The sequence below is a fragment of the Gigantopelta aegis genome, chromosome 9, assembly GCF_016097555.1.
Source record: "Gigantopelta aegis isolate Gae_Host chromosome 9, Gae_host_genome, whole genome shotgun sequence".
Lineage (NCBI taxonomy): Eukaryota > Metazoa > Mollusca > Gastropoda > Neomphalida > Peltospiridae > Gigantopelta > Gigantopelta aegis.
The window spans coordinates 16365258-16437346 of record NC_054707.1 but is presented as its reverse complement, the minus strand read 5'-3'; the positions used below and the strand labels follow the sequence as shown (position 1 = coordinate 16437346).

Below are 72089 nucleotides of genomic sequence, written 5' to 3'. Positions count from 1 at the left end.
AACACATATTTTAAAAAAACAAATGTTTTTAATTTAATGAATGATTTTTAAATGTTTTATTTCATTATTCACTTGATAGTTTGATAGTTTATTGTTGGCTAGGCAATTCAGGGGGAAAAAAAATTCTCAAAATATTGATTAGCGATATTTCTAGTCAATTGAGAATAATTAGCAACTACCTTTAATGTTTTAAAATTGTGTAGCGATCTCTGAAACTTGCGTAGCGAATATGTCATAATCAGTACTTTATATAATACTATTACACAACAAATGTGATTAAATTAGCAAAGGTTAACATTGTTTTTCACTTGAATATCATTAATATTTATTGTCTTGTTTTAAGTAATATTATTACATATAAATAAACACACATTTCAGCTGGCCCCAATTGAAGAAAAGGAAATGTGTCGGCCATCTTGTAAGCCTGCTCTCGAGACTTTGGAACAAACGATACAGATACAGGGTAAGCAATACATACTTCCAGCACATACATGTGCATTCAGGCGTCGCTGTGAAAAACATTAACCTTTAGACTACTGGATTAATTTTTGACAGAAACCACGTCGAGTGGGTACAAGTTTATAATTTTTAATCACATATATTCACTTAAATAATTTATAAAGACATAAAATAAAGTTCATATTTGAATCGGTAAGTATTATTTTTGTGGATTTTTATAATGTTTATGATATTTTAGATCAGATAATGTTGACTAAAATTAGGCAACATTTTTTGAAAAAGTTGTGTTTACTTACCGGCATTTGTGGCCAGCTGTCCAGTATTTATGTCTATTATTCCTGATAACAGTGGTTTTCTGACCAGATTTTTTTTTAGAAAGCGAACTACAATTCATATCCCAATATTTGGTGATTTTCTGTTTCCTACCTATTATTAAAGTTTTTCCAGTGCAAAATGATGGGAAATGTGAATTGGGGAATGCACTGTACAATATGTCGACTGGTGTGACGTTGGGTGAGATATCTCGCCTGCAGTAGTCAGAAGGTTAAGATATTATCATATTGGTGGTCATATAAACCATATGTTAAGGGGAGCTAAAATTACTCTCCTTGAACTAGTCTCAGGGGAGTGATGGGGAGTCAGAGTAATAGCTCCCTATAAATGGTGAGGTTTGTGTACTGTACCGGCCTTCGATGATGTTGTGGTTAAGCCATCGGACATAAGGCTGGTAGGTACAGAGTTCGCAGCCTGTTGCTACGTCTGGACCAATGGGATGATGTTATGATGTAATGAACGTAACGGAAATGTTATTATTTTTCAGGTGAGCACTGGCCAAGTATAAAGCGCTACGTGGGTACGCTTCACCACTCACTGATGGAGGCTCAGAAACGGGAGATGGAGGAAGCCGACACGGTGACCGCCCTCGCCTCATTGTCCATGGTCCCCGCCAAACGCAGGTGAGTTCAACATTTTAAAAACACTTGGTTAACCTTTAAACTGCTGGTTTATAATTTTTACCAACATATATTCACTTAATTGTTTTATAAATACATAAAATAAAGTTCGTATATAAATCGGTAAGTATTATTTTCGTGGGTTTTTGTAATTTTTATGATATTGTAGATCCAATTAATGGTGATTAAAATTAGGCAAAAAATCGTGTTTACCTACGGGCATTTGTTGGCAGCTGTCCAGTATTATGTCCATTATTTTCTGACCAGATTAAAAAAAAAACTAAGTATGATTCAGATTGCAATATTTGGTAATTTTCGTTGTTGGTAAAACGATCAAATTTATGATCAAATTAGGTGTCACAATCACCTATCGATCCCTGAAAATGACCACAACATGCCGCCATTGTTGTCAAGCGAAAATACTTGCCAAAACTCAAAATTCCAAGCTATTTTCCACTAAAAAACAAAAACAAACAAAAGCTAGCATGCTGTAAACTAAACTGTTTCCTGTTAAGAAAAAAAAATTCCGCTGAGTGTCATGTGCAAAACGGCGGGAAATATGAATTAGGGAATGTACTTTATGCAGTGTATAGTATGTCGACTGGCGTGATGTCGGGCGAGATATCTTGCCTGTAGTAGTCAGAAGGTTAATAACTGAGGTGTCTCACAGACAATACTATGTGCATAGACATTATAGACATTTATCTTACAACAAGCTGCTTCAAAATGTGTCGGTGGTAAAACGCTCGCTTGATGCACGGTAGGTTTGGGATCGATCCCTGTCAGTGGGCCCATTGGGCTATTTCTCGTTCCAGCCAGTGCACCACTACTGGTATATCAAGCCAACTTGAACTTTTCAAGATGTGTCTAATAAACAAAAGAGTGGGATACATCTTTTAACGAGTTTAAGATAAACAGTTTCTGATGGTCACTAATGCTATATTCTATTTCTTCATATCATTAAAACAACCAGGTTTTAAAGAAATTTAATGCTCTTTTCGAACTATTTTTGTATTTATGGTGCTTGCAGTTAACTTATAAGTCACATGAAAGTACTTTGGCTGTTTTGTGTTTTAACGGTAAAAGGTAATATTTAATTGCTAGTGTTTGTTGGTCTTTGTGTAAAAATACTGTTCTTCTTCTTGGTGTATAATGAAGGTGTACTTGTTGACTGTATATATTTTCCTCATTGTCGCATAGACTTCACCTCTTTTTACTCTTTCGTTCGCTCATGTTCCGCTTTTGGTAAATGGATTTGTCAGAATTATCAAATATTTTATATCCAATAGCCATTGATTAATAAATCGGTGTGCTTTAATAGAGTCATTAAACAAAACACACTTAAACTGTTAACATGAATTTCACAGGGTAAGAACCAGCCAATTATTGGGTGCTTGCAAGATGTAAACAAGAGAAAGAAGAGAAGTGTTGTACAGAACTTGTCCCCGATATCCAATATGTTTGACACCCAATAGCCAAAATATTTGTTCGCGCCGGACGGTCTTTAAACATTAATTCATTCCGATATGCAGTGTTGCCCTATGTAAACGACTTGCCTTCCATTGCACCAAACTGTTTAAATTCTTATTTACATCAGACATAACATTTTTTTCTTCTTCTGGTCTTCCAGTGAATCTGTCGAGCAGGAGACCGAGCCAATGGACGAAGGGACGTAATCCAGATGCTCACTCCACGAGGAGAACGTAATCCAGATGCTCACTCCACGAGGAGAACGAACAGTTTAGCAAGCACCGTCAGTGTGTTGGTCCGAGTGTTGGTTGGAGGAACACCATCTGTTGGTGGAAAACACACCACCTACCAACACAACAACAAAGCTTCTCTACCCCACACCCACCCCCACCCCCACCCCCACCCCACCCATAATAGCACACACACCCCAAGACTGTCGGTGACCGAGGGATCAGTCTATTTTTGTATAACCTAGAGGACTTGTGCAGATGCACACTACGAGACCCCACTACCCTCCTCACCTCCCCTCCCCTTCACACCCAACCCCACCTGGTGTGGGCTGCCTGCCCGTCTCTGTAGATGAGCCGCATGGATGTTGTGTTGTGATCATCGTGTACCCCCCCCCCCCCCCCCTGTTCTGCATCATTAAACCCTGATGGAGTGCTGTTTGTGCCATCCCTTCTTCATGTAGCGTCAAAGCAGAGGAAAACATGTTTGTGAAAAAAAAACAAATGAAAAAAAAACACTTAACAGTTACGCGCTGTCTAAATGCTTTGCCTAGCCAGCCGTCATTGTCAGGAGATGCCTGGGATCCGATGTTGATAATAATTAATATTATTGTAGTCTTTATCTCGTAAAAAACAACAACAACAACAACATTTGTCTGCATTTAATATTGATACATCTTGTATTGATGTGCTATCGGCCCAGAGTGTTTTAACGGCAGGCTTGTTGCATGGAGTCACAGAAATTGTGAGATATGTAATAATAATAATAATATATTGGGAATCCCAATACTAAGTGTCAGTGTTGTACAGTATCATGTAGTTGATTTTTGTGTTTTTGTTAAAAAGTGAACATTGACAGTGTCTTCTTTATTATTACAATGTATGGTATCTTATTTGAATTTTAACAAATGGAAACCGCTATTTTGACAAAATGATTTTTAAAAAAAAGAAAACGTTTTGTAATACAGTATAAATACTATTGTTTTGTTGAAGTTTGACCACGAGTTGTCTAGAGTTACCTCCCCTTTGAATCGTTTTGCCAGTACAATTTAGAGATTACGAGGGATGTTCTGTACTGGAGGAACTTGCGACGGGGCATGTCTCAAAAACAAAACAAAAAACACACGTTACACAAATATAGTTAAATATATTTGTTGATTTTTTTTTTGATTTTTTTTTATTGCTGACAGATTTTATGTATATAGACATGAGAAAAGTAAAATATATACTGGGACCGAAAAAAAACTGTGCTGTGTTTTTAACTGAGATGTGCAGATTGTAGTGAATGCCTCCCTCCGGCAGAGAGGTCATCACAAGAGTCGGACATATTGATTTATAATATATATATATATATATATATATATATATATATTGATTTATAATATATGATTTATATATTATATATATATATATATATATATATATATATTGATTTTATAATATATATATATATATATATATATATATATATATATATATATATATATATATAAATATATAAATATATTAATTAAAAATTGTCTAGTCATATTCAGCTGCCCTGTGTTGAAATGGAAAGTATGAGTAGCTTTGTATGTTTTTTAAAATTTTGTTGTCTTTGTTTTGTCATCAACACAGCGTTGTCATGGACGATGCCTGTGAAATATGTCCCACCTGATGGACATTTTGTCCTCGAATATCTCTCATTATCCCACCAGATTCACCGTGCAGCAAGTCCTTTATGAACAGTAAGACAGAAACACAGTGTCACCTCAGCATTTCTAAGTTGAAGCAAAATAAAATAAAAATATTTTTATTGCAGATCATTATTGAGCTGTTTTATTTGGTACATGAACAGCATGTAGCCCAGCGGTAAAACAAATATATTAACACTGCATGTTTGGTTGCTTAGATCACGTCAAAGGCCATGACATGTGCTGTCCTGTCTGTGGGAAAGTGCATGTAAAAGATCCCTGGCTATTAATGGGGAAAATGTAGCAGGTTTTTTCTTTAAGACTATAAGTCGAAATTACAAAATAATTGACATCCATTAGATGATAATGGTGATGATGATGATGATGATGATTAATAAATCAATATGCTTTTGTAGTGTCTTTAAAAAAAAAAAAAAAATTGCTGTTGTTGATTGTTCACTATTTACATAACCTATTCAATTATCTTGAATTTACTTTGACGTTACCTTTTACCGACAGCATTTCCAAGTTAAAGCAAAATCAAATCTAACTATTTTATTGCAAATCATTATTGATCTGTTTGTTTGATAAAGCGACTTCAAAAACATGTATTAGTTTCGCTATGTAACCTACTGGCAATTTGTATGAATTTAATGGTGACGCCATTGCTTACGATGCTTTTAAGATATCAGTAGCGTTAAAGGAACATACCCTAGTTTTTAAACACTAAGACATAGGTTTGACTATTAGAGCCATTTTTGGTGATTTTAATATCACAAAAAGTATTTCTCATATTTTTCAAAATGCATGTGTGTCTGAGAAGTAACAGTTATGGAATCGACTTATAGTCTTATTTTTAGAGGGTATTCCACCATTTCAAAGTCAAAGACTCATGTTTCACTCAGTTGTAACTTTATCCAAATGTCTTGCAGGTTTGTAGATTAATTAAACTTAGTGTGCATTTTCATGGGCTGAAACTAGGGCCCTGCGCCTTTAAAATAGCTTCAAAAATATGGGCCCAAATGTCTAGTTCCAGTGTAATATCCCATCATAAAGGACTTGCTTTCCATTTCACCAAATGTTTTATTCTCATCTACTTCAAACGTAGAACTTGGTCACACCATTCATAATAATTTTCATGTCATCATTTATCATTGGTTTTTGGTGAAAGTAATGCTTCATATTGTTAGTACTTCTATTTCAGTGTTTTTGTTTTCAAGTACTCCTAGCACCACTCTTGATATGACCCCAACCATTTTAATTCACTGTTTTTGTTTCACCACTCTTGATACGACCCCAGTAATTTTAATTCACTGTTTTTGTTTCACCACTCTGATACGACCCCAGTAATTTTAATTCACTGTTTTTGTTTCACCACTCTTTGATACGACCCCTGCCATTTTAATTCACTGTTTTTGTTTCACCACCCTGCCATTAGCTTGTTATGTTATGTAATGAGTGTTAGCAGAGTTCATACAGGTACTTAAGTTAATCGTTGTTGAGGTCCTTAAGTTATCTCATGTTGATCAGTGACTTCAATTAATCAACACTTGTCGAAGTTTAAGCTGGTTTTATCGAAATTGTTAAAATATTGAAAGAATTTACTTAAAATTGCACTTTCAACATCATTCACCCACATTTCTGCAGTAGTTTCCTTTCTTTTTTTCTTTCTTTTCAACTTTTTTTTTTCTTCTTTTTTTTGTGGAAGTAACATGTATTTTGAATTACTACAAGCACATTGGACTTTTTCAAAAATGCTAAAAAATTTAAGTAATGCAGTTAAAAAAACAACACCAATAAAACATTTAAGCTGGGTTAATTCCATCTTCTTGTTAAGTATGGTCACAACAGGTCCCCAGAGACTGTGTATGTCTTTAAACATTTCACCAGGTCAGACATATAAGAAAACATTTTTGACTACCCAAATTCTACACAAAAAATTGTCATGCTGATTAAATTTAACAGGACCTTTCATATGTTTTAAGCATAATAGTATCTGGTACACTAATTTTAGTTCAAATTAAATTACAGGAATTTACTGGCCAAGTGAAACAACATTTTATGACAACAATCGTTGTCACATATCTCACCAGTGGCAGGTGTGGTGTTATTTAATGCAACGTTCAAAGTTAGATGCACTTCAGACTTTGACCTGGTGAGATGCTATTTGGTAAAGTGCTACCTATATCAAACTGCAGTCATGCAGAGTTGATGCAGATAATAAAACTTCCACATGAGGCTTGTGTGCGGTTCAAGCTGGTTCTTGAAATTCAAACCATATTAAGAGGGAAAATGATAAATTCTCTAGAATGCATCTTGAAGTATCTTCAGCTTGAAGACTTGGGATGACGGATTGTTTCAACTTGATCGATTGGAAATCGGGGGAAATAACATGACGGGTAGTTGTGTTTTAAAACGTTAAATGACTTTGCTGGATCTGTATGGACTCGTACTACACATTTATGGCCAGATTTACAAAGCCTTTTTGTTTTTTTCTCTGTCTTACATGTGTATAACTACATGTATTTTCAATGCTTAAACATATGCGATTAAGAAAAAAAAACAGGCTTTGAAAATTCAGCCTATAATAGATACCACTAATAGTTCACTTCAAGGGCTTCATTTCACGAAGTGATCTTAGCAGTAAGATCATCATAGTGCATAAAGTAGCTATGCACTTAAGGTGATCTTAGGGCTAAGATCACTTTGTGGAACGGGGCCCAGTAATATTATATGGCAGGGTTACTTTTTTTTTTTCTTCTTTTTTTTTTTTTTAGGCATAGAATATATGAAGACAACTGCAACCACTTTTGATATGAAAACCCAAATCTGTTTATTTGAGTACGTGTTTTCACTGGTGCATATTCATTTTAGTGTATATTGATCCATGTGTTATGCTGTTCAACACATTTTCACTGTGCCTTTACCAGGTTTGGATGTTTCCATTATTTTCCATGACAGTTGTAGAAAATTTCAAGTCTCTTTGTCTCCAGTGTAACAAACAGTAATTTATGACACAATTGTTTATTGTATTATTTCAGGAGTTATTATTTTTGTTTATGTTTTATTTTTTTTATTTTTTTTTTAATGTTTTTTTTTTGGGGGGGGGGGGGAGGGGAGGGGAGGGGGGTTTGATTTTTAAAACTTTGGTACACATGTTACAGAAATCATTTGCACATATCCATGGTTTTGTTTGTGGGTGGGGGTGTTTTTTGGGGAGGGAGGGCAGTCGTGTCCATTTTCTACTGAATGCTTTAAATATTTCATACAAATAAGTACTTCAAAGAGTCATTTGAAAAAACAAACAAATTCTCTCTTTTTCTCATGAGTTGTATTTGACATGTACTTAAAAGTTGAATCTTGTGTGTATTTCTCAGGTGTTTGTATACAAATCTGTTTGAAACCATTGACACAAATTTTAAAGCAATTTTAATCAGCTGATAGTCTGGTGTAAAACTACCATAGTTGATTTGTTCATGTTTTTAGCACCATGCAGATTAACGAGGCTTTTTGTATAAAGCACATTAGCAGATTGATTTCGGATGTTTAAATTGCATAGGCAGTGAAGGGTTTCAAGAATGTAACCTAATAATTATTCCAATAGAAAAATGACAAATTCGTATATGTGTTATGATCTTTGTTTTAACCCTACCGCGCCATATATTTTAATCGTAATTTGTAAAATGTAGCACATCTTTTTGTCTCCACCTGTCATCACAGAATTGATCTGATTACACAAAATGTTCGAATACTGTAGTTAAACTTATAACAACACTTTTTTCTTTTTTTTAAATCTTTAATTTCTAAATTGTAAAATACATATATTTTAGTATTTTAAATAATAATAAAAAGCTTTATTATGCTTGAGCTTGTGAAATCATCTTATTTACCATTTACTTAACAGTTGCTTCCCTTCCTTGTCATTTATTTACAGTTGCCTCACTTAATTTGGCTCCTTTTTAACCCTAGAATATGATCTGTGAAAAGTATTTACTCTGTGGTTTGTGATGACCAGACTTTTTTATAACACTAACAGCATAGTCGTGCTAATTATGTTAATTTTTAATTAGTACATTATATATACCATAGATCTTATAGGCTTTATGAAAGGTTGTGATCTCTGCTACAGTCTGCATACCAATATATTTTGTTCTAGCTTTTTAAAAATCTTTTATACTGCAAATTATAGACTTTTATTCAGAGTAGATTTTATATGTAGGTGGGATGGTGGGAGGGGTGTTTGGGTGTTGTTGTTTTTTCTTTATTTTTCTTTAATTATTTATTTATTTATTATTATTTTATTATTTTTAGAAACAACTTTTCAGGGAGCCATTACTTAAAAGGCATTTGAATTCTTTAGCCATTGTTTATGATTGGTGCTTCACATCATGGGAAATGTTTTTAATGAAGGCTTTTTAAAAAAAAATATTTGTGTGTTTATTCTATCAACAGTCATGAGAACTTCACATAACAGTGCATATCATCACATAGGATAAACCAAATAATTATTTGCATGTCAGTGAAAATGGAAGCAGTAAACAAAAACGCCCAAAACAAACATAATTAATTCTAAGCTGCAGAGAAATTAAGCCAGGCTGGAGGGTATTATTGTTTGTTTATACTTCGTGAAGATAATGAAATAGTTATGTATTCTTAACGTACTAGTGCTGCTTTTGTTGAAAATAAATATATTTTAATAGATTGATTTATTGTTGCATAACCCTTATATATGTAATTTCCATGTTAACAGTTGTTGTGGATTTGTGAATGCCCACGATGTCAACTCGTGTTATTGTTTTACATTGTTAACACATCATAAACTGAAATGTATTGTTATTGTTTACGGCCAATTGGGGTATAATACTATTAAACTTCTGTGTAAAGTTGTTCATGTTTATCTCCAAGCTTTTTTCTTTCTTTTTTAAATATATATATATATATATATTTACGACACTGTAACTGTAGTCTTTAAGTATTTTACTGTGTGCCAGCAAGTCAACATTGTTATTTTGTAACTAGGAATTTGATTGGATGATAAAACAAGATATTCTGATTGGATGACGAAACTAGGAATTGGATTGGATGATGAAGGCAGCCATGTTTAGCATAGATGATTTCTGCTGCATGTAAGAAGTCTTGTCATCTCTGGATATTCCGATTAGGCACCATGCATACTCACCAATGCTTGTACATTTCTAAATATAGTTTTGCACATAAAGCTTGTGGTGGACGTTCGTTGGCATCTTCTTGATGTTTATGTATGCTAGTCCAGTTAATGCCACTTGTATTTGTATAAAATTGTTCTATTTTTCTGTTGTTTTTAATATGATCTGGCAAGTAGTATTTAAGGCAGCATTTAATTTTTAAATTTTTTTTAAGAAAAAGAAACCCTCAAATTGAAAAAATGTGCAACACTGTTTATTTCAGTAACGTAAATTAGTTTCTCTTAAAGGTGTGTTTGCTAAAATGTGATGAAAAAAAGAAGAAGAAAAAACATAAAAACACTACTGTTTATAATGTTAATAAGTTTAATATTTTATCTCTTAATTTCTGCTTTTTATTATCAACTTTGATACAATTTTTACCACTTTTTAACTCTCTTTTTTTTGTTAATGTAATTCGTGTATTTATACTGCCTTTTAAAACATTTTTAAAGAAAGATTGCTGCTGTTGCAAAAATCCATTTTTAGCTTTTCCAGTTTAATGTGCTACAGTTGAGTCCAAAATGTCACTTTCTGCCACTACTTAAATTTTTTTTAATTTATATCAAGAATTAAAAAAATTAAATAAAATTACATACATATATATATATATATATATAAAGGTACAGTTAAAATGTAAATGGTGCTAACCTAATATGTATTCACTAACAATTGTGGAACATTATGTTAACTTTTAATACAACTATTTTTATGTTAGACAAATGAATAACTTGTTCAATTGGATATGATATCTAATATTGTGCCATATAATTATTAACTATTTTACCAAAAACACAAAATTTGAGTGTATTAATATTTTTTCAATTAAAGTGATAAATAATAACTTTTAAAATCTTAAACATCAACATTTGGTACTAGGTTTAAGTAATTTATGTAAATAAATATTGTAAACTTCATTGACAAGACTGTAAGATTCTCCCAGCTATCTAAAACATTTGTGGGAAAAACTCTGGCTGTTCTTTCTTCTTCTTTTTTTATAATAGTAAAAATTAAAAATAAAAATGTTTAATGTTTAAAGAAGATACACCAATATCAATAACCACATAAAGTTTTCTAATAGGCTGAACAAAACTTCCAGTACAGAGTATATTACGGTAGTGTATATATTTTTTTTTTTTTTTTTTTTTTTTTTTTTAAATGAATTATTTTGAAGCAAAGGTAGACATCTATTTTTTTTTTAAATTTTGATTTGCCATTTTGTATGTTGTCCCTCGAAGTGGTACAAGTGCTTTCATGTAAAATGTACAGATAAAATTAGAATATATATTTTGCCATTGTTGATAAATGTAACATATTTCTGTTAGATAAGATAATATATTACTGTTTATAACACGTCCTGAATGGTTACAGACATTGCAGAAGGACCGATTGTGATGCATGTTGACACGTCGTGATGCAGTGTGCATTATAAAACCATGGCGGAGTTGGCGGGCTCATTCTGGCACGGCTATTTGTGTAGTCTGTTTTAAGGTCGGACCTTGGATGTTTTTTCAATAAAGGGAGGGGGGGAGGGAGGGTAAGGGTATATGAAATTACCCTTTTAAGAAATTATTTTTTAAATATGGATGTACACTTTTGTTTATGTGTTCACTATGGTCGTCAAGTTTTTATTTACACCGGTCTATATACTAGTAGTTGTGTTGAGTACAGTTTTAATACATGCGACACACGTATATGTATTTTTGTTCATGTTGTTAACTTGATGAGCTTGTAGTCTTTTATTCTTATTCTCAACACATCACTGTTATCCGATATCAATATCCAGTAAAAGTCAACCATCCTCTACTCCCCCCCCCCCCCCCCCACACACACACACATACACACACATGACTGCTAACGTTGGGGTTGGGATTTAGCTCAGTCAGTTGAGTTGCTTGTGTCACAGGATCAAATCACCTCAGTGGATCCATTGAACTGATTGGATTTAGCTCAGTCGGTTGAGGTCCTTGTGTCACAGGATCAAATCACCTCAGTGGATCCATTGAACTGATTGGATTTTTTCTCATTCCAAGCAGTGCACCACGTACAACTGGTCAAAGGTATGTGCTTTCCTGTCTGTGGGAAAGTGCATATAAAAGATGCCTTGCTGCATTAACAAAAATGTAGCGGGTTTCCTCCGATGACTACGAGTCAAATTACCAAATGTTAGACATCCAATAGCCGATGATTACTTAATCAATGTGCTCTAGTGGTGTTGTTAATCAAAACAAACTTCTTCTTTTTTATGCTAATGTTCTGTTAATTACTAGAATGGTAATACCATGGTAACCATTTATGGCAGTACATTTCTACACATGGTAGTACACTATATTTGGAAACCACCATTCATATCACACGTCAATATATGTTAAAGATCTGAAACTAGAATTTGGAGAGTCTCTCCCCCCCCCCCCCACCTTCCTCCTCTCTTCTCTCTCCTCCCCCCCCCACCTTCCTCCTCTCTTCTCTCTCCTTCCTCCCCCCCCCCCCCCCCCCCCCCCCCCCCCCCCCCCCCCCCCCCCCCCCCCCCATAAAATAAATAATAATAAAAAGGAAAATAAATACAAAAATCATTTCGGAAGTATTTTATTAAATTTAAGAAATAAAATATAAAAATATTTAGTTTGGTTTTACCTAGAACATTTTATTGTAAAAAAAAAGAGCTAGAGTTTGACCTTCATAAAGATAATTAGAAAACAAATTGTCAGGCACTATATAAAGAATTAGTTTCTGGGTTGTTGGGGTTTTTTTTGTTAACTTTCCAGTTATTAATTTTAGGCCTATGAAATAAGGAAATGATACTTTTGTAATTCTGTAAATTAGCTTAATTCGCCTCTAGGAAAATAATAACTACCTTTTACAGAGTTTTTGAAAAAATATCTGCATGACTTGAGCCAAAGTAATGAATTATCTTGCTCACTTCATCACCGAAGTGATAAACTAACTTACAGTACAACTGAAGTATCCACATCAGTTGCTAATAATTAAGAGTACTGTTTAGAAATGTTGGGACTGTTAATATAGTGACTATAGTTGGCCAGTTACCAGTCTTAAATTGTCCCAAGTTTAGTAGCCTTTATTGTTGTTAGTTCTTTCAAGTGAACACTTTCTTCCGAATTCAGAGATTTCACAGATATTTATGCATTTTAGCATTAAACATTGGTGGCAGTATATCGGGGTCATGCATATACGTACATACATATGATTTTGTTGGAGAAGGGTCGGGCTCAACCGTTGCAACAAATTTTGGTTGAAAACATTTGGGGAACGCCATTTTTCAATTCTTTCTTTTTATAATTTGAATCCAGAAGACATTCAGGACCTTTTGATATGTGAAATCTTATAAAGGTTCTATTAAAAGCCACCCAGAGTATTGGCCTATTTTTGTTTTTCTTTGCCACCAAATACTTGTTAAAGCCTGCAATAATTATTAGAAATCATATTTATGTTGCTTGGTAGTTCTGTAGAACTAGCAGGCATCCAAAAGGTTTCAGACTTGGTCGACACTGAGTAGCCATACTTGGTCGACACCGAGTAGCCATACTCGGTTAACACCGAGTAGCCAGACTCAGTTGACTCCATACTCTGTCGACACTGAGTAGCCAGACTCTGTTGACTCCGAGTAGCCAGACTCGGTCGACCCCCAAGTAGCCAGACACGGTCGACCCCCAAGTAGCCAGATCTGTAGAGAACACCACAATTTTGTTTTATTGTAGCCATTAGTCTGATAACTCGAGGTTTGTTTTTTTAGCCGGTAACGAAATCGTACCTGCCAGTTTAATATGCTGTAGTTGTGTTCTGTACTGCCAGGTCATCAATCCATGTCATCCTGTTGAACACTATATATCAACATGTAGGTCAGTGCATACATTGGTCATGTTAAAATCCTTGTCAAAATGCTGGTCATTCATTGTGAAGTAAATTGTTGTCACAACATATTCATGTCTTGTGTTTTTGTTGTTGTTGTTTGTTTTTTGCGATTTAGATACACTTTTACCAGGTGTGTTTAAAGGTTTTTGTACTATCCATTGTGCCCCCCACTTTTCAGATATTTTGCTTTATATTTGCTTTATAATAGTGTAAAAGTGTGTTTCCTCCCCCACACACACACACACACACTTTCTGACACCTTCCTACGCCACCGAGTAGAACGGTACCAGAAATGCCCTGCTAGAAAAACAATCGAGCACTCGTCCCCTAGACTGTAATGCACCCTTTTCATTGGTTAATTGGTCTTATCGTTTAGGAGGCGTAACTACGTGTACGTAATGTACTCATTTGAGTACAAAATGTTTCTGCTTATATGCAATTTAGCTACTTGAGTATTCAAGTACACTTTTTTTTTCAACAATCGCACTAAATTCTCAACGTTACATATTAACGCTCCACTTTCGGGGAATCCTCGACGTCATTCAAAGCTTAGGTTTCATGAAGATATGACAGTCGTAATGATGTCATACGAATTTGACCAATACAAGCGTTTGTAAGAAAATAACTTTTACAGATTGGAATTACTAGTGACTGAATGGCACGATTTTGAGTGGTTTCGCTATTTTCTTGAGTACACATTTCAAAAGTCTAGTTGTGCCCCTGCCTGTTCATTGTGTAGTAATCAACTGTAGTACTTGACGTCACATAATACATATAACTCTGTGTGCATTCCTTTTAGTGACGTGTCCATCTATTAGCTGAGTGAAGGAGTTACATCACGGTACAATGATAAAATGCAGTGAATTTTATAAAAATTAGAATCGTTGAACTAGAAAATATTTCTGGTACTCGTCCTTTTGTAGATGGGACCGGCGTCGTGGTAGGCCATCGGTCTACAGGCTGGTAGGTACTGGGTTTCGGATCCCAGTCGAGGCATGTGATTTTTAATCCAGATACCGACTCCAAACCCTGAGTGAGTGCTCTGCAAGGCTCAATGGGTAGGTGTAAACCACTTGCACCGACCAGTGATCCATAACTGGTTCAACAAAGGCCATGGTTTGTGCTATCCTGCCTGTGGGAAGCGCAAATAAAAGATCCCTTGCTGCCTGTCGTAAAAAAGAGTAGCCTATGTGGCAACAGCGGGTTTCCTCTAAAAACAGTGTCAGAATGACCATATGTTTGACATCCAATAGCCGATGATAAGATTAAAAATCAATGTGCTCTAGTGGTGTCGTTAAATAAAACAAACTTTACTTTACTTTTTTTTTGTAGATGGTTTTCCTGACACGAATCTCAAGAAAATCAATCCTTGGAGACTCATGTCAGAAAAAACCATTCTAAAAGGACAAGTGCCTGAAACTATTATTCTGTCCTCAATGTTGGTCTGCTAACTAGATCGTTATGTTATACAGGCCAAGCATTACTGAATTTTGTGGTATGTTAGATGATCTTGGAAAACAAATGCAGTGATCGCAGTTGTATGCTTCTGCAAGTAGTCTTACGTTAATTACATGATTTGTAATTTATTTAATACCTCCGCACATGAACTATTACTATTTGATGTCTAACATGGTTATTTGAAAACTTGTGGGCACGAGGGGTGGGGGTAGGAGAGAGGGGGCTGCTGCTGCCACGCAGGCTATGCCTTTCAAATAGATTGGACAATATATACCAGTCTTTTAACGGATCATTTGTAGGGCACCAATTGGAAAGGAAAACATTCAAGTACACAAAGGGCGATTGATTCTGCATCGAACCATCGCACAAGCGAGCACTCTACCACTGAACTACATTCACCAGTCTGTTGTCAGTACAAGCATTTTCTACGGATCTCATTGATGGAAAAAAAACTAGGGCATCCCCTTGTAAGTGTATAAGTCTTTCGAGTTAGTTCCTCTAGCTTTTCGCAAAAGCTACGTGTATTTCAGGTTATACAAATAAACTTTTCCTACGACTGCTTTGAGTTGGAAGCCCCAGAACACACCAAACCCAGAACTTGGTACTGGGTAGTCTGGCACTGTAAATCTATACATGTAGCATATTGTCGGTCTAATCTGAAGTTCATACCATCAGACTTTTGTTTTTGTCACATTCAATTCAGTGCCTTTCTGTTTTGACCGATTCCATATTTCCCAGACCCAGCTCGTTTGTTTTGGTCCTTAGGGTTGTAATGAGGATAATGTGCTGCATCAAGATTTCTCTCTTTATGTAATGCATCATGATCTCAAACACCACAACCAATTTAGTGTACATTTGGGTGCTTGACTGGTCATCCCAATAGGACTCGTCAATGTTACTTTTAAACCTGAGGTATGTGCTGTCCTATCTTGTAAGAAATCTACATACACGACATATTTGATAGTAGCCTGTATGACTTGAAACAGGTTTCCTCTTTAAAAATGTCACAATAACCCTATTAAAGTCGCAACACTAGAGTAAATGGAATTTTTATTAAATTTTAAATATACATTTCTAATGTGTTCTGTATTGTGATTGGTTAATTACATTATTTTTCCGGAATCAAATGAAAATAACACCCAGAAAGATAGACATCATTAGCAATTCGAACTGGCCAAGTGGACAGTTCAAGGGTCTAGTTGGATTGTAGCCAGTTATTTTTTTCAAGAAATACCAAATATACAGTTAGTTCCGTAGAAAAAGTATTCAGTTTACAATGGACATAACCATATGGAGTTTTTAGATTTGCAGGTGTTATTGTCTATTTGATGCCCTCAAATGTTTCCTATTGAACCTCGGGCTAACACCTTTGGTCAAAACTAACATTTGCGGGATCAAATAGACAATAACACCCACAAATCTAAACACTACATATGGTTATCTCCTAACTAAAAAGAATACAATGTTAATAATTAATGAACACAAAAACTGTGAAGATGCATTATGATTTTATTTCCAAGTGAAGAATATGAAAGACTGCAGCATACACAAATAGCAATATAAACAAATACACTGGACCATCTAAACCAACATGTATCTAGTCAATGAAATTGTATCAACTAGACTCATTTTTTTGCTCCTAAATAACAGGTTTATAACTTGAAAAGGTCTATAAACCGTTGTAATCTCATGTCGATTCAGCTTAGACATATCCACTATAATACAAAGAGAAACCGCTTGCAGTGTTGTATTTTAAAGGTGGTAAACTACAAATAGAATACTTATTTTGGAGACATTTTATTCTGCAAATTATGGTAGAATAACAAAGGAAACAGACTATTTACGATTTGGAATATGGTCTGAAACTGTCTGTCAAAAAACAGTTGAACAGTTACGGATATTTAAAGCCACTTACCCAAGTTTTCAGGCAGTGTAAAACGTTTCATGCTATTAGTATTACAGGGTTTTCCCCCCCTTGTTTACTGTTTACACATTACATTTTGATTAAATTATTAATTTTGGCAAATTCATTATAATACCTGTGATTCAGATGTTTGTAGTAAGGCCCTGGCACAAAACTGTTGTTACAAAAAAGTATGTGTTGTGGCTTTAAATCTTCAGACAAAACTTAAATAAACAATATTTTAAACTATTTCTCGAAGGACTGAAGGATTCTCTTGTGTGCGTGTGCGTGCTGAAGGGGCAGATACACAGATTTCAATAGCAAAATGTGCTCCGACATTTTCAGTGTGAGATTATTTTACAAACCGAATAAAAGATCCTGCAAGCAGTTCTCGTTGGATAATCCTGTACAGTTGAATAACATTTCGTATACAGGTACATGTATAGTTTTAAAAACGATTGTACAGAACATAGTATATACAGAACTATGGATAATTTTGTAAAAGATTTATCCAAGTGTAGTGCATTCGTTAAAGAAAAACTAAAACTCATTTGCAGCAAAGCAAAGTTATATTTGGTTGTTAACAAGAATTCTAGATACAGTCATAACATATCTTTTTAAACCATTATTACTGATACTTTGGTGTGAAGGAAACCCATTCTTTATGAAAAAACCCAACTGTATCTGGACATTTTAAGACACTTCTTGTCAACAAATTCATTTGCCTATCTCTACAATACTTTTCACCTTATTTAACAACTGAAAATGTTTAAAACCCAATTTAATCAGAGCAGGCTTCAGCTGTTGTCATGTTCTGTCGCACGTCGAAATGAGAATTTTTTTCAATGAGAGATACTACACCTATCACAGTTGCTGTCATTACTGCCAAATGCATGGGCAGCATTTTCGGAATAATAATACAGACTGCATCTTAACGAAAGAAAGAAAGAAATGTTTTATTTAACGACGCACTCAACACATTTTATTTACGGTTATATGGCGTCAGACATATGGTTAAGGGCATCTTAACGATACCATTAGACGGTGTGGGTTTTTTTTCCACAATACAAAACCCTTTAATCGGACCATAATTTTCCTGTTATGTTTAATATAAGGAATGAATGTAATAAATAAATGCACCTTCATAAATTATGCTAAATACTATCATGATTTCAAGTCTACTGCCAAAATATAAAAATTCTACACATTAAAAACAAAATACATATGATATATATACATCTATTTATAAGAGGAACAAACCTGTATGTGCTTGTATGCACACTAGTTGTTCAAAACCTATCCTTTACAACTAGGTCATGGTAACCTAAATAAACGTCACAACATAATATACCTTGATGATTAGCCGAACCATTGGACCCAATTACCAGAACGATGATATTTTATATCTGAGAACTTTGTAAAGTGACACCATTTTAATTTATTCATTCCTAATTTCTAAGGTTAAAAAATATAGTTATTTACCTGAGGAAGTTTCAATTCAAAAGAAGAGTTAAGCATTCTCTACAAATAAAAAATATAAAGAAATATAAAATTAGGATTGTTTTGTCCTGAGGAAATAACAATTGCTTTACTGATATGGGATGGTAAAGAGTATTTTGCTATTTATGAAATTATATTCCTTCTAGTGAAAATCAAGTTACAAAATGCTTATTGTAATCTTGTAACATTTTGAGAAGACTAAGTATCTGCATATGTAAATCTACTTTCCAAGTTACTGAAAAACATGTACATGCAATACTATGAAATATGTATCGGTTGATATGTTTGTGCACAACTACAACTTGTGACAGCTAAACATTTTGACATGAAGTAGATATATGAAAATGTCAAGTTATTGTCAGTAGTCCATCAGACTTCATGTCACAAATGGTGATGCGAAGAAATGTCTTGGATTCCGTGATGTATTTCTTGATGTTCTGTTTGGCAGTCTGTGCAAAAAAAAAAAAAAATTCATATGCAGTAAAGAATTATACAATACTTGTTGTCACCTAGATTTTACGATACAAAATTAAAACTAACTGTAATTCTTCCTTTTTTTTAATATTGTTTGATAAATAAGTCACTTGAATAAGTAAAGCTTTGGTGGAAACGTTTTTTTAAGTTAATAAAACTCAACAAATTAACATTAATATTCTACAATTTGACAAGTCTAGCATTACAAGTGCACTGCAATCTTTTACGACCGACCTCGGTGCCGTCGTGATTAGGCCATCGGTCTACAGGCTGGTAGGTACTGGGTTTGGATCCCAGTCGAGGCATGGGATTTTTAATCAGGCTCCAAACCCTGAGTGAGTGCTCCGCAAGGCTCAGTGGGTAGGTGTAAACCACTTGCACCGACCAGTGATCCATAACGGGTTCAACAAAGGCCATGGTTTGTGCTATCCTGCCTGTGGGAAGCACAAATAAAAGATCCCTTGCTACCTGTCGTAAAAGAGTAGCCTATGTGGTGACAGCGGGTTTCATCTAAAAAAAAACCAGTGTCAGAATGACCATATGTTTGACGTCCAATAGCCAATGATAAGATTAAACAATCAATGTGCTCTAGTGGCATCGTTAAATAAAACAAACTTTTTACAATGTCTTACGTGTTGTACCTATCGACTGTTATATTATGTTAAGTAACTAATGAGTGACTCGTTCTAATTTTACCTGCCAACCTAAGAATAACAGTCTATTTACGAGCAAGTGACTAGTTCTAATTGTGCCTGCCCATCTAAGATTATTTTAAGTAAGTATAGTTTCTAGCAAATGTCTATTTTTAAGTTCTAATTGTGCCTGCCCATCTAAGATTATTTTAAGTAACAGTCTAGTTACTAGCAAGTGTCTAGTTCTAATTGTACCTGGTCCCAACTGAAGCAAGATTTCCACTCACATAGCTTTTTCAGAGGTGGCCAAAGGGGCCTTCCTTAGGGGTGGCATCAGTCTACTAACAGAAAAACAGGCAACTCAGTTGGGAATCAACGATTCTCTTGCACGTAAGGCCAGTATAGTCAAAATGCCCAGTGCACAAAGTATGCTGATGATGAGTAAATGATGATGCCAAGCCATACTAGTATGATACTACAATGATTCTGACTGATAACCACAGTGATGTTGGTTACAAAGGATGATGCCAGTTCCAGCTAAAATGATGCCAGTTATAGGAAGATGGTATGAGATGAAGCCAAGATGAGTATAGTATAGTTTATAAGGAAGCCAAGATGAGTATACTGAGAGGCATAAATAACGCAATGAGTATTTCTCTGAATATTTTTTTTATAGAACTGTCAAATCATATATATTGAGTATATGAACAAATGTAATTTTTTGTGTGTTTTCTGTCTTTTTTTAATATGCCAAGGTAAGTAATTAATTTTTTTTGCTGTTTTATTGCCAAACAACCATTGCGTTATTTATGCCTCTCAGTATATAAGCAATGAAATAATGCCACAGTGAAATGATGCCAATCACCAGATTTTCTTTTTACCCATTGCGTTTTAATTTTAAAAACAAAACAACACCTAATACATACAAGCATTCAGTTTGAGACCAGTGGGATCAGTATGTTTAAGCCAAATATCACAAACTACATAATGAAAAAAGAATATTTCTACAATAAATATCAAAACCAAGCCCTGATTGGATTTAGTAAATGCTGATACTGTTACAGCTGGGAGCAAATAAGCTAATACACAATCTCAAAAAGACAACATAATGTCAGGATTAATACAAACCAGAGTTAGATTTCAAATAATAAAACATTTTTATAGTGTGATTATATGAGTTATAGAGCTGGGCGGTATACCATTCAGTATCGGTATCAGGTCAATATCGATTGTAAACTGATGGCGAGTGTATTCTGTATTGTGATTGGTTAATTACATTCTTTTTCCAGGATCAAATGAAAATAACACCCGAAAAAGCTAATGATGTCATTAGAAATTGGAAGAGACCAAGTTGACAGTTCAAGGGTCTACAGTTAGATTGTAGCCAGGTATTTTTTTCAAGAAATATACAGTTAGTTCTGTAGAATAACAATTCAGTTTACAATGGACACAATGATGTTTTTAGATTTGTGGGTGTTATTATTTATTTAATGACTGCAAATGTTTCATTTTTAACCTCAGGCTAACGCCTTCGGTCAAAAACGACATTTGCAGGATGAAATAGACCAAAACACCCACAAATCTAAAAACGTCATATGGTTATCTCCTAATTTACCGTACTGAGCAAATTTCAAAATACTGAAATTTTGGTATTAAAAATTTTCCCCGCCATTTAGTAAAGCACTAACAATATATCTGATAAACACAAAATGGGTTGGGTATAAATCATACGAGAGCCTTGTTTATAAAATTGTATTTAGATGAAATTAGCGGGTGAGCCTTAACTCAGGCATGCATTTAAAGCCGAATATACCGCTCACTATCGGTATTGTGGAAATACCAATATTTGGTCGTGTCTGAATACTGTACCGATACCAAGGTAAATCGCCTCAAAAATACTGTTATTGATACTGAACCTCAAATTTCAATACCACCCAGCTCTTAACGAGTTAGTTTAAATAACTAGAAATCAGAACAAAAAATGACTGTTATATGCTGCAGGTGTTATAAACAAGGAAAAAAAACCAAAACGTTTCTCACATGCTACTGTTATTAAATATTCAGAAATAAGATCATGCCTCATTATATATGTGACCAGGTCTACTAAAAATTTTTTTATATATATATATCTATATATATAGAAAAGTTGGGCTGTTCTCTCTTTTCATGAATGTCGTTGGTAATGTTATCAACATGTGAACATTTAATATATTATGCCAAAAGCAAAGCGAGTTTCTGTTGTCTGTTTATGTTATATAAAATTTTAATGAAGGAAGGAAAGAAATGTTTTATATGTTACATGTTATTACAGGTGTGTTTCGTATGATTATTAACTCGGTTATGTTGAACCATGTGGATAATAAAGATGTGTAATTAAACAGTGCAGAAAGAACAGCGTGACTAACACACAAATACGTACGTTGGAGTGCAACCATTCTGAACAGTGTGACTAATACACAAATACGTACGTTGGAGTGCAACCATTCTGAACAGCGTGACTAACACACAAATATGTACGTTGGAAAGAAAGAAGTGTTTTATTTAACGACGCACTCAACACATTTTATTTACGGTTATATGGCGTCAGTCATATGGTTAAGGACCACACAGATTTTGAGAGGAAACCCGCTATCGCCACTACATGGGCTACTCTTCCGATTAGCAGCAAGGGATCTTTTATTTGCGCTTCCCACAGGCAGGATAGCACAAACCATGGCCTTTGTTGAACCAGTTATGGATCACTGGTCGGTGCAAGTGGTTTACACCTACCCACTGAGCCTTGCGGAGCACTCACTCAGGGTTTGGAGTCGGTATCTGGATTAAAAATCCCATGCCTCGACTGGGATCCGAACCCAGTACCTACCAGCCTGTAGACCGATGGCCTGCCATGACGCCACTGAGGCCGGTATGTACGTTGGAGTGCAACCGTTCTGAACAGTGCGACTGACACACAAATACGTACGTTGGAGTGCAACTGTTCTGAACAGTGCGACTGACACACAAATACGTACGCTGGAGTGCAAGCATTCTGAACAGTGCGACTGACACACAAATACGTACGTTGGAGTGCAACTGTTCTGAACAGTGTGACTAACATACAAATACGTACGTTGGAGTGCAACTGTTCTGAGTTCTCGACTGCATATGCATCGTCTGGTTTTCATATGATCCTGGTGTAAGAACAGGTCCTAGTCGACTACGAGGAACTAAAAACAAAAAATATTTGAGTTAAATGATTAAAAAAACATTTACAATGGGGATAACTTATTTATACATTTGCACATCTGAAATAGAAAAAAATGTAGGATCATAACCTTAAAATAAAAAAATAAAAAAATAATAATAGCAATTCTGCAATTAAAATGGTTATGCAGTGTTCTCGCTGCTCCATTTAAGCGGGGCGGCCCGCCGTGCTATTGCAGTTTGCCGCCCTCCTTTCACGTTATTTTTCTAAGCCCCTCTTTATTTTCCAGCACCCTACTATATTTTCCAGCACCTATCTCCATTTCCAAATGCACACTTTTTTTCCACACATAAAAACCCCCCACAACGATCAGTCTGCACACTGGACATCAAAGGAAACAAGCCGCGTTGTGTACGAAAAAGCAACTGACGAAACATTTACGACAGTTACCGAAACGTAATTTAATAGTATTTTTAACAGCCTCTATTTTGTCCCATACCTGTATCCATTTGTATGTTTAATAAACACAATAAAAGTTATATTTTATTTGAGCAATGAAAACATTTTTATTTTTTATGGATTCGGCAATCTCCGACTGAAAACTCCCACTTATTTGGAGCCAAATTTGTCACGTGATCAGAACGGTCACTCTACCTTTTGTTTCCACTAACTGTCGTCTGATATTTTGTCCTCAGTTACAGATATAATTGATTATAGGCAAAAAATGGGCAGAATTTTGAAAATAGCAATTGGTAAAAAAGTTAATAGATTAAATAAAATAAATAAAAAGGTTACATGCCAAAAATAAAAAAGAATTGACTGCTCGGCCGAATATTTATATAATTTGGAGCATTTAAGAAGGACAGTCCAAAATTAAATAAGAGAAAGAAGAGAGGATCGGACTATTTAATAATATTTTTAAAAAAAGAAGTAATTTCGACATAAAATTTTGAACGCAGATCTAAAAGTTTAAAGTCCGATCGATATGTCCACGCGAATGGCCTCGTTATAAGGCCGTTTGGGTGCACAGCTTAAAGGGACTAGATGGGTTGCATCCTGTCAAGAAAACCCCTAGATTGACAGTCGATAGACGTTGAAGGTGTAGTGCTGTGCTGAAATACAGATCTTGAGAAGCTGCCCTGAACGAGAGAGAGTATCAGACTAGGGTATAGTCCAGTTGTCATGGGTTGGTGTAGTGGTGCGGACGGGCCCGACTCCGGAGGATACGAGATGGTATCACTATAAAGCGAGACAAAGTCTAGAAAAAGAGTAGTATGGGCCGACCCCGCTTCCTATTTCTTCTTAGCGTGGGACGGTCAATCTTCCAGAGCTGCTAGGACAGGCTCGGACACGTAGAGACTAAAATGCGAACAACCGTGGCGTTCTGCAGAATGGCCGTCATACGAGTCACGAAAAAAACAAGTGGACAGTCAGACGGAGAAATGACGTGGAGGCAAGAAATCTCGCTAAAAAGAATCCAACCTGGTGGTGCAGGCTGTTGAAACGAGAAGCATTCCAGCGTTCAATCAGTTCCATTGGCCGCATACATCCCAGTAGAAAACTTCATTTCGCTGACAAAAACAACGAAACGAAGAATCCCCAAGTCGAGCACACGAAAGCATGTGCAGTGTGCACAAGCGAAACAAACACGTCTTACCGCATGGAGCTCCAGACTGGGAATCCTTTTCTTTTTTTCAGTTGGCGATAATATTTTATCACAGCGATCGATTTATTCGATGAAGTTGGGAATAACAAAAAATGTTTTCGACATTAGGGGATCACACAAACATCTTTTTTTGTTTTTCGTATATCTTGAAATCTTTATCAAAATAATATTAAAACTTTGATCGGTTCAGCAAAACCGGAACTGCCAGTGAATATCAGACCGATAACATCTTCGGTTCAATTAAAAGACGAGTCTGCTTGTATTTCGTATACACTTTTTGTAATCAAAATAAGGAGTATGTCTCTCCACAAAGTATATCAACACACAACAACATGGTGACCACCAAGCTCTCCCCCCAACCATTTTGTTTTTCGTTTTTTGAAGGGTGTGGTGCTGCGCGGCCGCCCTCCTTTAATTTTCACCCAGCGAGAACACTGTTATGCTTGACAAAAACTGTGATAACAACATAAACCGATAGGATACCTGTGTCAGGTGTTCTGGCTGTAGAGGGCTCAATCGCTGGGTAGAGAGAAATATTCTCAACCTCAATGAACTGTACCCAGTAATCGGTAGATACACTCAAGAGCAAGTCCATTACCTAAAAAGGGAGACATGAATTATTATCAGGTTAAGCCCAAGTTGTTGCATTAATATCCCAGGCACCATTTTACGAAGTTTTTTGTTCTTTTACAAGCTACTGGGTTCATTTATAAATAGCTAACATCCAAATGTACTACTAGTACTGATTACTGTTAAAGGAAGCAATAGGTGTTTTTTTGCATTCAATCCTAACAAATAATTAGTATGCAGTTATATTTCATAACAAGGGAAACAGATAACACATAAAATTTAATCAGCTCATAAGTGATTTTAACAAATAAAACACGCTTACCCCCCCACCCCCAATGTTACTTTAACTGTATCATGAATATTAAATTGGATTGATTATTTTGTAATAATTAATAAACTATTCTATAAAACAAAATTAAGAGTTGTGTTGTGCATCCCTCAGACTGTATTGACAAGGGTGCAGGGATACCATTGCACACCTCAAACACGATAGTCTAATTATAACTGTGAACATTTCAAACCATTTTCTGTTTCCGTGTTTCCATGAAGAGGTCTGTTTTAGGGTTTTGTTCCGCAGACGAGTAACCCACAATTGTAGGACCGAAAATGTTGGCCAGATTTCCTCCGGGCATCTTGCACTTGGGACTCTCGGCAACTCTGAAACAAATTCAAACACATTGAGAGAAAAACAAAAATAAAAAATAAGGGGAAAAGAATGCTTTAAAACAAAAATGCACAGCACATTATTCATCACTGGCTATTTAGTTTTTAACACAATTCAGACGGAATCCTACCCCACCCACCCTAACTAATATATATATATATATATATATCATATGTTAGGTATCTTTTTAGTGCAGTCTATCAAAAAACAAAAGGTGCTAGAAAAACCATCTATGCAAACTGTACCTACATGGTAAAGTACGCAGTTCACTGGTTGACTGGTCTCATCAACCAAGATTGCTGCTGTTATTACTTACATGGTACTTGTGACATCCAATATATATATAGAGGTTACCAGAGTTTTTCGGTATCGTTAATGTCATATATTAAGAATAAAAATTGTATTATGCGAGCCTCTGGTGTGCATAATACATTATTTTTATTCCTAATATATGATATTGATGATACCAAAATACACAAGGGTAATAATCTCTTTATCATATAAGCTCAAGCTTAATACATGTTTTTGTAAACTGTACACACAACTTTAATTCCAGTCCGCCATTACTAGATATTCAAATGACGTAAGAATATGTGGCGCGGTGTATTTTTGAATGGAAATTACGTCATTTTGGATGTCCTTACATCAAAATAAAGTTATGCCTAACGTTTTTTGTTTTCTGAACGCTGGACAGCTTTCAGTGTCAAATTGCCATTGAAATGTTTTTATTTGATGACTATGAATGCATACGTCAATCATGGAGTGTCACCCAAGTACGTTTGCTTAAATGTCAATAAACCTAGTGCCGAGACCTCAACTAATTTACATCTAATTTGCAAAATTATCAAATGCTTAAAGTATGTGATCTGAAAAATATCATATACTTTGCACTGAAAATGTAAGGAAGGCTCTGCTGAGACAAATACCGATTAACTAGACGAGGTTGATATTTTACATATTAAAAAACACGAGTAGCGAATTCTATTTATCCTATAACACTTCTAAAATAATATCTTAATAATTTATTTTTTTAGTAAATCACAGTACTAAAGTCGCCGCCATCGATAATATGATGTCATCACGATTAGCACAAATTAGATTGACGTCACGTATTTTAAACAAATCTTTGAAAACGTTACGCTCAGGTACACGGGTCTTGTTGGCTTATAAACAAATGACCCATCCACAGCAACACATTACCTAGAGACCTTGCAAATTTGCATACCATTATTAACCGAGTTAACAAAGTCGATTATCACATGGGTTTATGACATAGATATCATGGGTAAGTTATAGGATAAATATATATATGTTACTCTCAGCTGAGAGTAACATGACAGTACCAAAAATATGGTGAATGCTATATAATAATTATACTAAAATTACAAAACTGCACTAGCAAATATTTGTGGTTCTCATCTTGTTACAGCTGTTTTTTTCTGACACAGGGATGTGGATAGGCATTTAAAAATAAAAGCTGAACTGATTTTAAAAAGCTGAAACCTCTTGTTTTTAGCATTTCATGCAGATCAAATCCAGTCTATAGTAAACTTTGTGAAAATTACTTTACACAAAAAAGCTGAAAAATCACATCCCTGTGACACTATTCTCAAGGAAAAACATCTACAAGGGTACGAGTCCCAGAAACGATATATCTGTGGATTACCTCTGAAGATGAAGAATGAGAAACGCTAGGGTGTCTCGGTTTGCTACAGGGAGTTTGATCACAGCCTTGCAAATCAGGTCTATGGCTTCCTGCTGGTTCTGTCTTTCTGCAAGTTAAAAAAATCCATTGATTTAATATTCCAATTCACTCTGCATGTAGGTGGATGTACTTAGCCTACTTTTAAAATAACAACATTGAATCTTTTTCTGAAGCAAAATGCATGCTCCTCTAAATTTTATGAAGTAAATGCTGCCTTATATAAACATTTGTGTGATGTCAACTGTGCCGAATAATAATGAATCTTTGCAATCTCATGGTGCAATGCGATGCTGCATAAGCATACCATCAGTGTACACTTATACCAGATATAAAATTTGACATGACCCGGGATCACATTCATACCAAATATAAAAGAAACTGTTTTGTAATTAAATATTTATATCACTGACTTCTGAGAATTAACACCCAAAAACAAACAATAATTATACTAAAAATCAATAATCTTTTTTTCTTTGCAGAACCTGCTACAATCATGTCATTTAAGGTAAAAAAAAACCACCCTAGAATTATGCAAGCAACATGCAAATGAAAGTTAGTAACACATAATTTTCAGTCCTGCAACAAATTGTTAAATTTTTTTAAATGGTTGTTTACTCTTTTTTTTTTAACAACACCACTAGAGCACATTGACTTATTAATCATCGGCTACTCGATGTCAAACAATTGGTAATTTTGGACATGTAGTCTTAGAGAGGAATCTGCTAAATTTTCACCATCAATAGCAAGGGATCTTTTATATGCACCATCCCACAGACACAATAACACATACAATGACCTTGATATACCAGTCGAGGTGCACTGGTTGGAATGAGCAATAGCCTTATGGGTCCACTGACTGGGATCGATCCCAGACCAACCGTGCATCAAGTGAGTGCTTTACCACTGTGCTACGTCCCGCCCCGCGAGTCAATAAGGACACTGAACTGAACTATTCTAATCCACACTGACAGTTTGTCTCTTAAAGCACATGTGAGCACCGACCTGCAGCATTGACAAACTCCCTCCACAGGCCGTATGTAATTAGAGGCTCCTTCAGGGATCGCAGGAAGTCTTTCAGGCAGCTACACACCACATGGATATCACTGATATTGGCCTGAAAACAAAACCAAACGAAAAATTAATAATCCGAATCTAAATGATAACAGATGAGACTGTCCTGTTGTAAACTTGTAAGTCATAGGCAGCCTAAAAAGGTCAACTGGACAGTTACATTTTCAGTAAGTTCAAGACCTAGCGAAAAGCAGCCATATTTATTGAATAACTTAGTTCTAAATAGTCATGATCAAATTTAAAGCATATTTCAACCATGTGAATTGATAATGAATTTTTAAAAATTAAAATCTGTTTTCACAGTAAGAAAAGACCCCCCCCACCCCCCCCCCCCAAAAACCTCCAGGAATTCCATACATTTAGTTTCCATGGGGTCAAAATAGAATATATGTATAAAAATGGTACCAGGTTTGGTGTTCCTTTCTTCTTTAAAAATTTCTCCTTCAATTCTTTAACCTCTTTGTCAGAGCTGAAAATGAAGGATGAAATATTTTTTAAGAACCTAATTTCAGGCACAGTATTGTGTTTGCCATCACCATAAGGTTTTCCTACAGCCTTTTTTAATAATTAATATTATATCTTAAAGACATTTTTTAAAATATCGATAAAAATAAATCTTTGTATATCAAATATAGCCTATATGTTAATTCTTAATATATATTAAGGTCCTGCCAAATATATATGTTAATTCTTAATATATATTTTTTTTTTTTAGATAAAATCCAATTTGAGCTACCACAAATGTTACAACAACCACAAACACTATGTGTATACAGTCACAAATATTCTAAACAAGAAAATACAGTAAAACTCCTCAAAACAGGACCCTCAGTAAAACAGAATACCCACAAAATGGAACATTATTTATGGTCCCATTTTAAATATAAGTACAGAACATAACCTCTCTAAATGGGAAACCCCTGGTAATTGGACTGTTTACACGATACCGTAGGCATCCAGTTTCAAGGGGTTTCACTGTACAATGTGTAACGTTAGTCACTGAAGTGCTGTATTGGTGTGAATCATATCAGTCTGGGCTAGCTCTGACACTTGTCAAATTCACCAATTGTGAATTTCAGGAACAGGCGAATTTTATTTTGATTTGCCGAAAACATTTCATGTAATAACTGATATTTTGTCGAAAAATGACAGTGAATTTAGCATATTTAAAGATAATTTGGCAAACCGATTTGCTCGCCCAGCACAATACTAGCTCAATCTCAGGACAATTTCATTAACCAGCAACCATAAACCAATATTACAAACTGATTCTGAATATTGTCTATAATGTAAACATTTACAAACCACAGCCTTTAATATACCAGTTGTAGTGCACTGGCTGAAACGTGAAATAGCCCAATGGGCCCAATCAACGAGATCGATCCTACACCAACTGTGCATCAAGCAAGACTTTACCACTGGGCTATGTCCTGCCTCCAATTGGTTCTTGTACAAAGCTAAACATTTTCATTTGTTTGCCATCGGACATGTCACTGATAGGTATTGGGTTCACAGCCCGGTACCGGCTCCCATCCAAAGCGAGTTTTAACGACTCAATGGGTAGGTGTAAGACCACTACACCCTCTTCTCTCACTAACCACTAACATACTGTCCCAGATAACTGAGGTATGTACCCAGGACACCGTGCTTAAACTGTAAATGGACATAAGCACGAAAATAAATTGAAATATATAAAATAAATCTGTTTCCCAAGCTGCGTCAGTTCTTGTGTTAAAAACACCAAAACATACATGTTCAAAGGTGACCAAGGTCCATTGATTTTGAAATGTCATCTCTAATTCAAGATCATTCATTTATATGTTTACCACTAGTTGATACCCAATGGTCATTATTTTTTTTTTTTAATGCTGGGGTATAGTTAAATATTCATTCGTTTCTTCACAAAATCAACATTAATCCTTACCCCGGTACTCTGTAGATGCCAACTTCATCAAGTCCACGAGATTCTATTTCATTGACACAATGAACCTTAAAATAACAAATTATCAAATTCATAAAACTGTCATATGTTTTCAAGGCCATCTACATTTAAGTCAAACTATACCAAAGACAAATGACATTCATAAAAAGTCACAGATTCCCTAAAGTAATCAAATAAAATTAATGGCAAATATTTACATGACAAATTTTTGTACAATGGCCAACCCCACCCACCTCTGAAAAACCCCCACCCCATACAAACAAAAAAACAACCTACCAATTCTAGTGGAAAATGAATGGATCCATCCATATATAAGATTTTAATCAAAATCTTTTTGTGGTTTGTCAGGTTTTAAATGAGATCAACATTTTGAAGGAAAGAAAACAAAAGTATAAAATAGTCATAACAATATTATATTCTTACCACAAGTCCTGGTATATATGGTGGATCACTTGGTGTGTAGTCCGAAATTAAACCCTTAAAGTAACAAAAACAGAGTTCAACATTCAATGAACAGATGCAAGTATTTAAAAAAAAAAAAGTATTTAAGAAACTAACATCAAACATAACTAGAGTAGTCTTAATTTTAAATTTCACCAACTGGCAAAGTGAACTTTTCAAGACTCCAAATATAATAATCATAATGCCGTCTTGCTGACAAAAAGAAAAGAGTTTACTCTTCCGTGCACAAACATCTAAACAAAATATGATCATTAAGAAATAAATGTCCAGGCTATAACAGAGTAAAACTAAAATACACACCCCGGAAATTTTAGCACTTTTGTTGCCCGGTGTGTTTGGACAGGACGGAATACAGGGAAGAGGAAGATTATCTTTACACTCCACGTGGCACACAGAACGGCAATCTGCAAGAAAAAGGAATGACCAAGAATGGTTAAATCATGTTTAAAAGTTTGAATATAAAGATTTTTAGGAAATAAATTATTATTAAATATATTCACCAAATTATTATTACTGTCAAAAGAAAGAAGAAGTTTGTTTTGTTTAATGACACTACTAGAGCACATTAATTAATCAATCATTGGCTATTGAATGTCGAATTTTTTTTAACTCTGACAGTCTTAGAGGAAACCTGCTTAATTTTTCCATTAGTAGCAAGAGATCTTTTATATGCACTTTTCCACAGACAGCAAAGTACATACCACTAGTTGAAACGAGAAAAACCCCAATCAGTTGAATGGATCCATCAAGGTGATTCGATCCTGCGATGCAAGCACCTCAGGCAAGCACTTAACTGACTGAGCTGATTCCCGCCCCTATAACTGTCAACTCACCTTTACACTTCATGGCCATTTTCCCAAATCTTATCCTCTGTCCACACTACAAAACAAAAATTAATAAACTTAACATAAAAAACCCAGTTATACATTATTCTGTGATGGCAGTATATTCTGGGAAAATGAATTCCCACATATTATTATTACAAAACAAATTTGACATAAAATTATTATCGCTCATAAAAATCAATACTTCTCAATACATCTGAAGTACTGTCAAAAGTTAGATGGGGAAAACAAAAATTGTGACAGGTTATCAGAAAACGAATTGTACATTTTCAATGGCATTTGCTGCCTTCCCCATGTGAATTTCGAGCTGTGTCTACCATTAAGAACTCTTAACACCACCTGCACCCTCTAAATACTACTATAAAAACAAGCATTCAGAGTACTGTTAAAGCAATCATTGTTCCCTACCGAGCCCAACAAATGTTTATAACTGTTAACTTCGAGGGCCATAGCTGTGAAAAATTGATAAATTGCCATCAAAATCAATCTTGATGTGTAATAGTACATTGTAAAGCCATAAACAAAATTTCAGCTCAATATCTCGAGGCAGTGGGAGGAAAAAAAAAAAAAGAAAAAACGACTTAGAAAACAAATTTCCATTATCTCCTAAATTCAAGGGCCATAACTGTCAAATTTGAGTAAATCACCATGAAAGTCAAACTTGATCTGTAATGGTATATGATAAACCTATTCACAAAATTTCAGCTCCATATTTCAAGACATTGGAAAAAAAAACCCATCCAGAAAACTAAGTGAGACAGACAGATGGACAGACAGCCATGAAACTCTTAAAGGGACATTCCTGAGTTTGCTGCAATTTTTAAGATGTTATCGACTAACAGATACTTTTTAACAACTGTAATTACATATCAAATACATTTTTCTGCATAATATATTAATGGCTGTATATTAAACGTGTTTCTGGCCGTTCTAACATTTGTACTAGGTTAAATTTCACTTTATTTCCTAAAAAACATTTTTTTTGCATGTACAAAATTATTTGAAGACAAAATCCAGTTTGGGCTTCTTACAAATATTAAGACGACCAGAAACACATTGAATATACATACAGACACTGATATTCCAAACAACAAAATATATTTAATATATAAGTTTAATCGTAGAAATATTTTATTAGTTGGAAACCTCTTACAATGCAGCAAACGCAGGAATGTCCCTTTAAGTCCGTTGGACCGGTAGGGGACTAATAAGTACATGTTAAAATACATACTGGTATACACGTCTCCGGGATCATGACGGACTTCGACATAAACACATGAACTCTGTTCAGACCATTCCCTGCCGAACTGCTTCTACCGAGCGTCGGTGTACTGAAAATAGTCAAACAAAACACCTACAATAATGATACTTAAATAACGTGTTGCTTCTTTCTGTAATAAGGAGCATCTATAAGCATGCAACATGTACACAGAAATAGAACTTAAAAAGTTCCAAGCAAATCAAGCATGACAGTGATGTTATTAAGAACAGAAATAACCGACGAAAATAACATTATAGCAGGCTATCACTGTCTGCTGTGAATGGGGTTTCTCCCCGTCTCTACCAGAGACCCACAACTCATAGTTCAAAGGATGTGGTATGTGCTGCCCTGTATGCGTGAAAGTTTACATAACAGATCCATTGCTGCTAAATACAAAATGTAGTGGGTTTCCTCTAAGGTCTTGCGTCAAAATTACCAAATGTCTGACTTCTACATCTAATTGCCGATGATTAATAAATCAGTGCGCTTTGTGGTGGCACTAAACAGAACAGACTTTTTAATATTTCGGAGTAAGACGAAACACAAAGTGAAAACACAATACAAACTTTGATTTCTTCAGGATCCCTCGCTGTGATCGCATCCGACTGTTGTTTCTGTTCCGTGGAGTCCCAAGATATGACTCATCCGACTCGGGTTCACTGTCTGTGGACACGAAAACAAAAAGGAAGTCAGTTACCACTAATAAAAATAATGTTAAAAAAGAGAAAAGAATACTAAAAACAACAAAACCCCCACATAAAACCAACCCACCTAACACAAGGAGGTAAAAATAATAAAAGTTCTGCGAAAACTTACAGTGTATTGTCAAGAACAAATGTTATGAATGGGAGTTTTCACAGTAGATCAAAATAAAGTTGAAGTCAAACTGTCGTTATTAATATTTTTTTATATTTTTTTTTACAAAGAATGATAATGCTGTTTTATTACACATTTGGGCTAAAATATTCGGGGGTGATAGTTTTTCAATGATTGCACATTACTTCTACAGCCATTGACTGGCTGGCTTAAAAATTACAACCTTTCATTGGTTGTTTTGCTGCTGCCGGAACTGTACTTTTATTCATTTTATTGATTCCACTGTAAACCTATGTTATACAATCTACAAAATTTAACAGAAAACATTTCACCTATTTTTTCGCCCATAAACATATGGTATATTTTTTGTATAAGCAGTGTCTTTTGGGGTTTTTTTCACAATAAATATGGTATACTTACATAAGCAGTGGTTTTTACAATTTATCTTATAATTTACCCATGATATCCATGTCATAAACCCATGTGATAAATAGAGATTATTATACAGGCTTGTGTTTTGTACTGATTTTATGAAACTCGTGTCAGGATTCATATATTACACTCGCTCTCGCTAGGGCAATACAAAAATCCTGACACTCAAAATGTTTCAGCCACAACTAGAAGGAGATGACAAAATGACGTCATATTTCAAATGCACAGTCTGAGCTAGGACTGGAGAAGCAAGTCATAACATGACGTTGCTTCCCAAAACTATGTCATTAAACTTGTTATTACACATGTGCTTCGTATGATTAGTATTAACTCTGTTATGTTGAACCATATGGATAATAATTTAGTGTATTAACCTGGTTAATAATGGTATGTAAATTTGCAAGGTATTGCGGCGACTTTAGTACTATGATTTACAAAATATTTAATTAAAATGTTTTTAGAAGTATTATAGGATAAATAGAATTCATTACTCATGTTTTTTAATATGTAAAATATCAACCTCGTCTAGTTAATTGGTATTTGTCTCGGCAGAGCCTCGATAAATGCTGATTAACATAGACTCGGTTGATATTTTTTATATTAAAAAACACTTGTGACGAATCTTCTATATATACTTGTCAAAAAAGTTCCTGCTCATCAAATAATATGATTTCAAACCAACTGTAAAGTTTGTAAATAGCCGAAAATTGTGGCTCGTGTGGACACACCATAATTATGCAAATGACCAATAAATAATTTCCTGAAAATAATGTGACTTTTCTTTGTCTACCGTTAATGCAATCACAGTCATGTTATTTTGTATCAAAAAAATTTGATTGCAATAAAGAAGTTATGCCACAACATCACCAGTTGTGAACTAACTGTCATTTATATTTTGTCATGTAAAGTATATAAATTATAATATAGTGGCAACTGTATTAGTGTAGGATATGCGAACAGCCAATTAAATTGCCTTCGGCAGCATAGAGATTTATACATTAAATATAATTTAAAATGGTTAATATAGAGAATAACCAACTCACTATAAGGACGTATGATTTATCTGTCTGTTATGAATTAAATGTTTTAAACCCTCGACCAGGATAAACAATCCATAATTCCTTGTAGCTTGTTAGTCAATCTCCAATTACCTAATATGAATAGCAGTTCTGATACTTTCAAGTGGGTATTAAAACTATGAAAGGAAGAAAATGTTTTATTTAACGACACACTCAACACATTTTATTTACAGTTATATGGCGTTGGACATATGGTTAAAGACGACACAGATATTGAGAGAAAACCTGCTGTCGCCACTTCATGGACTACTTTTCGATTAACAGCAAGGAATCTTTTATATGCACCATCCAATAGACAGGATAGTACATACCACGGCCTTTGTTACACAAGTTGAGGAGCACTGGCTGGAATAAGAGATAGCCCAATGAGCCCAACGGGAATCGATCCTAGATCAATCGCCCATCAGGCAAGTGCTGTACCACTGAGCTAAATCCCGCCCCACTATGAAAGGAATACACAGCAGAGACCGATAGGCATAATGATTATATCTATGCCTGCACTATTCAGATGCAGGAGATTTTAAAATATGGCCCTTCAACCTAATTACCTGCATCCCTGTCATTGACTAGAGCTGGGTTAAAATGCTTGTCGAGAGCGGGTTCGCTGAAACTCCGGTTCAGTTTGGGAACGGACACCTCTGTGGTCGCCGACACTGGATTGCCATGCTCGTTGACAGTAATCGTAGTCGTTGTGATGATCGAATTGTCATGATCCTAAGGAAGAAATTAAGTCAACAGGTTTTATTTCTGAAATCGGGAAGTTGATGCCAATGGCTACAACTTTGTAACATTTTATTAAAAATAATTATAATTTTCTGTTCAATTAACATCCCCATAAAAATAGACTTCTGTTAAGTTAAAATAATAACCGGTCAGAATGAGTTTAGCTTTACGCTTTGAGTTTTCCAAATATCAAACCTAAAGACGATAATTTATATGACCTGTGATTTTTAAATCTAAGTGATAAGATATTTTTATAGTTCATTTATCTAGTTTATACATTTTCAAAGCAGTGGAATCGTTATAATCCATCCAAAATAATTATTCACACTAAACATTTACCTATACAACACTGACAATTACCTTCATCCAACAAATAGGGTGCTTATACAAGTTTAATGTTAATCCACTTACATCATCATCAACCCTGTGTCGTTTAGGTGAGTATCTCCCGTAATCGTCTTCCATTGGTGGAGCCGAGGGACTATGCCGCTTGCTGTAACGCCGGCGCCCACCATTCAGACAGGAGATATCGATGTCTCCCTCACTTGGATCATAGTCAACATCAGACAGTATTGACGCCGACGATTCCATGATGGTGTTCAACCTTATAAAATTAAGGGAACAAATATTATAATTCACATGGTTAGCACCTAGCTGCAGAACTCTGCTTGTTCGTGTAAGAAAGCTGTACAAAAACATCAGCAAGCTATGTAAACAGGGTTCATACACCTTGGAAACAAAACAATTCCAGACCTTTTCCAAGACAAAAAAATATTTTTCAAGACTGACATTACTCAATACATCTCCCCATATTTTTGGAACATTTGACAAAATGGATGATCTTTTTGTAATATGCATTACAGAAGCGTGTACTTCAAATCTTCGGTAAATGTTGGCAATTGTGAAGTCCCAAATGTACATTAGTGCCGAGATCGGAAAAATGTCGTCAGATTCCTCTGGTTTCATGCAACCAAAATTTCCTACATGAGTCTTAAAGACGAATTTCCATACTTTTTCCAAACTAACTCGCACAAAAAGGTATTTTTCCATACTTTTTCCAAACTAATTCGCACAAAAAGGTATTTTTCCATACTTTTTCCAGGTCTGGAAAATGGATTTTCAAAATTCCATACATTTCAAGGTTTTCCACTCCCTACGAACCCTGTGTAAAGTATACTTCGAAGATTATAATTTTCAGAAATTTTATATCAGGGTTTCAAACATTAATGACATAACTCATATGAAATTTGCAGGCACTGCCATGACGTAATAGCCTTGACTTTAAACGTTTTATATGCACTAGGGCCAAAAGTTACTTAGATCAGACTAAAATTGATCATACACAGTTCCTATTGTGAAATATTTTCAGAAGTGATTAATTGCTCCCCATACTTAATTTATTGGGAGCCATATTTACATATTACCACAATGAACATTAATATTTAATCCTTTGGTAATAATAGGAGAGCTAAAATTTAATGTTCAACTAACCGCTGGGGGTGGTGGTGGTGACTAGGAAAGAGCTTGCCCTGGTAAAGACCAAGCACCTATAGGCAGGTTCACTATAATACTCTACACATTACTAATTTTACCCAGGCCTTCTAGATTATGGTAGCCCCATTCCCATGGCTAGTGATATTCAATGTTGGGCTAGTAAATAACTACTATTGCCATGCCCAATAGCTAGTGAAAAAAAGAAAGAAGAAGAGTCAAATGTTGCAATTAAGTCTATTTTATTAATATGAATATCCTGACCCCACTCCAGTCCCCATTGTTAGTAATCTCTATCTCCCTCATCTGATTATAACTATTATTTTAAAATATTAAATTAACTTAATGTAAAGTAGGGCTAGTTAATTTTTAATTGTGGCTAGTAAATTAAAAAAAAAAAAAATCACTGATCCCATGGCTAGTGTATTTAAAAAATCAATCAATCTAGAAGCCCTCTTTTTACCTTTATTAAGTATTTAATACCTTTTTTCTTTATGTACATACATACACAAAAAACAACAATGCCAATACCAACATATTTTACATAAATTCCACAATCTAAACTGGAGGAACAATTATATTTTTCATTTCCCACACATTGATTATGGAATTTTATAATCGATTATCACATTGGTAGAGCCAAACTGATTAATTTACGATTATAATCTGATCACTGAAACGTCACTATGACTGACTGACTAACTTACCGTTTGGAAGGAGAATCCTGCTCATAGTTGGACTTAGTCTGCGTTGTGTTAATTAAGGCACTGAAGCGCTCTCGATCTCGCTCGTTCATCTGGATGGTACAGTTGTTCCGGTCATTCAGAAGGTCACGGATAAGAGCCAGTTGGCGGTCCTAAAAGTTAACATGTACCGTTAACTGTAAAATCTAAATAAAATTTTCCTTACTAAATCCAAGTATTAGATATTTTAAAAGAGAATAATTAAAAAAAGAATAAAACACAAAATGTCCTATAACTTTCAACCTTGGACAAATCACGAGGCTTCTTGGTTTTTGGAAGTAACTTTTCAGGTGTAAAATGTTAGTCAAAGGTGCAAAATTTAGATTTCAACATTTATTAAACAAAAAAACCCACAAAAAAAAAGAAGAAAAAAAGGTTTTCTCAAACTATGTACTTACATAACATAATTACATGACCCCACCAGACACTCATAACGGGGGAAATAAAAATCATAATTTCTCAGAGAAATTATCATGCATTGGTTTAACGTACATTACTATTGGACGATTTGACGCCAACAAACCAATCACCATGTCGGTATTAAAAACGACATCATCACAATTTGGCAAAGCACACACAATGATGTCATGTAGTTTAAAGCGTTTGCGTTTACGTCATTCTGGTTTCAGTGTTAAACTTGTAATAAAATGGTAGTTTAAAGCAATTCATTATACTCTTTTTTTACAGAATATATAGAACTTTGGGTTTTGAAAATTATCTGTGAACCGTGAATAAAATACAAAGTTAAAGATATCCAGCATTGTAAAGTAGTTTAGACCTACTTCGTTTCTATATACATTGACGTGTAGACGATGTAGGCTTTAAAAAAACCCACCTAAATAGTTGGGGTAATAAATAAAATAACAAACTCGGTACCAGTTATTATCAAATTTATGTCCCCCGTAAAAGTGAAAATTATTTCATGGGGGACATAAATTTGATAATAACTGGTAACTCATTTATTATCCTCTATTTTTCCTATTATCAAAGCAAAATAAAAACTGTCCATACCAACATTTCTCTTTCATATTCAACTTGCTTCCTCTTGTGCATTTCTGTATCAACAGTCGTGCTGTGAAAACAAGACAAACACTATTGCTGTCTGTAAGTATTAATTCACAAACATGAAGCCAATTATCTGTACGCCCAGTTTTATTACTGTGAGATTTACGATTTGTGAGAAACATAACTAAATACATAGAGAATACTACAAGACTTTCAGTTTAATACCATTTTTATGAATGAGTACATTAAAAAATGGTATCTAGTGAGGAGTGTAATATTTTATTTATTACCTACCTATAACTATTGCTTAGAATTCATCAAAAAGGAACAAAAGTAAACACACAGAGCAGCTGGTGTTCGAGTGTCAGCAAAGGTCCTGCCCACAATCGAGGTTAATGACCCACATTTAGAACTTTTAAATCGTTTATTTGACGCCAGTTTTAAAACTGAAGGTAAAATCAGCCCCAAGTTCAGCCAGCCGTTTTTTGTTAATGTTTGCGAACTATTTTTTACTGATTTCCAAAGTGGTCATTCTTTTTAACATGAAGTGCTTAAACCAGTTTGGCGGACGTTTATTTGCTCAGTCTGGCTGAACTTGGCACTGCTTTCAATAAGAAATGTACAAAATCTTACGTCACATTGTGTTGACCCCATTCTCCCTTAATGTGCTGTTGGCCAATCGCTTATATCCCAGCTTTGTTACGGAAAACAGTATCTCACAATGTGACGTACGATTTTCTTATTAAATTCCATTATCTCTCACAGGTATGTAATAAACTTACTTTGTTCAGAACAAAGGTTAATTATTAATACTTTGTAAAAGAAGTCATTGCAGTGGTCTTATACCTCCCCCAACGAGCAGTGCTATCAGTCTGCATAGGAATTGGTACTGGAATACGAACCAAGTACATCCCACTAATAAACCTAATGGCGTAACCACCACACTACCAGCACTGGTGCAACCTGAAACTAGTGCTCATGGTATGAAAACCGTTGGAGAGCAATAACAGAATAAAAGTTCTGATATTCTGAAATTATGTAGGAGAGCAATTGCTCAGTGCCAAATTCACAGTAATTAGCAGTAAAATAAATGAGTGATACCATGTCATTAGGCGAGCAACGTTTTGCACACACAGAATTGTTTTGAGAAAGCGTATGTGTGCGAGAGTTACTGTTGGTGTCAAACCATAAAGACTACATGGTTCGAACTTAACGACGGCACCGATGACAATTGGCGTCATTGAGATACAAATTGCCGCTGGTAGAGATCATCACCGATGGCACAAAAATGCTGTCGGTCAAGCTCCCCAACAATGACAAAATGTATACACCTAGTGTATATTATCTGCCAGTATTCAACAAATGTCCGTGCATTTAAAATAAGTCTACATAGAGTAAAATAACCTTTCGGTCATGTTTATTTGCTGCAACTGTCACTTTCAAAACAAACAAAAAATGCCACAGACAGGCTCGCCGTAGGAGACAAATTGTTAAGTTCAAGCTCTGAAACTACTGAAACCTGTACGTATCTCTTACCATGAATGTTTCAATCGAGTGTGCAGAGCTGCTTTCTCTGCCTGCAGCTGTTTAACTTGATCATGCAGACTTTCCACCTTTGACTCGGCAGCATTCCATTTTTTTCGACACAAACTTTGATTTCGCACAAATGTGCGGAACTCTGAAAAGCACAAACAATTATTAACATAACAGCAAATGAATAATAACAAAATATTAAAGTCTAGATTGATAATGTTGAAAGATAAATGCTTAAAATTTGTTAAATGATTTGATAATGGACATGAAATCAATTTAAAAAGAAAATTACCAAATTAAATGTCCATGGAATTAAACAGGTTAGATGTAAAAAAAAAAAAAATATTAATAAAAATTTGATTAACCTAGTTATATCTAAAATATGTTTTTATTAAATACACAATCTTTAAATTATTTTAGTTTTAAACGTAAACTGTGGAACATCCAGAGGTGCCCAAGTTTCTAAACCATTGATATAGGACTTGCATGTAGTTTTCGAAAACCAAAGCTATAAATGTACTTGTAAGTAAATGTATCATTGTATGTACATCAGGCCTTGTGATTTAAAATATACAGGTGGGCTAAAAACAGCTTTTAGGTCTAGGCAGGCTGGTTTTAACTGACAACAACTCATTTTCTGTGGGCCTCCCTAAAAGTATGTTATTCATATCAGATACTTCTGTCATTTCTCCAGCTAAATTAATGCCTGCAAGTAATTAAATAACATGCATACAAATAGTAGATACAAGAAAACATTAATTGAATGTAAAATTACCTGGTTCGCACGACTCACGAAGAACTCTTGCTGTACGAAGCAAGTCATCGTACATCGCCACTCTGGACAACTTGTGGTTTGACTGAAAAAAGTATTAAAAAAATTATAATTGCCCACTATCAAATATATACTGGTACACTTACATCACAATATATAAAACCATATTTTTTTTACGCTATCTTAGTGCTATAATATTGTAAAACCATGGTTAGCTATAATATTACAGTGGCTGAGATAGCTTCAAAGATCCCTAGCCAGAACCCATATTCACAAAACATCGTAAGCCTAGTTTTACACGTAAACGTAAATCTATGACTGAAGAGCTATTCACATTAAACAGTGTAAACGCAAGTTACGTGTAAAGTTGGACATAAATATAAGAGTGCCTCCGGTTACAACTAACGCGTAAGTCATGTATATATTATAAATCAAGCACTATCGCCGTTATTTACGATTATTTACGGAAACTGGCAGCATTTCCAATAATTGAAGCAGTTTGCGATGGCGAACGCCCACAGATTGAAAATATTTGTGTTGGTGATCGAACGGATGTTTTCGACTCGGCCAATTTCTCCTGAGTTATCGTTTCCTTTTTAAGAAATGTCCACAAGTTTGTATCAAAACGCGTATCCTCATCAATACTAAAATGTCATGGTTCGCCTTTTGCAATGTTATTGTTAGCAGACAACAAACGAAATTATGTTTTTCACATTTTTTATTTACCCGGTAGCCATCGTTTCTAATGTGGGTTTTTTACATTTCTCCGGTGAGTGTTAAATCATAGATTTACGTCCAAGTTACGTTTATATTTACGACGGTCTTTGAGAATAAGGTGCTTCTTGCACATAAACGTAAATCTACAGCAGACGTAAGTGCTAGTTGTAGATGTAAATTTACACCTTTTTGTGAATATGGGTCCAGGATTCTTGGTTTTAGCTGGTAACCAGTAATCATTACTGTCTATCCACAAAGTTTCATCTACCCAATTTCTTTAATAGTAATAATAACAGTTACATTTTCCCATAATTCATTGTGATAAAATAGTAAAAAGACATTTATATGAACAATGTAGCTGAAGTATTGTGGGTTCAACTCTATGGCAACAAGACCACAACTAATAAAAACATACACCCCACCCGCTTCTTGCCTGGACTCAGTCACTGGTGATGTCAGAGCTTACGCTCAGGGTGGACGTGTCTGAATCATAATTGATATGAACATGCAAATACTGATGATACATGCAAATACTTGATGAAAGATGATATAATAATACTAGTATGTATAACAGGTATAAAAAGCTTAATTTCACAAGTGTGACGTGGGTGACTGGTACATACCCGGTACACCTTTTATTATAATTTTATTTTTATACATATGTATTTATTATTATAAATGGTTGTAAATTGATTTTTAATCAAGCCAAACATATTCCCATGTAAGACGGGAATGTCCTGTAACAAACGCTCTATGTCCGGTACGGTGTGGCTGTATCAATCCCTGAATATCAGGGCTCAAACTTAAGAATATGACATGGTCAACAGTAAAACGGCCAACCGATGGCAATTTTGAAATTCCATAAGGCAACTTTTGCAGCAAATAAACATGACTGAAAGGTTATTTTGCTGAATTCATTATGTCTATCTCAAATGTACAAAATTGTGTACATACATTTTGCTAGAGCTGGGCGGTATTAAACTTTTTGGTTCGGTAGGGGTGCGATTTACCTGAGTATTGGTACAGTATTAGGTATTGATACAATACTGATCGCTATTTTCAGTATACTCTGCTAAATACATGACCAAGTTAAATCTCGCCAGTTAATTTTATCTAAATAAAATTAAAATCCATACAAAAGACCCTCACCTCTCTCTTCTTTTCAGATGTATTGTTAGTGCTTTACTAAATGGCTGGAAACATTTTTCAATACTGAAATTTCGAGAATTGCTCGGTACGCAGGCACTGAAATAAGCATGGTGTCTGGTAACCCATTTACAGGTTACCACAAAATATAGCCTGATAACCTATATGTTACCACAACTATATGAAAGTTAGAATTGAATTCCTGTTACTACTACTTTTAAGCCAGATGTTCTGTAATTGTATAGTTGTGCACGAACATTGGTACGAGAAACAAAATCCGCAAATACATTTATCTAGTGGGCACTGCTTAAACGTGGATTGCTGAAATTACTTGTGCGCATGAACATCAGTGCAATTTTGTACAAGAAAACAATCTTTTATATGCATCATCCCAGACAAGATAGCACATAGTGACATACCACGGTTGTTGATATACCAGAGTGGTACATATGCCAAGCAGGCATACGACTCGTACATCAAATACTTTTTCACCTTGAGAAAACGTGAATATAATACTGTTTCTTTGTGTGTGTGTGTGTGTACCACTCTGTCGCTTTGGTGATTGTCTGCAACCCAGTGGTAAAGTGCTCGCTTGATGCATGGTCAGTCTGGGATTAATTCCCATCGGTGGGCCCATTGTGCTATTTCTCGTTCCACCCCGTGCACGACTGGTGTATCAAAGGCTGTGATATGTGCAACCATGTCTGTGGGATGGTGCATATAAAAAGATCCCTTGCTACTAATGGAAAAATGTAGCGGGTTTCCTCACTAACACTATGTTAAAATGACCAAATGTTTGACATCCAATAGCCATTTTGGTCATTGTCGTATTATCATATGAGACGGCCCCTGGAAGACGGAATCACTGAGTGGTCGATTATGTCATGCTACGTCACGATATAGGCCAGATACTTAGAATTCTGCTTTCCAAAGCTTAGCTGAATGTGGGTGCTGTCGGGTTCTTTCTGGTGTGTGTGTATTAGTGATTAATATGTGAATTTTTTTTAATCAAGTAACTTGAAAATGTTTGATGTCAAACATAGGATAGTTGTGGTATTAGAGCAGGAATTTTTAACTACTCTTTGGTGGGCAGCGATTGCAAAATATTACATAGCTTGGTCTCTGACTGTAATGAGAACGTACAGTGATAGGAATAAGCCAAATTTTTACTAGTCCATCGGACAAATAGTGCACAGGGCATGTTATGTCAATACTTTTTTTAATTATGTGCGCAGCGAGTTGCTTCCCTCTATGTAGCATATTTAAAATGGCGGTTGTCATTGAAAGATTTATTTTGTTAATTAATAATGACACAAGTACTTCAATCTGGATTTAGTAAGTATGGTAGGTTATACATTTTTGGTTTATGTCTCCATATGTTGCACTATTTCGGTCGAGAAACATTGAAACATGGTGCCACAAGTTTTGATTGATTGATTTATTTAAACTTATTTTCGTGCTTATATCCAATTACGGTTCAAGCACGCTGTCCTGGGCACACACCTCAGCTATATAGGCTGTCTGTCCAGGACAGTGGGTTAGTTGTTAATAAGAGAAGAGGGTGTAGTGGCCTTACACCTACCCACTGAGTCGTCAAAACTCGCACTGGGTGGGAGCCGGTACAGAGCTGCGAACCCTGTACCTACCAGCCTTATGTCCGATGGCTTAACCAAGATGCCGGCACAAGTTTTGAATACCAGCTACATATCTACAGGGTATGTAACAATGTTTGGACGTAGAAGAACCACACATTCCAACTCCCTACCGGACAAATACATCTAGAAATCTACTTGTCCATCATTATTTTCACTTACGTGTGCAAATATATGTTTTCATGTTTTTGATTGGTTATAATTAAACATCATTGAACATTTTTACTTGTCCACTGGACAACCATAGAGGTGCATTTTGTTTGTCCGAGCAGATTTTTACTTGTCAGGACAATGCTGACATATAACCTTCCAAATGTCCATCTAGCTCTCTTACAGTCAGAGTACTCTGGCTACACCGAATAACAACACCTGTATGGAATTAGTTCACCAAGATTAACCTCGAATGCAAGTGTGCACACTTGCATTCGAGAATAATCTCACCGGTCTTGGTGGTGTCATGGTTAGGCCATCAGTCTACAGGCTGGTAGGTACTGGGTTCGGATCCCAGTTGAGGCATGGGATTTTTAATCCAGATACAGACTCCAAACCCTGAGTGAGTGCTCAGCAAGGCTCAATGGGTTGGTGTAAACCACTTGCACCGACCAGTGATCCATAACTGGTTCAACAAAGGCCATGGACCATGGTTTGTGCTATCCTGCCTGTGAGAACTGCAAATAAATGATCCCTTGCTGCTAATCGGAAAGAGTAGCCCATGAACTGGCGATAGCGGGTTTCCTAAAAAAATCTGTGGTCATTGACCATATCGGCATATAACCGTAAATAAAATGTGTGAGTCACAATGAGTGCGTCGTTAAATAAAGCTTTTCTTTCTTTCGAGGTTAATCTTGAATCCGGGTTGTTTCGCCCTTATTCCTATTCGCCCCCAAGTCGTTTCGCCCTTATTCCCGTTTGCCCCGAGTCATTTCGCCCTTAGAATGAGTCGTTTCGTCCTCCATTATGAGTCGTTTCGCCCCTATGCATTGGGGTGGTCCGAAACAAAATGTGGACAACTACAATAAATTTATTTTTCGTTAGATTTTACCCACATTTTGTCCAGACAGAAATTTTGAAAAAAAAACAATGGCATGGATTCCACATACTAGATGATAACCATGTCACCTGTATTGACTTCGCTGAGATCGCATAGGGCAAAACCATGTAATTTTGTGCCGGCTTCCATTTTGACTTTTTATGGAATATTCTACAAGAGAGGTGAAAGGATATATGACTTAATCTAACAACCGTTGAATGTAATAACATGTTATGATATATATGCAAATGTGATGACATCATATATTTTATTATTATTAATATTATTTGATTGTTTAAAGATACCACTAGAGATCATTGATTTTATATTAATATTTTAGTCTTTCACCCCTCTTGAAGAGTATTCCATAAAAAAACAAAATGGCAAACAGCAGAAAACTGCATGTATTTTGCCCTAAACTGGCTGTAACGAGAACAGACATCGATATGTTATGTTAAAAACTGTTTAAAAAAGCACAAAACATGCATTATTTTAAAACATTTTAATAACAAAATACGCATTATTTTAATAACAAAGACAACAACAATGCCATATATAGCATACAACTAGGGTCTCCACGAGTACTCGAGTACGGGTCGAGTCTAGCAGACTCGAGTCCATTCACAGGACTCGAGTACCCGTACAAGTGAGACAATGTAGAGCAACTAGTTCAGCAGTAACTAATCAACGATACATTTACACGATAATTATATGACTATTTGCTGGTTTCTTGTTTAATCTGGCCGTCCGTTCGTCCGTCACAATACTGAACGTATCAACAGGTTTCTAAATGCAATACAATGGCATGATTTGGCATTCATGTTCAGTGCTGGAATTAAGCTATATAATGCTATTTTACATTATATTCCTTTGTCTCATTATCATCTTGTGTAAGCGTCGGGTATTCGGGTCTGGGTCGAGTTTGACCCTCGAGAACTGCTTGTTGTATGTAGGGCCTCCACGAGTCCAATATATTGGACTCGTGGAGGCCCTACATACAACAAGCATTTTTTAAATGTAAACTGAAGCAAATGGACCTTTTAATATTTCATCAGCATAGATGTAAACATGACACGTCAATGGATATTACAGCGGTCAATTTCGCAAATTTGCAAAAAATCCCCCCCCCCCCCCCCACACCAAAGCACTTTATAACTAAGTACTTATTAATATAAAATACATCAGGCCCGTAGAAACTGGGATGGTGTGAGGGGAGCGGTTCTTTAAAATATTGCACATAATAACATACATATAAATGGTGTTTATGGTTGATAAACATAAACATGAGGGCGAAACGACCCTGTATAGAGGGCGAAACGACACGGGGCGATCGGGAATAAGGGCGAAACGACCTGATACCGTTCATCTTGATGAACTAGTATGGAATGTGAATTTGAGTTATTCTGAAAAATAACAATAAAAATTTCCGTTGGTTATGTTTATTTTGCAATTAACATAAGGGGCACTAATTATTTTTTGTTAAAAACTGAAGACTCGATTCAAATCTTTTTGTCACTCACTCATTCATTCAAGCAGTGATTGTTAATTCTCAACTTCATGCTGGGAATTCTGAACAAAATTACTAACGAAACTACTATTATGTTAAATAGTCTAGTTTATTAACATTATATTAAATCAACATGAATAATGGGTTAAATTTTGTGTTATTTTACCTGAATCCTCCGCATTTTTTGTTTTGTTTCACGGTGTATTCGATTTCAACATCCCGCGGTTGTTTTCAAACAGCGATCATTTTAACCAATCAAATACCTTGACTGGATTGTTGCCCTCTGGAGATTGGAAAAGGCCCATAACTCTAATAACATAAATGGCGAGATGGTTAAAATGTAACCATACAAACTGTACCCAATTTTGGTGAAAATTCACCCATTATGCCAAAATATATCTAGGCTACCAAAACGTACCCATGTTTCGGTTGAGACGTACCTATTTATAAACGATAAAACTCATAAAAAATAGTTTACAATTAATATTTTGATATTTATAAAACCGTACATAAATTTTAAAAAATACCCAATCAAAACGTACCTAAATCAAAATGTACCTTCCCCAAACAACAATTTTTTGTCAAAACGTCCCCAGTACAAATTATTTTTTGTAGAGTGAATAAATTAGACCTCACTTCCTTAAGTACCACACTAAACATTTTGAACTAGTTTGTGAATAATTGTCATAATATAAATGTGAAGTCATTGCAAGTGTGTGTGTGCGTGCGTGCGTGCGTGCGTGTGTGTGTGTGTGTGTGTGTGCGTGCGTGTGTTGCATGCACAATTACTTTTCTTCTTACGTCAAACCAAACTGAAACAGACGGAAAAGAAAATTGTGGAAATTGTCTAATAAAAAGTATTTAATTGGTATCCCAACAACCTTTAGGCTATAGGATTAGAATGACATTAAGATATTGTAGGCAAAAGAAAAAGAAAAGAAAAGAAAAAAAAAAACGCTTTTGCAAATAACAATTATTTCCTTAATATAAAATTGGGTTTTGAAACTTTTAAAACAAATATTAAATGGAATAGTTAGTTTTTTATGTCTTTGTTTGGTTTTATTTTTTCAGGTTACTTTAAATTTTTATATTGTATAGTTAATAAATAAAGTGTTCTTAGCCACTGAATATCAGTTAAGATTGTTTTATAAAGTAGGCATATATTTATGTATGTATATATATATATTATATATATATGTATATATATATATATATATATATATATATATATATATATATATATATATATATATGATTTCCCTGAAATTAGGCAAGGCATGGTAGACCAAACACTTTTGGGGCATTTTCACCATTTTCGGGGCACTTGTTTTTCATTACAAATACACCAAAAATTAATTGAAATAAACATTAATGTAATTTATGTGCTTGCTTTAATAAAAGAATGGCAAAGGATATAACAGGCATATTTTATTTTTGGTGTTTTATAAAGGTAATTTTAAAATTAATTACTGAAAAAGCCGCATCCAGATAAAAAGAAAATGGAAATACGTTAGTTTCAATGAGAGCCTCTAGACTGGATGTGAGCGATGCGTGCGTCCACAAAACGCATACTGCCAGCCGCAATGAAATAATCGTGTATGTTTTATATGCCCAAAATGCAAGTTCCGGGCGACTCATCTTGTATGTGATGAGGTACAAATCTAACTTTAAGCTACATTTATACTTCACCGAATCCCTTGCTGCCTGTCGTAAAAGTGCAGCCTATGTGGCGACAGCGGGTTTCCTCTAAAAAACAGTGTCAGAATGACCATATGTTTGACGTCCAATAGCCGATGATAAGATAAAAAATCAATGTGCTCTAGTGGCGTCGTTAAATAAAACAAACTTTACTTTTTTTTATACTTCACCGACGACTTTTGTTGGCGAGTGGTTTGACTCGCCATGTCCTCCTCCTATTCAAACCTAATCCTGATTTTTCAGTAATTTCATATGATTTTAACTCAGTTCATATTAAATTTTAGTGCGCGTTCGTTCAATGCTTTTTACTTTAACTAATAAAGAATTAATTTTCACTTGTGCATGGCGTCGGCAATCAAAGTATGAAGTAACCTTTACGCAACAGTCGGACAGTCTATATATACTCTTCAAAAGAAGAAACGCAAAACCACATTGTCGTAACATTTGGAGAATTGATTTAATTATTGAATGGTGAGTCCGATAATTACCAAATGTTGCAGGATTGTTCACAATTCACTCTAGTCCATTGTGAGTAAGTGATAGGACACACCACCAAGGTCAAGGTCATCTGGAGTCAATACCGGGTGTGGCCTCCGCGTGTGTTGACAACTGCCTGGCACCGCCTGCCCATTGAAGCAACCAGAGTACGGATGACGTCCCGGGGGATGGTGGCCCACTCGGCCTGCAAGGCTGCTGCCAGCTCGGGCAGGGTCTGGGGCTGTGGTTGTTGCTGTCGGAGGCGTCGGTCCAACTCGTCCCATAGATGCTCAATTGGGTTCAAAGCCGGTGATATCGATGGCCAAGGAAGGACATTAATGTTGTTGTTCTGTAGGAAAGCCGTTGTGAGACGTGCTGTGTGAGGCCTGGCGTTGTCATGTTGGAACACTGCGTTGGCGTTGGCGTTGGCCATAACTGGAACGATGTGTGGCCGGAAGATCTGGTCAATGTAGCCCTATGCATTCAGGTTGCCCTGCACGTGGACCAGGTCAGTTCTGCCAGTGTGTGAGATGGCTGCCCACACCATGACACTACCCCCGCCGAATCTGTCCACTTCCTGCACGCAGTTTGCCGCATAACGTTCACCACGACGCCTATACACGCGACATCTTCCATCATGACGTCGGTGCAGAAATCGGGACTCGTCACTGAACAACACCTGTCTCCATCGCAGTTGAGGCCATTGTCGATGAATCTGGCACCACTGCAGTCGGAGTCGACGGTGTTGTGGTGTTAAGATGACAACTCGAACTGGACGTCTGGCACGAATTCCTACCTCACGTAGGCGGTTCCGTACGGTCTGGTCGGATATCCTGCGCAAACCTGGTATTGCTGCGGCTGTGGAGGTGGCAGTAGTCAATCGTTCCCGAAGGTGGCGTACCCGGATGTAGCGGTCCTGCCCGGGGGTAGTGACCCGTGGTCGACCGGATCTAGGGAGGTCACGTGTTGATCCATGTTGCTGGTAACGGTCCCACAGTCTGGAGATGGTGCTTGGGGACACATGGAATGCCCTGGCAACGGCCGTTCTGGATTCGCCTGCGTCTAGTCGGCCGATGGCATTGTTTCTCTGCGGTTCACTGAGACGTGGCATGTCCTGGATTGTCAACTGTCGGCCAGATACAGAGGCCAGGCAAGCGAACACCCTGCACTTTTATACTGTCGGTGTTCATGTTGCACGTGCAGACAACGCACGTGCAGTGGTGACATGGTTTGCACGTGGCTGCGTTTTTGCGAATATTCACATTTTTGAACTTTATTGTAAAGTAGCTGCGTTTTATCGAATGTAACCGTGGGAATGTGTTTGGGACATGCAATGACCTTATATTCACAAAGCATGAACCGGTAGGAAACATAAAATCGGAGTTATAACCCATTTGTTCCCTTTTGCGTTTCTTTTTTTGAAGAGTATATGAGCCGTAACACTACCAGCTGAAAGAATAAGGAAATTTCCACTAGCTACCGCTAATAGAATAACTTTATAGGAGTATACCAACATTGTTATAGGTTACTGTTGTACTGCACTGTTTGGTGGTAAATAAACAAATGACATGGTTTTGTTACGAGTTTCCTCTCTCTACACCCATTAACACTTATCATAAACACTTATCAGAAACAGACGCTCTTGAAGATTAGTTTCAAATAAGCACGAAAATATTTTCAAAATCGAATTCAAGTGTCAAGTCAGAACCCAAGGAAGGGATGTAGCCCAGGGGTAAAGCGTTCGCTTAATGCGCAGTCGGTCTAGGATCGATCCCCGTCGGTAGGCCTATTGGGCTATTTCTTGTTCCAGCCAGTGCAGCACGACTGGTATATCAAAGGCCGTGGTGTGTGCTATCCTGTCTGGATCCCTTGCTACTAATGGGAAAAAAATGTACCGGCTTTCCTCTAAATTACCAAATGTTTGACATCCAGTAGCCGATGTTTAATAAATCATTGTGTTTTAGTGCAGGGCCATACCCTCCGGAGGGAGGGGGGGGGGGGGGGGGCCCCCCCCCCCTGATAATCTCACTTTTATTTTATTTTTTTACTCTACAAAATAGCATACACATCTCAGGGTTTAATTTGTATAGGGTTTCATTTGTTTATAAAAAGTAGTGCCCCCTCCCCTAGGATTTTGATCAGGGTACGGCCCTATAGTGTTATCGTTAAACAACCTTTTTAAAAATCAGTACCCAAAAGAAACAAAAACGCCAACTCGGGAGTCATTTCCTACATATTTAATCACCAATAACAACAAATTCAATTACTACACATCGAATTGATTCATCAAAATGTTAGTTTTCTATAAATTAACACATTTCACCATTCGCCATCAGCGTTCATCATAATCATTACCGTCATCAACCCTGTCATCACCATTCACCGTCTATAAGGTGTATACCACCAAATCAAATCCCACAGACGACAACAGTAACATATGTAGCTAAAACTTATACCTGTAGCATATCAATCGAAATATACACCACGGATATTAATACTACCACCCCTTACCCTTAAAGTGAATCAGAAACAAATGGGAGTTAAGCTACTCATTTCAGAGAAAACGGGTAGCGTCTATGACTACCTTGATAGTTCCGCACAAAATTTGAGTACAGGTACCCCATACATGTTTGAAGCACAAGGCTACTTGAAACAGTGGTAGTTGAAGAAATAAAATTGCATACATATTTTGCCCAGATGGAACTATTTTCTCTCTCTTTTACAACAAACACATTTATCACCAATGACGGGACTTGTGGTATTAACTGCTTTATCAAAAGTTGGGTGCACCTCGAACATTAACCCAGCCGGAAGTTATTTAGTTTAGTACTACCATCATCACTCGTTATCACTATTAACCAATCGTCACCGTTATCTTCGTCATCATCATCACCACTCAACGATCACAGAACAGAAAAGCACTGCTGCGACGGCGTACGAGGAACATACATTGTCTGATTTCAACAATATGGTTTACAGAATAATACAAACAATAGATACATTTCTTGATACATGTATAAATACAAAATACATTTGATGACATTACAATATATCACAATTATCGCCCATTCGCCATGATCACTCACTGCTCACATCCCCATTTCTTAAATAATGTTAAACAGCAAATAACAGTAAATATTTACCAGAAGCAAGCAAGCACGCAGATATATGATAATATGTAAGTGGAGTGTATACACACTCTTTAATATATACATACTTTTTATTTTATCAATAATTATTATTATATATTATATTAGATATTTTCATCACATAAAACATAAAACACCACCACCAACAGTTCAGTAATTTAATGACATGTTTTGTCATTTTGACCTTTTTCAAATCAATGTCAATAAGATTGTTACTGGATTGAACATCACCATCACAATCATCATGATCACCATCGTTCCCTAATCACCATCGTCGTCATGACCATTCACTGATCACATCATCCTTATCGCCAGCTACTTACAAACAAATCATCGCCGTGACCATTCACTGATCACATCATCCTTAGCGCCAGCTACTTACAAACAAATCATCACCGTGACCATTCACTGATCACATCATCCTTATCGCCAGCTACTTACAAACAAATCATCACCGTGACCATTCACTGATCACATCATCCGTATCGCCAGCTACTTACAAACAAATCATCACCGTGACCATTCACTGATCACATCATCACTTCATTATTCACCATGAACATCATCCTTATCGCCAGCTACTTACACACACTAAAATACAATATACATTAATAAATCTAACATGACATTTTACCCACGTCAACATTTTCCATTTGTTTTTCACAAATTCGAGTTTCGGATACTACGGTTATCTTATACCACAGTTAACGTATTTTGTATCCAAAAACAAACAAGTAATATTATTAACAAACAATTAATAAATTTGACATCGTGGTACTGTTTTAAAGTGGATCCCTTTTAAAATACTTTCTAGTTTTGATGAGCATCAGAACAAATCCAATTCTAGTTCACAATTCGTTGGTTTCATCATATAGTTCGTTTGTAATCTTCAATATTTTTTCATAGTACAATCCGCCACCAATGGTGAACGTTCGGGTTTGCGGAGTTTGATAATGCAACACGTGTGTTTCACTGTACCATTGGTCGTGAAAGCGATCCCATTTCTTTAAATCACATTTCACGCCAGTGAATCGGAGGACCTTAAACTGAATCGCTATGTCGCTTGCATGAGAAGGTATGTAAAATGATTCGCCATGGTTTAGTACTTTCTTACATGCAACTCCCTCTGTTTTGTATTTGATGATCATTTCAGATTTCCACAGACCTTGCGAAATAAACAGTATTCTTTGTGTGGCGGAAGCAGAGTTTTCTATTACAGGCGATAGAGGATTCGTTTCTTCTTGATAGCTGGAGTCAGGTATTGAAATTGGTCTCTGCTGGGCATCTGTCCATCGTAATGAATCAGCTTTAGTTTCTACGTCCAGATGAACTCTAACTATTCTCCTTTCTGTTTCCTGGTCATTTTGGGTCATCGACTCGTATTGTAATATGGCCTCTTCCTTCGAAATTCCTTCTCTCTGAAGTTTTTGTATAACCTTTGATTTAACTTTCTGTTCATACATTACATGCGAGACCAACGAGCCTGCAACAGAAGCAGAAGCTGCCGTCGTCACTGACTGCCCGACGTCAATTAATGCACCCTTCAGATGCGTTTCAAGTGGTTGATTTTCTCGAGTATCATCAGCACGTTCTTCAATAAATCCCGAAACGGAATTGCCAACCGACATCACTGCATTACCAGATACGTTTGTTCCCAGTGCTTTAGCCATGCTTATTCCTAATCGCTTGGCGCCGGTGTTAACAGCAGCCATCTCGAGTGCATCTGTCTCGGTGGCCGCTGCTAATGGTGCAAGTTTCCCAGCAACAGCACCAGCCACCGCCCCGCATAATCCACCAATAACTGCTCCTGCAAACATACGGCAACCAACCTGTTTTACTGTCCATTCTTCGTCGTGTACGTTGATTCTTTCAATCTCATTTGCCAGACCATAGGCTCCACCACCAGCTGCCCCGGATAATACTCCAATAGTAGCCCCTTGAGCGGCCGTTGCTGTTGCTGCAGTAGAAGCAAGTCCAGCTATGGCAGCAGTGAAACCAACTCCTGCACCACCGACCGCTGCTCCTGCTGCTCCGCCGATTAAAGCACATTTACCGTACGTCTTCCAGTCACACCCATTCTCAATGCAATCTCGTCTGAGCGTGCGTAGCCCACTTTGCAATCCTGCCCCAGCTAATGCACCGCTAACCAAAGCACATGGAACCACAACTGGGATAGCTAATCCAGCTGTAACGAACCCTAAAACTAAACCGCCGATTAAACAGTCCGCTTGATATGGCAATCTGCAGCATGCGTTGTCTGTATAAACGTTTCTGTTCTTCAGTTTCGCAATGTGGCCAGAAAATAGCACGCCATCTGGATTTGGATAACCAACCACCGTCATAATCTACAGCATTGTTGTATCTAGCCCGGCTTTCCGGGTCATGCAGTATGGCAAAGGCAAAGTTGATTTCCTTTGCTATGTTTTCGTCAGCATTTTCCGGATTATGGTCTGGGTGCCACCGTCGAATCTGCTGATCACGGGCTCGCTTGATCATTCGGTTTTGTTCTTCGGTGCTTTGTTTTCTAACCTTTTTCATGTCGAGTTGGAGGATTTCATATAAATCCCGACCACCTCGAAAATTTGATTGCTGAATCAAATTTCGTCTCCGAATACATATCCGTTTATCCTGATTATCAGCATCAAGGTGTTCTTCAACCGTCTGGCAGCTTTCACCATCATCACGTTTCTTGACAATTATATGTTTATCTCCTGTGTACGTCTGTACAGGAATTAGAGTACCCGCTTTCTTAGAGGTCTGCCTTTTTGTTGCTACTTCATACCGAAATGTGTCACCAGTTTCATAGTACTCTTTGTGACCTGGACGAATAATAATTGATGAGTGTGATAACCAGCAGATTGGATCATGTTTTGAATAGATGTAGAGAGTCACCAAGTGATCCTCTGTCTCATTGGAAATCAAAAGGCAGTTCTTCATTGTCACAGACCTACAACAAAAGCAATAATAAGATTAGTTATCTATTTGTCTGTCCATGATTACGCGAGCGAGAACACACCAACATACACCCACCCACAAACACATATGTACAAAACACACACAGACACACACACACAGAGAGAGAGAGAGAGAGAGAGAGAGAGAGAGAGAGAGAGAGAGAGAGAGAGAGAGAGAGAGAGAGAGAGAGAGAGAGAGAGAGAGAGAGAGAGAGAGAGTGGTGGTGGTGATATTTTTGGCTTTTTTAATGTCAATAGTAATAAAAATACAGCTTCTTCCTTTGTAAGATGTCGACGTTCATATTCACAAATTAGATATAGATAATGTATACACGTAGTGCAGGGCGCACATTAAGTCCTACGGCTACGAACTAGTCTAATTTCGATTACCTTATCACAAAGGCTTAGAGCACACTACACTACAGCTAGCATAGTCATCGATCATTAAAGGGACATACCCTAGTTTCAACCTGTGAAAATTAACACTAAGTTTAGTTAATCTACAAACCTGTAACACATTTGGATAAAGTTACAACTGAGTGAAACATGAGTCTGTGACTCTGAAATGGTGAAATACCCTCTGAAAACGGACTAAAACTCGACTCCATAACTGTTACTTCTCAGACGCACGTGCATTTTTAAAAATATGAGAAATGCTAGTAGCATTTTGTGCTGTTAAAAACGGTGACCGGTCAAAACCCCCTCCGGTCAAAACCCCCTCGGTCAAAACCCCCTCAGTCAAAACCCCCTCCAGTCAAAACCCCCTTATTTAGGAAATAATTATGAGAAATGACAAAATAATTAATACCCAAAATATTTATTCACACTTGCATATTATAACATTTGATTGCATAGACTTTTGTATAAGTCATAATCCATTAGATCGCATTTAGATCTATTTCCATCTGATGCAGTGTCCGATGCCTTTGAGAGTATCCTCCATTGACTTAGCACCATCTCGGCGGGCTGTGCACAAATTCAAGAGCTTAGACTGCAATTTGACTGTTTTACGGCGAACACGTTTTGCTGGGGGCTCACCCCTGTTGTCTTGCAGTAACAGTGTGGATGCCATTGCCTGGTCTTTTCGCAGACTGTCTATGGCACGCCAGATGGTTGGGTGAGCATGTCCGATAAGCTTGGCAAAGGCATTATTCCAGCCTTCACACACGTTGTTGGTTCGAGATCCATTAGTTAGTGTGATGTCATGGACATTCCAGAGTTCTGGAGAAAAGTTGGAGGCGATCGACGCATCCTGATGGGTGGAACAATGCCGTTTGGTTGTGTTGGTAGCTGGATACGGCGAAACTGACCAGAGACGTATGTGTTATCGAAGTAGTCGATTAGTGGTTCAAGTCCTTCTGTTGTGTTTTCCCTCAAGTATTGGATACCGGACACAACATCACCTGTTGGCAAAAAATGCCAAACCATCCAACATGCCACAGAAAAGTTTTACGTCACTGTTCTCCCGATACAAATGTACAAGTCCCAGACTCTGAATCTTCCTCCACGTGCTCTGTGTCAGGTGATAAAAGCAGCCATGACTTCTAGTGTGTGGGCCGAACGTTGAACTGACAGCGTTGATGATGGCTAACTCGTAGTCGGTGATCACAGTTGATGGATCTAATTGAAAACCAAGCACCTGACACTTATTCTCGATGGATTGTAACAGTTCTTCATATGTGGATTGGCTCTTGTTTGAGAGAAATGCATAGACACAGCTGATCGATGAATCTCCGAGCGGCGCACGAATGACAAACAGTTGATGGAACAGGAGCGGAGCAGAGTTAAATGTTCCATCCATGTACCAGACATCAGTAGTATATTTTGTACGTAGCGGGGACAACAAAGGAAATACAATGGAGTCGCCTCCAATACAATGGATATGCACCTCCGGAACAATGGGTCCCCATTCCGCAACAATGGATGTGCACCTATTGTCTTTCCGGTTCAGTGGAGCGTATAATTGGTTTTTCCGGTTCAATGGAGCGAATAATGGATTTTTGAACAAAAGAAGTGCACCTATTGTGCTGAGTGGATGACTGACATTTTTTAAAAAGGATGACTGGCATTTTTTCAAATTTTGGGCGGGAAAGTTCAATGGGAACTAAGTAGTATTATTTATAGTATTATTTATAGATAGTCTGAGTCAGTCTTTTGTGTTTGCTTGGTTTTAGTTGTCACAATGTGATGGGTACAAAGAACTTTATATAAATATGCTTTGAAAGGTTTATTGTTAGCAATGATGAAATAATATTTTGAATTGAAAACCAGTTGAAACCGGTTTATTTGTTATTACTATTATCCAATCGTAACACTCGTTTTAAACATTGCATTTGAATATATGTTATAACATAAAGAGAAGTGAAATTATTTATTATTTGTAACGATTGCGTTCAAAGATGAATCACAACGACAAGAAACAGGCTGTTTACTTCAGTTGGAAATATATTTTACAATCACAATGCAGTTTTAATGAAACAATAGTGAAAAAATCAACTTGTTGGTTTACGAGTCGTACTGAATGTGAGATGGATGCCAAACGTTCCTTCTGCGATTTGACTAGCAGTACAAAGCTAATAATAATCAAGAAAATACGACCAACTCGTGTGCTCGTGGATGAAGTAGATACAGTTGATAACAGAAAATGCCTGGAAAATTTGTTAACTCTGAGTTATTCCTTTGAAGTGTGTAAACTGATTCAGCGATTCTGTAAAGAAATGTGTATGGGATGTATGTTCGAGGAGGAGAAAACTCACACCTGTAAAACACTGAATCATGAGGATATGCTCGAACGCTATTTCACAACAGCATGGGTTGAAAACTGAACGAGGATGTAGTTACTGACAGGTGGTTACGTCTTGTTTATGCAGATCCAGTTTTATTAACACTCCAGGATTTGTTTTGTGTCAGTATCAATGCAAAGACTATTTGGATATGAATGTTTAAAAACTGTAGAGTGGATGAACATTTTAAAAGATCAAGTACTTAAAATACTACGTTTGGAAGATCGTCTGCGCGTATAAATTAATGTGACAGAATACATTAGTTCAGTCATGTCATCCAGAGTGAACCCTAACACTGAAAAGAATGAACGTAACAAGAACGGACTTGAACAATATTATACAAAACCGAGTGAGGCTGGAGCTTTCTACGGACCGAAGAAGTTTTACGGTGCTTTAAAAAGACGTGGTTTACAAACATATAAGTTGAAAGAGGTAACACAGTGGTTAAATGACGAAGATGCGTACAGTCTTCACAAACCAGTGAACCGTTCATTCAAGCGTCTCCGAGTACGGGTTAACAAAAAGGATGAGATGTTTGACATGGATTTAATGGACGTCAGCCGCCATTCAAAAGACAACGATGGAGTTAGGTACCTGCTTATAGCTATTGACATTCTTTCGAGATTCCTGTGGGCCATACCCCTTGTAAACAAGAAACCGGAGACGGTGTTAGAAGGCTTCAAAAACTATTTTAAAAGACAAACGCATACCCAAGAAAGTTCGGGTAGACAAAGGTACAGAGTTCGCAGGTGTATTCAAGCAGTTTCTATCAAAAGAAAACATTAAAATGATTGTCACGCAGAATGAAGATATCAAAAGTAATTTCGCAGAAAGAAGTATTAGGACGCTTCGGGGTCTTATCGCGCGTTTTACGACTTACAACAATACACACAAATACATAGACGTTTTAGCAGATCTAGTACACAATTATAACAATACAGTTCACTCGTCACTGGGACTGTGGGCACCGGTTGATGTAAATAAAGCGAACGAAATTAAAGTGTGGAGTCATCTATACGTCGAGCCCATGGTTAAGAAACTTAAAGTAAAGAAACCATTGGCAAACTTTTTATTTAAAGTGGGTGATTTAACGAGAATCAGCTATTTGCGTAAATCATTCACAAAGGAGCAGGACTTGAGGTGGACAGAAGAGTTGTTTAAAATACATTCTAGAAGAAGACGACAAAGTATTCCAGTGTACAGACTGAGAGATTTTCACGACGAAGTGTTGAAAGGTATATTTTATACGGCCGAACTTCAGAAAGTAAATAAAAATCAAGACATTCTGTGGAAAATCGAAAAAGTGTTAAAAAAGAAGAAGGAGAAGGGGAAAGTGTACTATTTGGTTCGGTGGTTAGGGTGGCCACCTAGCTTCGATTCGTACATAGAAGAAGGAGAACTGAAAACTGTGTGAAGCATGGAGAAGTACGTTATTTTGAAGAGCTCGGATTCTAAATCAGTGTTTCCTGACAACAACCCCTATCACTTTCGAGTAAAGTTAAACAAGAGGTTAACTTTTGAAGGTGTGTGGATTGTGTCTCTCGTGGATTTAAATTTTGGAGAAATTAACCTTCATGGTATGAACGATTTACAAGTAGATGTGTTGTGTAATTTGTGTGGCAGCAGTCTAGTAGGTGACAGTTTTGTACCTCTACTGAGACGTGTGGATTTACGAGACGGTCCACGTTACGAGTTTAACACACTGTGGAATATAGCAGTTGTAGTGACAGAGAGTTCATATGTCGAAATACGTATAAAAGCAGCATCAGGCGTTCCGGTTTCATTTATCAAAGAGAGCACGAGTGTGACACTACTATTACGACATTATCCGTTTTTAGAGTAAATTAACATGGATCGAAAACTTTACGTACCTGATGTTAATAAATGGTTAAAGTATTTTGATAAACGAACAAAGAATGTTGTTCAGTCAAATAAGCAGGTTGGATCTGGAGTTGGGAATTACAAGCATAAGTGGTTTTCTTATATGATTCCAATGATTCCGAGACATGTAAACAGTGACGGGGACAACAAGCACAAACCTAAAATAGAAGTGACGTCACAAACACAAGATGTTGTAGAAAGGGCCGAAGCTGAACAGGAACGTACCAGGGCTATAAAACATAAATCTGGTGATCGAATTGTCAGAAGCAAAAAAGTCAGACGCATGACAGTACAGAAAAAACGAGCTCCTACATCGAAGTACAAATCAGCTGTTAGTGAAAAAGATATATTTGTATAAACGACAACAACAACAACAAACAATATGTCACTCCTTACAGACAAAGACTTTGTGGAAGGTTTACCCAGTGCTTTGGATCTGTTTACTATGCCCCCATACCAAACGAGTGTGTTTCAACATTACTACGTCGATGTTAGACCTGTTAGTCAAATTACAGATTCGTCACCGGTAGAATTTCAAATTGCAAATAGTGGAAGTGACTACGTGGATTTGAAACGAAGTCGTTTACATGTTAAACTGAAAGTGAGTCATTCCGATGGAACGGTTTTGGGTAAGGACGAACATGTGGCCCCAGTAAATTTATTCATGCAAGCTCTGTGGTCGCAAGTCGCTGTGTACTTACAAGGTCAGCTGGTGAGTTCGGCGAACAATCATTATCCCTACAAAGCATACATTCAAACCTTACTGAATTATGGCGCTGAAGCTAAACAATCGCAACTACAATCTCAGATGTTTTACAAGGACGTCGGAGAGACACAAGCAGACATCGAAAGTACCGATCCTATCACTGGTACTAATTCTGGAGTATCGGACCGAGGAGCGCACATTGCAGACACCAAAACGGTTACCATGGAAGGTCCCCTGTGTGAAGATATTTTTAACATGGGCAGATATATGGTGAATGGGGTTGATATGACAGTTAAGCTATTTCGGAGCTCCATACCCTTTTGTTTGATGTCTGGGAAGTCCGGTCAGGAGTACAAGATCGAACTCGTAGATATTTACTTCAAGATATGTAAACTGAAAATGAACAGTGCACTTATTTTAACACACAACAAGCTGTTTGAAAAGTCTAACGCTTTGTACCCATTTACTAAAACCGAAGTTAAAATGAGTAGTATTCCGTCTTCTCAACAGAGTTACGTGTGGGACAGTGTGTACCAGTCGCAGTGTCCAAACAGACTGATTGTTGGTTTTGTCAACGGTGACGGAGTGAGTGGATCATACACAAAGAACCCGTTTAACTTCCAGAGTTCATTCGTGAAAACGGTGGGCTTATATTTGGATGGTGTCAGTGTCCCCGGTCGACCAGTCGAAGCAGATGACGTCAGTGCCTACGTGAATTTGTTTGAAGGTGTTAATAGCTGGAACCTGGATTGTGGAAATTATATTGGGAAATGGTCTGTTTGTGTTCAACCTTGAACCCGTTTTCGTGGACTCTGATTATTTAAGTTTATTAAAAAACGGTAACTTAAGGTTAGAAGTGCAGTTTAAATCTGCATTAACAAAGACAGTGAGTTGTATAGTGTATGGTGAATTCCCCAGCTTGATCGAAATTGATCAAACCAGGAACGTGTTTGTCAAATAGATCATGAATGGAAAGCAGATTCAGTGTGCGATTGACTGTGACTCAGATTTACGTTCACGCATTGTAGGTGTTTACTCGAGCGACACACTACCACGTTTGAAACGGCGGAGCCCTTGGGGGTGTATTGTAAACACAGACCCATCTCACCTACCTGGTCATCACTGGGTGGCGTTCTATTTTAATAATAATAATACAGCAGAGTTTTTTCGATAGTTTTGGTAAACCACCCAAACATTACAATGCAATATTTGTAGATTTTTTAAAGAGACATTCTTCATCTTACGTGTACAATAACAAATCCGTTCAGACTATGAACGCTAAAACGTGTGGATTCTATTGTTTGTATTACTTGTTACAAAAATGTAAAAAACTGACCTGATGATGAGCGATATTGTGAATCAGTTTAGTAAAGATACATTACAGAATGATGTATTCGTGTATAACTTTATATGTAAATATTTTAGATATTGTAGCCCGCCTTGTATTTCCTGCTCATACTAATATTAAATAGTGTACACAATCATGTATCCACTTTATGTGTTGTTGTACAAACATTTTGAAATAAATAGTTGTGTCACAAAATGCTGGTTTGTTATATTTTTAAACATTAGTCTTAGACTAGTTTATTAGATAGCAGTATAATTGTATACCCACAGGTAATTCTGGTTATACCTCTTTATATATCTAACAAAACATTGTAAGAAATGTTTTAATTTTTTATTTGCATGAACTAGGGTGTTTCCTGGTACATATTCAGAGTAGGTATTCCAAAAATAAAATCACGGCAGTAGGTAATCATGGGTAGATACGGCAAAGTAATGCACCATAGTGAAAACACTGAAAAGTAGACAATTCTGGCAACTGAATTGGTAAAACATTTGTTTAAAACGTTAACAAATTTAATTTAAATTGAAAAATAATTGTTAAAACATGAACAAATTTTGTTTAAATTCATAAATAATTTTTAAAACATTAACAAATTTATTTAAATTGTAAAATACCTTTTAAAAATGTTATTTAAAATGTTATTTTTAAAATAGTGAAAAAGGTTTATGTAATTTTAATTTAAATATTATTTGGCAAATTATTTTCTCACCCAGCTGGCCCTGTAACTCCTACCTTTATAATACATATTACTTATACACTACAAGATTAATTTAATTCGTTACTTCTTTATTGGCATTATTTGTGATGTAACTAGAGTGTAATCCGATATAATAATACACAGATAATACAGTATGTATTCCAAATTGAAACAACAGTAGGTAATCCAAATTGAAATAACAGTATATAATCCAAATTGAAATAACAGTATATAATCCAAACTGAAACAACAGTAGGTAATCCAAATTGAAACAACAGTATATAATCCAAATTGAAACAATAGTAGGTAATCCAAATTGAAACAACAGTATATAATCCAAATTGAAACAATAGTAGGTAATCCAAACTGAAACAACAGTATATAATCCAAACTGAAACAACAGTAGGTAATCCAAACTGAAACAACAGTAGGTAATCCAAATTGAACAAACATTCGGTAAGCCCGTATAAAATCCAAATAAAGCACAGTAGGTGATTCAAATAATTTTCTTGAAAAAGATATCTACACGACAATCTAATGTTAAAATTAAGAATGGCAAATACTAGTTTATCCTTATTTGCTTAAGATACTGAAAATTATATACTGTGCTGTGAAAATACTTGCGTTCCCCAGTTTTGTCGAAAACGGTTAACAATAACTAATAACTTCAAAATTATTGACAGCTTACTATTGACCAATGGGATTTAACTTTAAACCGGTACCCACGAGTTACTTGCTTGACATACATTAATGATTTAAAAATTGCCATGTCATGGTTAAGTTTCTATTCACTATAGAAATCACAGCTGATATCTGAATCTCAAATATTTGTCTTTAATTTCAGTGATGGGAGTATATTTCTTGTCAAAGTACTTTTGGATTAAACGCTTACTTTCCAAATATAAAACACATTCTGAATTTTCAACCATGCGAGACTATTTTAACGCGATACCATAGAAACTCCAGATTTCGTGCAGTCTGTGAGAGATTGTTTAACTATAGAAATAACAGGTGTCATCTATGCCCTTAAGTAATATAATTTCAATCAGGAGAGTATGTTTCTTTGCAAGTACGCACTGACCACAGTACAAATACTTCAAACATAAAACCTATTCTGTTGAGTGTGTCAAGCGAGACTCTTTGCTACATTTATGTACAAACAGTACTTGTTCGCATTTTACTATGTCTTACTTTTAAAGGATGAACTACTTGTGGTAACCTAGAAACTCAGAGTTCGTGACACTAGCTTACTTTAAAGAATATTTTAACTTATAGATATTAGCGATTTTTATATATTAACACAAAGTACATTAAAGTGTACAAGGAATGGTTTCCTATATAAACAAATTGATGACTAAATTATAGTCTTTTGACACATTAAAGACCATAACTCGCAATACATTTCTGAACAGAGCAAAATACCTTTAAATGAATGTAGTGTAGGATTAAAAAAAAAATCCTCGAGGGCAGTAATACATTGTCCAAATGTGGGTAGCGTTTGGTAAGAGAAAACTGTTGTATCATTAAGTTTGTCACATTGCTCACGGAATTTTTAGGTCATACTAATACTTAACACTAAAACGTATTCAGTTTAGTCTACCGTGCGTGATTATTTGCTATATTTCTGTTCGACTGATGTTTTATACTCTAAAGGAAAGAAAATACATTTAGAAAGTATTAACGTAGAAACGTAAAGTACATTTCTCTAGTGAGTGGGTAGTTTCTGTTCTGATTACAATTCTGTTTACAGAGAAATCGGAGTTACTAAGAACGTCTGTATCACACAACGTGTAGAGAATACTAAAATAATACTAATAATAATAATACTACTAATAATAATTAAATTATTATTATTATTATTATTATTATTATTATTATTATAATAAAAAAAAAAAATGAAAATCATGGTACTTGAAAATATAACCCTGAACTTTTTTCTCTCTCTTTTTTTTTTTTTTTTTTTTTTTAAAACGGGAGGGGACCCTCGTAATTGGTTGAACGCTTGCTGTAGGTGTACTCAGGTTTAAGAATCTGCATTCGATAACAGAATTCACAAAAAATGCATTTAAGTAGTACGTATTCTTTATTGCAGAGTATTTGTAAAAACACCACAAAAGACATGTTACATTTGATCATGTACATCAACAAACGTTCATATTGTGTTAGTATTTTGGAAGTAACTTCTTCCCAGGTGGTCCAAGGTCTGCCCGTCTTTTCACAAACAAAACGACTGGTTTCTTCTGTTCACTTTTCATCGTGACTGGATGTGATTTGATTATGTGAATCAGGTTTGATCGCTTCTTCTTCACAGTCATACTGATAAGCTTAGGGGTTTTAACGTCCGGTCTGATCTATGCTCAATGCAAAGTGAACATAAAAATGTATTGCTTAAACTTAAGTATTCTATTCCTGCTCACTCGTTTCAGAAACATCTGAATGATCAGATTCCGATTCACTTTCTTCCGTCAGATCTACATACGATATTATTTCTTTCATGATGGGCTTCAGCAGTAGCTTGATTTTGTCCTTTATTAGCATTTGATCTATGTTAGGGTCAGTTTTGTTTAAACTATCCAGTATAGATCGAAATAAAGGTGCTTCTGAAAAATACTTTGTAAATTCAATAACAATACTTAGTGTTTTAAGCAATTCGTTTTCCCACAGTCGCTGCAGTTTTCTGTCTATCCACTCTTGTGTCTTCCCTTGCTGTATATATTTCTTACGTCTGCTTTTCATGTCTTCTATATGCATGATACGAACACGACCCCATACTCGCTGTAAGCCAACATTCTGCCATTCTACAGTCAGTTCGTGTTCTCTTTTATCATACATGCGCTTTTCTCCTCCTTTCTGCGTGTCAAAGATGTCTTCTTCATCTATCTTAGCGCGTTTTCTGGAGGGCATAAATCCGTTCTCTGGGCACCATGATTTAATATGGCGTTGTAGATCCGTCATATTGCCAAATAAAACGCCGCAGTCGGTACAAGCAGTAGCCATAACAAAGGGATCTGCTTCGTCACTGGATTCGCCCGCGTCTTCGGCTGTATATTTCACTTCCAAATTATTTTTGGTTTCAGAATCCACGGGATCAACAGTGTGCACGGGTCGGGTGCCTGAATGTATCTGAGAATCTGTCGGCGACGACACGTTATTTAAAGCATTATTGTTATTATAACTATTTTCATGGTCTGTAGAAAGAGTGGACTGCCTTCGTTGGATTTCTGATGGGCAATCTAAAACATTTGGTTTAAGTCTCTCATTCTCGTGAGTTGATGGTCGCAAGTCTATGGTAAGATTCCCATAAGGTCTCTGAACAGCAGTCTCATAAACCGACATAAAACGATCACTGTTATTTGGATAGATTCTTCTCCCAAACAAGTTTACTTGATGTCTATCAATGGGCGAATTAAACAAGGTCACGTAGTGAGAGTTGAGAGCAATATCACGTGACTCCTTGCCTCTTGGAAAACAGGTTTTGTAACAGCAGGAAGTTAGCTACATTCTTGTGGTGCGAAGTTCTTGTAAATAACTGAGAAATACGTTTATCATCTTTGGCCTCGGTCATGTGATCATCCAGAATTAAAACATTGTTGTTGCGTGCATCAAAGAAGTTGTCGTCCTGTAGGTTGTAGGGGATACCTTTCACAAACTGGACTTGGGGCATTGTTTCACGAATAGCATCGTAAAGTGGCTGCCACTCGGTGTAACACCAAATTATGTTGTTAGGTTTAGGCTTGATGAGTCCTTTCTGGAGTATTTGGTACATAAACATAGTTTTCCCACATCCACTCGGACCCACTAAAACAGCATTAGATGGTATAGTAAATTTGAAAGGCTCTCCGTATTGTTCAGCTTGTAATCCCAAGGTTGCTGATTGTGTCGCTGGCCTTTGAGGAGGAGGAAGAGGAGGAGGAGGAGGAGGAGGAGGAGGAGGCGTATATGGGGAGAATTGAGGAGGAGGAGGAGGAGGAGGAGGGAGGGTGTTTGGTCGATGTATCTGTCTACGGTGCCTTTGCATATTGTCATATCTGGAAAAAGTATCCCCACACTCAGGGCATGATGTTGACCCCATCATGAATTTCATTCAGGTGTCGTTTCTATCAACGCCTTGGCCTTTTTGAGTGATGCATGAATCAATACAACCGTCTTCGGTTTATAGTTCCATCCTTAAGAAGGGAAAAATTACTCACAGTTTTGTTAATCAAGTCTGTCATAATTTACAACGTACGCTGATCGACTTACTATAAAATAGTACGGACCTCCCCAACTATCTGGAATGTCAACACCACGAGCTATAAAACGTTTGAGTGAGTTGACAGCTTCAGACTTGCTTTCATACCACTGAGAATCGTCCGATAACACTCTCTCTGGTTCACGTCGTGGGTGTGCCACAATGATCCACGAATACTGTTTGCTCATCTCGAATACATTTACACAAATGAAGATTACTATATGCAAGAGGAAGCTTTATACTAGCTGCTGGGTGGAATAAAACTGCTACATTCAAATGCAATGTTTAAAACGAGTGTTACGATTGGTTAATAATAATAATAAATAACAAATAAACCGGTTTCAACTGGTTTTCAATTCAAAATATTATTTCATCATTGCTAACAATAAACCTTTCAAAGCATATTTATATAAAGTTCTTTGTACCCATCACATTGTGACAACTAAAACCAAGCAAACACAAAAGACTGACTCAGACTATCTATAAATAATACTATAAATAATACTACTTAGTTCCCATTGAACTTTCCCGCCCAAAATTTGAAAAAATGCCAGTCATCCTTTTTAAAAAATGTCAGTCATCCACTCAGCACAATAGGTGCACTTCTTTTGTTCAAAAATCCATTATTCGCTCCATTGAACCGGAAAAACCAATTATACGCTCCACTGAACCGGAAAGACAATAGGTGCACATCCATTGTTGCGGAATGGGGACCCATTGTTCCGGAGGTGCATATCCATTGTATTGGAGGCGACTCCATTGTATTTCCTTTGTTGTCCCCGCTACGTACAAAATATACTACTGACATCCGAACGAGCCAGTATCCACGACTATCTGGGTTGGCGTACCCCGCGATGTACCACTTACGTTCTTCATGGTGTTTTTCAGCCTACTAGCTGCAACAGAGTCGGGATTGGGATCATGAGTGTGTTGGACAGTGTGTATCACTGTCTGGATCTCAATATCTGTGGTCACTGCTCCCTTGCAAGAAAAGGAAGCCCTGTTGGAGCATTCCCATCGCACTGTAGACTTAGACTTGTTCTTTTTGGTATACATATATCCTTCATGCAGAAGCTTTTGACCACCCTTGTGATTTTGTATCACTTCCATGGTTGTTCACAGAATGAATGATTAATAGACCAGACCCTAACCATTTTCTTGTAGCATCCCATGTGACATTTGCTGCATGTACTCTACTTTCATGTTCAAAAATAACTGCTCAATCATTAATCCCATCAATAGCTAAGATCCCTTCAATAGCTAAGATCACATAAGTAACAGAGATTGCTAATTACTATCAAATTCTTTCATTATATTATTTAAAGGATTTCTCAAGGCTTCCCAATTACATTAATCCCTGCAGCAGCTAGCCAAGATCAAGCTGTTGTTGTTGTTGTTGTTGCTAATTACTATCATGTTCTTTCCTTATATTGCAAATTACTATCAAGTTCTTTCATTATACTATTATATTATATAAGTAGTTTTCCTAGGCTTCCCAATTACATCTATCTCTAAGATCAAACATTTTGTAAAAACTACAATTCTAAGTCTATGAGTAGCTTCACTGAAAGCCTAAAGTCTATGTAGTGTAACATACACTAAATAACAACATAAATAAATATATTTCAGATAATTATTCAAAAGAGATTAAAACAATTATTCATCTATGTTAATATTATACCAACTTTACCACTATAAATACCAAACAATAATAATAAGAGGGGGTTTTGACCGTCTGACTATTTATTGCAGGGGTTTTTGACTGGAGGGGGTTTTGACCGAGGGGGTTTTGACCGAGGGGGTTTTGACCGAAGGGGGTTTTCACCTGGATTCGTTAAAAACACCAGGATGACCAAAAACACTTCGAATGTACGGAAAACTTCAAATGAATAATCTAATCAATAAGATCTAAATAATGTGTGATTTCAGTTATCAAAAAACGGCTCTAATAGTAAAGAATATGTCTTAGTGTTTAAAATAAAAACTAGGGTATGTCCCTTTAAGCATTCAATTAACTTGATAACAGGCAAATAAACATTAAGTACATCCTTCGACTGTTAGAAACTATAGTATACCTCAATTTTCCCCCGACATCGACGTATGGTACTTTAACACAAAAGAAAGTACAACTGGGTTTTTCACCCAATATCACGATAATGTCATAGTCACGTGGTTTTGTTGGACAAATAAGAATTTAATTTATGCTAAATCAGCCTAAGTTCAGCCAACGAACGTTTCGCTAACGTTCGCGAACTATTTGATTGGTTCTTGACTTGACCATTTGCTAAATACCGTGAAGCGCGTAAACCAGTCTGGCGGACGTTTTTCGGTTCAGTTGACTGAACTCAGTTTGCACTATGGAATTATGGAATACCGGCGGTGACATGCTAATTGCAATTTACTATTTTCTCGTTCCTATTTGCGTATTGCTATTTGCTCGTTGCTACTTGCTACTTGTTCGTTGCTATTTTCTGACTGCTCTTTGCTAATTGCGTATTTATTAAAGTTAAAGTTTTATTTGTTTAACGACACCACTAGTGCACATTGATTTATTAATCATCGTCTAGGCCTACTGGGTGTTAAACATTTGGTAACTTTGACATATAGTACTAGAGAGGAAACCCTCAACATTTTCCCATTAGTACCAAGGGATCTTTTATATTCACCATTCCTCAGACAGGATAGCACATACCACGGCCTTTGATATACCAGTCATGGTGCACTTGTTGTAACGATAAATAGCCTACTGGGGCACCGACGGGAATCAATCTAAGATTGTGCATCAAGAAAAAGAAGAGAGAGAAAAGGAACAAAAGAAAAGGAAAGATGTTTGACATCCAACAACCGATGATTAACGAAACAATATATATATATGTTCTAGTGGTATCGTTAAACTAAACACACCTTTTTCCTTTTACATTAGCAAGTTTTAAAACCAGGGACGGGTTGAGGGGTATTGGTCCTCCAACTCTTACTTGTAGGTCAACATTGGCGCATTTGCCCAAGATCCATTGGCATGTGATATCGAGCCCTCCCGTTCAGTGGCGTAGTGAGGGTGTGTGTGTGTGTGTGTGTGTGTGTGTGTGTGTGTGTGTGTGTGTGTGACTTTTCATTTTACTGTATTAATTTTTTAAAAAATAAAACCAAACATACATAGGCCTACATACATACATACATGCATACATACATACAACCATACATACATACATACATAGTGTGGGTTGCCCCACCCCCATAAAATCCTGTCCACGCCAGTGCTCCCATTCCGAAGGATCCAATGTTGTTGCTTTTTCTCGTTCCAACTACATATGTAGTATGCAAAGTCTGGTGCATTAAAGAATTTGACATGTTTGTGCCCAAATACGGGTATATTGTGTTGTCTCATAAAATAATTTACCTCTATCTCCGATATAGAAAAATTGCCAAATGTTATGACAGCAGGTTTCAAAAGTTAAAAGTTAAAGTTTCTTTTATTTAATGACAAATCAAGACCACATTGATTGATTTATTAATCATCGGCTATTAGATGTCAAATAATTTTGACTCATAGTCTTCAAAGGAAACCCACTACATTTTTCCATTGACAGCAATGGATCTTTTATATGCACTTTTCTACAGACAGGACAGCACACACCACAGTTTTTTTCTGTAATAATTGTTCGTATCTCCATGTACCAAAATGCACATCTTTCATGTACAAAGTTAACCACGTTAGGGTCGGGATTTAGCTCAGTCAGTTGAATGCTTGCTTGGGGTGCTTGCGTCGCAGGATCGAACCACCTCGGTGGATCTATTCAACTGATTGGACTTTTTCTCGTTCCAACCAATGCACCACAACTGGTCAAATGTTGTGCTATAAGCTTTCCTGTCTGTGGGAAAGTGCATATAAAAGATCCCTTGCTGCTTTAGGAAAAAAGGTAGCAGGTTTTCTCTGATGGCTACGTGTCAGAATTACCAAATGTTTAACATCCAATAGCCAATGATTAATTAATCAATGTGTTCTAGTGGTATTGTTAAACAAAAACAAACTTTAACTTTTTAACTTTGACAACGTTGAGCGAGACCTACTGCTGTGGTTATTTTCAAGATGGCCAACATCACGTGTACAAATTACATAGACGCGTCAATAATTTACTTGAAACAACGGTCAAGTCAGGTCATAGGGTTTAGCGTGCACATTCAGAGCAAGCTGTTGTAGCACGCGCCTGTCATGTAAAACCGGCCTTGGTGGCGTCGTGGTTAGGCGATCGGTTTACAGGCTGGTAGGTACTGGGTTCGGATCCCAGTCGAGGCATGGGATTTTTAATCCAGATACCGACTCCAAACCCT

At 36.3% G+C, this 72089-nt stretch overlaps 3 protein-coding genes across 7 annotated transcripts in view; 2 read left to right on the top strand and 1 right to left on the bottom strand.

Annotated features, from left to right (window-relative positions):
• Nucleotides 1-3965, top strand: part of LOC121382255 (histone deacetylase 4-like) — a 202953-nt gene extending 198988 nt beyond the window's left edge. For all 5 annotated transcript variants that reach the window (XM_041511791.1, XM_041511790.1, XM_041511788.1 and 2 more), the window contains 4 exons: nt 379-463; nt 1280-1415; nt 3043-3093; nt 3125-3965. In XM_041511791.1, coding sequence (XP_041367725.1) covers nt 379-463; nt 1280-1415; nt 3043-3088 — 267 coding nt within the window. In that variant the 3' untranslated portion in view covers nt 3089-3093; nt 3125-3965. The remainder of the gene's footprint in view (nt 1-378; nt 464-1279; nt 1416-3042; nt 3094-3124) is intronic.
• Nucleotides 3966-16806: 12841 nt separating this feature from the next.
• Nucleotides 16807-48115, bottom strand: LOC121380910 (rac GTPase-activating protein 1-like). The gene is made up of 20 exons (XM_041509940.1): nt 48003-48115; nt 41788-41869; nt 41016-41157; nt 39486-39546; nt 38439-38587; nt 36652-36844; nt 36066-36231; nt 33757-33853; nt 33161-33260; nt 31918-31963; nt 31385-31488; nt 31046-31099; nt 30605-30669; nt 29086-29149; nt 28612-28723; nt 27571-27676; nt 25762-25897; nt 25154-25268; nt 22930-23026; nt 16807-19163 (listed from the first exon to the last, which is right to left on the bottom strand). Exons 1-20 carry the CDS (start codon nt 48015-48017, stop codon nt 19091-19093), a joined length of 1977 nt encoding a protein of 658 aa, XP_041365874.1. The 5' UTR covers nt 48018-48115; the 3' UTR covers nt 16807-19090.
• Nucleotides 48116-61160: 13045 nt separating this feature from the next.
• Nucleotides 61161-62279, top strand: LOC121381474 (uncharacterized protein F54H12.2-like). Its single transcript, XM_041510793.1, has one exon. It carries the CDS (start codon nt 61161-61163, stop codon nt 62277-62279), a length of 1119 nt encoding a protein of 372 aa, XP_041366727.1.
• Nucleotides 62280-72089: the final 9810 nt, after the last annotated feature.

Coding starts and splice junctions, on each gene's coding strand:
- LOC121380910 (XM_041509940.1), bottom strand. Junction 36,845..38,438: donor CAGGATTCTCCTTCCAAACG/GTAAGTTAGTCA, acceptor TAATTTTATAAG/GTTGAACACCATCATGGAAT. Junction 19,164..22,929: donor CAGAACAGTTGCACTCCAAC/GTACGTATTTGT, acceptor TTTTTTGCACAG/ACTGCCAAACAGAACATCAA.
- LOC121381474 (XM_041510793.1), top strand. CDS start 61,161: ATGTCACTCCTTACAGACAAAGACTTTGTGGAAGGTTTACCCAGTGCT.